This window comes from Euleptes europaea, chromosome 5 (genome assembly GCF_029931775.1).
Source record: "Euleptes europaea isolate rEulEur1 chromosome 5, rEulEur1.hap1, whole genome shotgun sequence".
Lineage (NCBI taxonomy): Eukaryota > Metazoa > Chordata > Lepidosauria > Squamata > Sphaerodactylidae > Euleptes > Euleptes europaea.
In genome coordinates, this window is record NC_079316.1 from 111,205,013 (window position 1) to 111,277,101 (window position 72,089).

Here is a 72,089-nt window from a genome sequence, read left to right on the forward strand (position 1 = left end):
GTTTTATAAATCTTTGCAATTTTCTTGGGTGTTAGATACCATCTATACATCATTTTATAGATGTTTTCTCGCACTGACTGTGCTTTTATTCCTTTTAAATCTTTAGACCATAATCTTTCCCATTTATTTAAAACAATATCATGTCCCACATTTTGAGCCCAATCGATCATAGTTGGTTTAATCGTGTCCTGCTCACAGTATATTGTTAAAAGGAGATTATACATTTTAGAAATCAGCTTTGTATTATTGTCTAGTAGAATCCTTTGAAAAGGAGATTTTTCTTTAGAGAAACCTTTTTTTGCATCTTGTACAAAAACTGATTTGATTTGGTAATATTGAAGCCATTGTAAATCATCCTTAAGCAGTTGAAAGTCTTTTAGTGAGCATTTCTTTCCTTCCCAATTAGTTAGATCTTGATAAGTAATAAATTTGTCTGGTCTAAGTGGGCGCAAAGTTAGCATTTCTTGGGGCGATATCCACATCGGTGTTTCTGGTTCCAAAATGTGTTTATATCTCATCCAAATACGAAGTAGAGAGGACCTGATTATATGATTACGGAATGTTGCTTGTAATTTAATTTTATCATACCACAAATAACCATGCCATCCACTTAAGTTATTATAACCTTCCAAGTCTAGCAAACGTACATTTGACAAATTCATCCAGTCTTTTAGCCATACTAAAGCTACCGCTTCAGCATAGAGTTGAAAGTTAGGCAGTGCTAAACCTCCTCTAGTTTTTAGATCCACCAAGTATTTATAAGCAGTCCTTGGTTTTTTTCCTTGCCAGATGAAGTTTGAAATGTCTTTCCTCCAAGTTTCAAAATATTTTGTTTGTGATATTATTGGTAAATTTTGGAATAAGAAGAGCATCCTCGGTAAGACATTCATTTGGATCGTTGAGATACGTCCCATTAATGACAATTTTTTGTTTGACCATATAATCATATCAGTTTTAATCTTACCCCATAACTTGAGGTAATTGTTGGTTAACAGATCTTTATTCTTTGCAGTGATCCAAATTCCCAGGTATTTAACTTTGTTAGCTTTCTCCCAGCCAGTATATGATATAAATTCCTGTTGTTGTATTTCCGATAAATTTTTAAATATTATCTTTGTTTTTTCTTGATTCACTTTAAAGCCTGATACTTTTCCAAAATTATCCAAAGTCTCCTGAAGTATATTCATTGACTGTGTTGGGTTTTCCAAAATTAGCAGTAGGTCATCCGCGAATGCTCTCAACTTAAATTCATGTTTTTTAATTCTTAGCCCGCGGATGTCCTCCATACTTCTTAGTTTCACACATAGCGGTTCCAACACCAACAAAAATAAAAGTGGAGACAAGGGACATCCCTGTCTAGTCCCTTTCGTGATTTGGCAGTTATCTGACATTGATTCATTAACCAAAATTTTAGCTTGTTGGGAGGTGTAAATAGCCGATATACCTTTCTGAAAACGATCTCCAAAATTCAATTTATCCAAAATCCGTTTCAAAAAGTTCCAAGAGACCATATCAAAGGCTTTTTCTGCATCCAAAAATACAAAAGCCGCAGTTTGTTGAATATTATGGTCATAATATTCCAGTGAATCTAGTAAAATTCTTACATTGTCTTTTATTTGCCTTCCTGGTATAAAACCTGCTTGGTCCTCATGTATAAGATCCTTAATAAATTGCTTTATCCTACATGCCAAAACCGAAGCAAAAATTTTGTAATCCACATTTAGGAGCGATATAGGTCTGTAATTAGATGTTTTTTCTGGATCTCTTCCTTCTTTGGGTATCAGTGATATAAATGCGTGTGACCAAGTCTCCGGGGATGTTCCCTCGTCCAAAATTGCATTGTAAAGTGAACCAAAAAATCCAACTAAATTGTCACTAAAAGTTCTATAAAATAGTGCAGTAATTCCATCTGGTCCAGGTGTTTTATCCGTTTTTTGTCTCAGTATTGCTTCTTGTATTTCTTCCCTTGTTACTGGAGCTTCAATACATTCTCTCTGGGTCATTGACAAAGCTTTCATCTGTATTGAGTTTAGAAATTTGTCTATTTTCTGTTTTGGAGTATTTTCTTTCTGATATAACTTAGAGTAAAATGAAACAAATTCTTTCTGAATTTCTGAAGTTGAATAAACTGGTCCTTTAGCAGTTTGGAATTTTTGTTATAATCTTCTTTTGAAATGAGTCCTTCAGTTGTGTTGCTAAAAAATTTCCTGGTTTATTTGCATATTCAAAATACTTTTGTTTAGCAAGTTTCAGATTTTTATTCATTTCCTCCATTATTACCAAATTTAATTGGTGTTTAGATGCAGAAATCTGTATTTGAATTTCTCTTCTCTCCTCTTCCTGTGTTACCATTACCAATTTCTGCTCCAAATTTTGTAAATTCCAAAGTATGTTGTTTGTAAATTGCAATTGAGTCTTCTTCCAGGCCGAGTGTTTCTGTATCATAAAACCTCTCAGAACAGCTTTGAATGCGTCCCAAACTGTATTTAAAGAAGTTTCCCCATTAAGGTTAATTTCAAAAAAGTCTTTCATTAAAACCTGTAATTCCTTTTGTATCTGGTTGTCTTTTAAAAGTTTATCGTTCATTCGCCATCTAAATGCTTGTTTATTGTTCCAATCAAAGGTAACAGGATTGTGATCAGAAAAAGTTCTAGGTAAAATATGAATTTTACGTAGTTGCGTGAAAATTGATTTACTGGCCCATATCATATCGATTCTGGAGTGTGAATCGTGTCTTGCTGAATAAAAGGTGTATTCTTTAGCTGTTGTATTCATTGTTCTCCAAATGTCTTGTAATTCTAATTCTGAAGCCATGGCAAAGAAAGTTTTAGGCAAGCATCCATCATTGATATCTTTTGCTTTTGATTTTTTGTCCAGAGATGGGAGAATAATTCCATTGAAGTCGCCCATCAATAAAATTTGGTCTTGTGAGTACTGGGTTATCAGGTCATGTAATTTTTCATAGAAGGATTTTTTCCCTTCATTGGGTGCATAGATTCCAACCACTATTGTCCTTTGTCCCAATATTTTAGTTCTGATAATTACAATTCTTCCTTCATTGTCTTTATATACTAGTTCTGGACAGAGACTGGGGTGGGCATAGATTACCACTCCCTTTGTTTTAGTTTTAGCAGAAGCAATAAATGCTTGTCCAAGCATCTGTTTCTCCAAGTATTTTTTATGCTTTGAAGCTATATGGGTTTCTTGTAGGCAAATTAGGGAGTATTTATATTTCTGTAGATATTTGAAGATTCTGGCCCTTTTAGTTTTCTCATTCAGTCCATTTACATTCCAAGAAATTGCTTTTGCCATAATGTAGTATTTTTTAGCAAAATAAAAAGTCTATAATTTAGTACCACCTTCTGCACCCTGTATCTCTTCTTCTTCCTCTTCTTCTTCCTCCTTCTCTCCAGGTAATTCTTTAAGGTCCATTTTATATTTTCTCAAAAATTTCCCCACATCTGCTTGGGATAGAATTGTCGTTTTCACTTCCTTATAGGTGAAAGCCAAACCTTGTGGCATAATCCAACGATATTTGATGCCATTAGCTTTCAGTATAGACACAAAGTCTTTGTAGTTATTCCTCTGTGAAAGTAGATGCCTTGGAATATCCTTCAGTAGTATAAGAGAGGAGTCTCCTGCTGACACTGGATTTTCATAATGAATCTTCATAATCTTGTCTTTAACTCTGGTGTCATAGAACACTATCATCAAATCTCTTGGCTTAGATCTTCTCATTCTAGCAGGTAGTGGTATCCTGTATATTCTATTAATGGCTTGTTTTAATTCTTGTTCATCTATCTGAAATAAGTAGGCCAAATTTGGTATTGCAGATTCTTTATTATCTCCCATCATATCTGGAAAATTGCGTATACGAAGGTTGGTCTCTTTCACTCTCATCTCCATCATTGCCATTTGATTTTTTGCCGCCATCTGATCCGCTTGTATTGTTTCAATCTGTTTTTCTTGGCTTGTTAATTTTTTCTTTGTGTCCTTGTGCTCATCCATCACTTTCTTAATTGATACATCCATCGCTTGCATATCTGTCTTCATAACAATCATTTGAGTTTTTACTTCTTTCAAGTCTCCAGTGACCACATCCAACTTCTGATTAATAGCTTGGGATGCTTGACCAAGATTTGTCATCATAGAAGTCAACTGTGCCATCTGTGCAGACATCTGTTCAAACTGTTTATTTGTTGCCTCAGTTTGTTTAGTTAGCATATCCTGTAACTTTTTTTCCATGGTCGAGGTTTGTAAAGAGTCCCTTAGTTTAGTATAGGCAGGGCTATGTAGTGAGCCAGAGCGGGGTCGAGACATTTACATTCAAAAAAAGCTGGTAAAATACATGTCCACCGACAGGGCCTTTAAGGTGCTGGTTAAAAGATGATAGTTCAAAGATCAGCCTAGTAATTTTTTCGGGTTGAAAAGAGTCGAAATTGGCTTTAAAATTGCATTTTAAAGTTTTAAAATACCAGTGAGTTTTTTCGGTCGCTCTAGATCGGATTAATCAGGAAGTAAACAGGAAGTTACTAGTGCTGCAGACCTTCTATCGCCTCTTCTCGATGGTTATTCCTTCAGGAATGATTTGAAAGTAACTCGAGTGCGACGGATATTCAGTCCCGCGGCTACTTCCTGTTGTTTTAGTTCCAATGATAGAGAGGGTGTTATAGAGAGTCTTCCGTTCCAGGCACTCCCTTACTGCAAACGTGGCAGGAATTCGCCGGAAAATCAGGAAGAGAAATCACCCTCCCCTTCCTTCGGACCTCTCATTGGTGATAATTTTTGTCAGTCTAAAAGGTATCCTTCCGACTCTTTGTTATGGTTTAGGCTGATCGATCCGATAAGGCTCCTGTCGCTAATCCCGATGACTAACTCAGATCAAACTTTTTCAGTTCGGATTATGGAGGGGTGGGGGTCCCAGAAATATTCTTATCAGCCTCCCGTCTGTTCAAATTTCTAGTAAGTAGACGAAGAGTTCTTTTGTACTCACTTAGGTGTCAAGAGGTGAGGTTCTTTTCTTTATGTAGTCCTTATGTTGGTATTAAGGCGGTGGAGGGTAGAGCTTGCTGCCAAAGTTGCGTTTTGGCGATGTCCTTCCCTAGTGCCCTCGCAGGACCGGCGTCTAGGACTCCGAGGGGCTTAAAAAAGCCCCCTCAGAGTACCTAGGAGGTCAAACCGCGTTTGCGGGCTGCAGGGAGTTCCTGCTTTCCAACCCACTTGCAAGGGTCGGATTGGGGTATCTATGTACCCCAAAAATAACGCAAACTTGGATTTCTCCCAGGACAACCTGGGGAAATGGAGTGCTCTCTCCAACGGCACCACCGGAAGCCCCTCCCCTCTCCAAATCTTGCCCTCCTCAGGCTCCACCCCAAAAACCTCCAGCCGGGGGCAAAGAGGGACCTGGCAACCCTACCTCAGACCCTTTAAACACTCATATTTCCCAAAGAGGCAAAATCAAAAAGAGTACTGCTAAGGTTTTGCCGCAACAGTATCCCTGTCCAGCTATTTATCTGCAAGAGAATCATCACTAAAACCTCCTCGTAAATGTTGCCATCACACTAAAAGAGGAATATTGTTCCCACACCTTTCCTTCTCCCCAAATAATGTTTTAAATGGCAAAGGTTAAAAACAAGGCGATAAAGAACAGAATTCCTTCCTGGCCATCCGCTTCAACTGCGGGCTGGTAAGAGCAAACTGTGGAGGTGCTAGGAAATGCGGCAAACGCATTTAAAAATCTATAACCGGCGATTTAACAAACCGCTAAATAAAGGAGGCATCTGATTATATAAAATTGCCAGGTAGATACCAGGAATGCTATTACGGTTTCCAATCATTTACGACCTACACTTCGCTCCCAAAGCCTCCATTCTTTCAAATTATTCTCTCAGCACTCGAAGGATGGAAGAGCTAAACCTCAGGAGGGAAAGAGAGGAAGGAGGCAGAGGGGGAAAGAGTCTCTTATTGCTGAGTTCAGCTTGATTTAAAAAAAAAAAACAGCCTGCAATACAAATATTTTAATGGCCAGGAGATCTCTGACAGCATAGTCTTATGAAGAGTGACTCCAGTCTATGCCCATTGAAGCCAATAGGTTTACAGAGTTCGGATTCCCATTTCTCCATGAGAAAGCAAACTTCATGAGACAGGGAAGAGATGTTCTCACATATGGGCATGGTTGCCAAGTTGCCCGCTATGGTCTGCTGCAGCATCACTGTTAGGGTTGCCAACCTCCAGGCGGTGGCTACAGATCTGCTGCTCTTACAACTGATCTCCGGACGATAGAGATCAGTTCCCCTGAAGAAAATGGCCGCTTTGGCCATTGGACTCTATGGCATTGAAGTCCCTCCCCTCCTGAAACCCCACCCTCCTCAGGCTCTGCCCCAAAAATCTCCAGGTATTTCCCAATCTGGAGGTGGCAACTAGGGTTGCCAACCTCCAGGAACTAGCTGGAGATCTATGGTATTGAAGTCCCTCCCTTCCCTACATCCTGCCCTCCTCAGGCTCCGTCCCACAAACCTCCAGCTGGTGGCGAAGAGGGACCTGGCAACCCTAGTGGCAACCCTACTCGTTGTCTGTCTACCACCACCACCCAGCCTCTGGTCTCCTGCTGCTGCTAGTTTTGCCAATCTCCAAGTGTGGCCAGCAGATCTCCCAGAATTTCACCTGATCACCAGAATACAGAGGTGAGTTCCCCTGGAGGAAATGGCTGCTTTGGAGGGTGGACTCTATGGTATTATACCCGGCTGAGGTCTCTCCCCTCCCCAAACCACACCCTCCCCAGGCTCCAACCCCAAATCTTTAGGAATTTCACAAACCGGAGCTGGTAACCCTAAGGTGGAGCGCCTTATGAATAGGGTTGCCAACTCCAGATTGGAAATACCTGGAGATTTTGGGGGTGGAGCCTGAGGAGGATGGGGTGTGGAGACAGGAGGCATTTCAATGCCACAGAGCCCAGTTGCCAAAGCAGCCATTTTCTGGAGATCAGTTGTAATTGCAGGAGATCTCCCGCCACCACCTGAAGGTTGGCAACCCTATTTGGGCCACTGGAGGTCCAATTCACTGTGCAATTAAATAATTCCCCCCACCCCAGTGGCAGCTACCATCACATGGTTGGTTTCATTCTCTCTCACTCCTCTTTCCCAGCATCTTTTTAAAATTGCCCCTCGTCTCCCCTGTACTTCAGCTTCCTGTGTGTGTGTGGCTCTGCCTCTTGCAGTGGACATTTTGTGGTTGGCTCCACCTCTTATGCCAGTCATTTTGTGGCTGTGGCCTCCACCCTGTGTCAGAATTCCAAAAGTGCCCACAGGCTCAAAACAGTGTGTGTGGGGGTCCTCTGGTGTGTAGCATGCATTATCTGTTGGCTGTATGTATTGTCCTCCTCTCACTGCATTGTTTTCAACTGTAATAGCGGGAGATCTCCAGCCAGCACCTGGAGGTTGGCAACCCTAAGTCAGAAATACCTGAATTGCAGCATGAGGGTTGAAAGGAAGGGGGGGAACCAGAACAACAAAGCCAACATTTCTTAACCGCTGGCCGCAAAAGCGATTACACAGGCCACACCCTGACCATTCCTGGGCACCCAACAAGTACGTATTTTCTTTTAAGGCCACGGCTTCCAACTCCAAAACGATTGCTTTGCCCGGCGCCAAAATTAATTAAGTGCCATAAAAGTATATGTTGCCCATGACGCTAATTTACGCAAGGATAATAAGTGATTAAAATGACCAGGCATTACCTTTTGCACGCAGGGCGATCGTTGCCAACACACAGAAATGGGACGATGGACCGCTTTGGAAGGGAAAGACGGCCCTTAATAGGAACGGACACCGGCGGCTCAAAGCCGCCTTCTCCTTTGTAATGATGCTTCTGCACATGGCACCAGATGCAAATGGACCCATTAGCATGCAGTTAGAGAGTAAATCAATTCATCGCATTAGTCGGAGGTGGCAGAGAGAAACTTTCAGAATCAGCATTGCTGGAAAAACTATAGCATTCAATAGAAGGTGTTCCAGGACTGTGTATACTACATTGTATGGAAGTTACCAAGGAAGAGGGTTTTTTTCTTCCTTGTTTTTACAGTCTTCAAAATCCAGATTTCCTTTAACTGTCCTGATCTTGACCTGCATGTTTCTTTCATAGGGTTGCCAACCACCATGTGGCACCTGGAGATCTCCTGCCATTACAACTGATCTCCAGCTTAGGGTGCCAGCCTCCAGGTGCAGCTGGAGATCTCCCACTATCACAACTGATCTCCAAGCGACAGAGATCAGTTCGCCTGCAGAAAATGGCTGCTTTGGAAGGTGGACTCTATGGCATTAAACCCCACTGAAGACCCTCCCCTCTCCAAACCCCACCCTCCTCAGGCTCCAGTTCTGAAAGCTCTAGGTATTTCCCAATCCAGAGCTGGCAACCCTACTCCAAGTAACCAAGATCAGTACCCCTGGATAAAATGGCTTCATTGGAAGGTGGACTCTATGGTATTATACCCAGCTGGGGTCCCTCCCTTTCCCAAACCCCACCCCTCCCCAGGCTCCACCCCTAAAATCTCCAGGTATTTCCCAACCCAAAGCCGGCAACCCTATTCTGTCATTCGGCAAACAGTGTAAATGGTTTAGGATAGGGTTGCCAACCTCCAGGTCTATTTATTAACTGTGGCTTCCTGTTCATAGCCATGTGTAATCTGCCTGGAGTTTCAGTGAGAAAGGTAGACTACAAGAAAACAATATAATTTTAAAAAATGCAGCAACAATTTTAGCTCTCTGTTAAGAATCAAAGAGACAATTAAAATTTTCCAATTGATCTGAAAAATGGCTGCATATTCAGTAGAGGATTTGAGCTGAGGCTTCTTGACAAAGTTCTTTTATGCATGGGGGCACTTTGACTTACTTTCTCTGCCGGTCCGACTTGGTTTTTTGTTGGGGTTATGCATGAGTTTTCCGTCCCTTAGAGATGACCTTGCGCCCAGCCTGTGCTATGTCTGGGTCTTCCCGATCCTGTTGTAATGAGATTCTTCGATCTCTCCTGAGAGCAGCCCAGGTCAAATTGTCCCCATTTCCATGCATAAGCCAGAGCGCGGGAGAGGGGAGCTTGGGGTATGTGTGTGACATTTTTCTCACAGTAAGCACTACAACCAATAAAAAGCAGCGTTTCAAGGGGCAGGGACTCAGGTGCTTCCTGATTTTTGTCTCCTACCAAGAGTTCTTTCTCAGCAGAAATGGTCTCACATAAAAATGGGTTTTAAAATGGGGCTTGGGTTTCTCTCCCCCTCCCTCACCTAATTCCTTTTAAAGAGCTCTGTTTTGTGAAGTGGTTTTTAAAATGACCCTTGGGTTTCCACCGCGGGGGGGGGGGAACTAGTCATTTTGCTCATAGTATGCACTACAGCCAATTCCAAAGCAGTGTTTTCAAGGGGCGGGGACTCAGACGCTTCTGTATTTCTGCTGGTGATTCTACAGTACTCCGGAACCCCCAGGACTTTCTCCAGGGCAAACAACAGCATGCATAGCATTTTTAGGATTTGGAACAGAAGAGGGTGTGTCAAGAGAGCCTCGAACCCCAGATAAAACTCCCATGCTTAATAGACCAAAATCTTCATCTCCTAAGCAAAGGCAAATGCTTAATCAACTAGCAACATGAACCTCTGCAGTCCACTTCATTCTTAAAATCCATTCATATTTAAGTCATTGACTGGATGCAAAGAGCACCTTGAAAGACAAAATCCTTTATGGTTAAGTAGTAAAGGAACAAATGAGTTCATGATGCCAACAATCTGGAAAGTTTTAAAAGAGACCAAAAAAAAAAAAAAAACCGGGGAGATTTCTGTATAAACTCAAAGCTGTTCCTCCTACATCGACTTGTGTGCAGTTTCTACCAGAACGAGACTGATCAAAATTTGACCTTGTGACTCTGTAACACTCTTTTTTTTTCCAAAAAGGAACAGCACACATATTGATGTGATTTTAAAAATGCAGGAAGTACCGGGGAATGGAGTTCATTACAACCGGGGTGAAATAAACACTCCGTCTGCCAGGAGGAGAAAACGGCTACACTTGTCTGCCGAAGCCTTTGTGTTTGCGGATCTGGAAGTGTTTGTGGCAGAAGTTAAAGCCACCCTTAACCCACCCAAATCATTCTTAACCTTTTCAGGCCCACATTGAACTAGAGCTTGCTACATGAGGATTTCTTAGTTGGTCTCCATTCTTGTCTTCCTCTAGCGTGATCAGGACCAAGGACCCGCTGACATGGGGTGGATCCACGCACACTTTAATATCATTCTATAGTAATCACTCCGCTCTGGATTTTTGTATGTCACCACATAACCCAACTATTTACGGCAGTTCTAAGTGGCCATTGTTGCTTGGCTGTTTCCTTCACGGTCACCCCTCCGACGACTTCAGGCCTTTGTGTTGATTTTGCGTGCAGTTTCCCACTGTCAGAGGTCGCCTCGCTCTCCCCCTGCCTTTCCCCGTGTTTTGCCCGCTTTTTCAAATTTGAGATAAAACAGGTCCCTCAAAACACAGGGAAATGTGGGGGGAGTGTGAGGTGACCTCTGACGGTCAGAAATGGCAAGCATAATACAAACGAACATGCAAAGTCATCAGAGGGGTGACGGCAAGTGAAACAGCCATTCATTAAAGACCCAAGTGACATTTATGTCATATCTGCCCCTCGTAACAAATGAGTTCGGCATCCCTGGACTAGTAGGGTTGCCACGTGGGTGGTATTGGGGGACAATTCTGTGCCAGTCCACCCAGCCTCTCTGGGGGCACAGCTGCACGCGTGTGCGCGCACGCAATGATGGCACTTCCAGTTTTATTTCTCTAAGTGCTGGATCACCATGGCTGATTTTGCACTCAAACCCCCAAAATTGGGGGTGTTTGAGTGTTAAATCAGCCACAGCAATGTGCCACTTCCAGAAGCCGCTTCAGCCCCGCCCCCTAAAACCTCCTGCTGATTGGAAGGAGGGACCTGGCAACCCTATGCACTAGAGTGATTTGGGTTCAGATCCCCACTTTGCCATGGAATACTTTGTTCTGGTCCCCTTATCAGCTCAATTTGCCTTACAAGGGTTGTAGGGAGGATCCAGAGGAGGAGAAACTAAGTTCACCAGCCTGAGTTCCTTGAAGAAAGGGGGGGGGGGATAAAAATTAAAGATTGTTTGTCATGTCTGCTAGGTAGCTGCCTTTTGTAAAGTAGTGCACGTGGATGTGCTGTGAAAGCTTTGACCTGTGAATGCATGTGCCATGTGATGCTCCATATAGCTGTGGCCCTATATAAGATAAAGATGACTGCTGGCAGTGTTTTACAAGGAGCATTTTGCATGTTCAAGTATCATCATCTGTATGCCTGTAGACATACCAGTAAGCCCAGAACTCCCCTCCAAACAGCTGGATTACTGTTTTCCTTCTCATCATCTGTTTTATCTCTAATTTCAAAACACAGGGAAACGCAGGGGGGAGAGCGAGGCAACCTCTGACGGTGGGAAACGGCATGCATAACCCAAACTAAGACCCAAAGTTGTCCGAGGGATGACCACGAGGGAAACAGCCAAGCATAAAAGGCCACTATCTCTACTTGAGCTCAAGGCTAATACAATCTTTTGCCCCAATAAGATCATGCCACTAATACTTTATGGTGAAAATTATCTTCCAGGTTCTCCATTGACTACCTTCGCTTTTATATGCTCACTTACAATGTAGTGCTTCGACTTGCCTTGATAATTTTCATGATTTTATGTGAACAAGACAATCCAGGAGGTAACTGATACATGGCAGCATGGTGATAGTATGATATCAAATTATTTATTTAATTTTATTTACAAAATTTGCACCCTTCTTTCTATCCTTACAAGGCTCACCAAGGCAGCTAACAATTTAAAACATGCATGATAAAATCACATTATAAAAACCATTAAAATCAATTCCCCCTCCCAAAAGCACATCATTCAAACCTTTAAAAAAAAAAAAAAAAAAACATTCATACCCCCATAGTGAACTTGAAACAATATTGCAGTGGGAGCACATTCTGCTCAGAATGCTTGATACCAGAATGTATTTCTTTGCACAGAGGCCAAAAATACCCCTGTTCCTCTTGCCAAACTTCCTGAAATACATAGACCCCACGGCCAGTGCCGGATTTACGTATAAGATAAACAAGCAATAGCTTAGGGCCCCACTCTCTCGGGGCCCCCCAAAAAATTTAAAGGGAAAAAAACTGGATGTACATTTCCAAAATATAAGATAAAAAACAAATAAAATAAAACCTACATACAGCAACAGTGTTTTGTGTTGTGTAGGCCCCTATGATGTAAGTAATGGGCCCCGCCTGGTAGCCTGCTCCCTAAAATATCACTGGTTTGCTCATTTCTATATATAGGGTGCCTACATTCTGCATAAAAAGCAGCGACAATTTGTTGTTGACAAAGGACAGCTGGACATATCAAGGGCCCCATGACCTTCAATAGCTTAGGGCCTCATCAAACCTAAATCCGGCCCTGACCCCACCCCCCTGCTCATCACAACCACAGGGATTTCGTGAGCATCGAAGCCATGCATTCAAAAACAGAATTTTTGCTCTAGGTCTAGCCACATACAAAGAATAACCATGTTTCCTGAAGGCAAATATATCAACCACCACCCATCTTATCCATAGTGTCCCAGAATGGCCTACCATATATACTCGCGTAAAAGCCGAGTTTTTCAGCCCAAAAAAAGGGCTGGAAAAGCCGGCCTTGGCTTATACGCGGGTCAATAGGGTAGAGGAGGGAGGGAGGAGGGAGGAGGGAGGGGGCAACTTGTGGTTTCCACCACCACAAGAGCTTGACATTGGTTGGCCTATTGTGGAAAAACTTTGACAGTTGGAAACAGGTTGACCTGGACTTCAACCAATTGCATGGGTTGTATTCGAGGGAGGAGGCATACAAGCATCAGCTGGCTGCCCAAAAATAGCCTGGTCATAGCATGGATTGTCCTGTGTGAAGCGAACCTCAGTGTTCCTGCTTCCACACATGCAGAATACAAAAAGTGGAAATCTTTTAAAAGGAATTCAGCAACGGGATCTTGGCATTTGCATAAATACATATTTGCCCTTGATTGGAGCCAGTTACAGCTCAAGCATTCAGGAGCTGATGGGATTTTTCCACAAACCCCTGCCAGATGGTGAGAGGTAGAAGCCAAAAGAATTTGGATCTGTCTGAACTGTGTTGGAAAACAGAAAATAATTCATCTCATACACATGGAGCATGGAGAAACCACACAAAACAGTTCTTAATGCAAAGTCTGATCTGCAATCGGGATTCTCCTTCTGCTCCCGTTAAGTCTGAAAAAAACCAAGTGGGGGCGGGGGAAGATTTGGAGGAAACTGGAAGAATCTTTGGACCACTTTCATTCAGGGTCAAACCAAGTAGAGGAGGAGGAGGAGGTTGGCAAACCACCTGCAACTGTTTTTTTCTACCCAAAGGAGTCTAAAAGTGGCTTACAATTGCCTTGCCTTCCTCTCCCCTCAACAGACACCTTGTGAAGTAGGTGGGGTTGAGAGAGTTCAGAGCGAACTGTGACTGGCCCAAGGTCAGCCCGCTGGCTTCATGTGGAGGAGTGGGGAAACTTAACCCAGTTCCCCAGAATAGAGTCTGCCCCTCATGTGGAGGAGCGGGGAATCAAACCTGGTTCTCCAAATTAGAGTCCACTGCTCTTAACCATTATACCACGCTGGCTCTCCTAGAGCTGGGTATTGAAACCTGACTTTGCATCACTCATGCTTTAAGAGGAAGGGTTCCATTTTATACAGGCACACTGAGAACTTTGCTGGTGGTAGAAAGTGCCATAAAGTTGCAGCTGACCTATGGCAAACCCGTAAGTTTTTAAAGGCAAGAGCTGTTCAGAGAGATACTATTGTCTCTAGTATCAGAGGAGCATGCCTATTATATTAGGTGCCATGAAACACAGGCAGGGTGCTGCTGAAGTCGTCTTGTTTGTGGACTTCTGTTCACACAGTGGCCAACCAGGGGCCTCTAGGAAGCCCACAAACAAGACTACTGCAGCAGCATTATCCTGACTGTGTTCCACAGCATCTCATATAATTATATATAATATAATTATAATAAGAACATAAGAAAAGCCCTGCTGGATCCGCCAAGGCCCATCAAGTCCAGCAGTCTGTTCACACAGTGGCCAACCAGGTGCCTCCAGGAAGCCCACAAACAAGACGACCACAGCAGCATAACTCTGCCCTGGTTCAGTTACAGCAGCCAGGCTTCCACTACTGAGGGTCAGTTGACATTAATGGGAGGGGGTGATCCAATCGTCCCTTGTCCCCAGTTGCAGGTGGTTTGCCAACTGAGAAAAAACATCTGCAAAAGGGTAACGAAATTCCAAAAGCTTCCTCTTTACCTTCCTAATGGGCTTGGTGTTTTTTTGTTCACAACCACTGCAGATGTAAGAGCAGGTGCCCTTAGCTCTCCCATTTCCTTCCCTGCACATTTGAATTATTTGTTAAACTTCTTGAAAGATTACACCAGTGCTCCAGCATGGCAATAAAAACTTTTACAAAGTTAAAAAAGAGAGAGAGAGAGGAAAAATACCACTTTCACTATGATGGGGGAAAATGTTTAATGCATTTTTATTCTTCTACTACTATTACTATTATTATTATTTCTTCTCCGACCTTAAGGAGCGCACCAGGGCTCCTGTACAATCTAAAACCAATTTTAAAAATTTAAATCCCACTTGTAATATTCTCATTCGCAACCATTTCCCCGAGCGAGGGGGCTGCCTCAACATGCAATCAAGTATTGTGAGCCGGTGACAATCCTAGATCAAGCCAGTTATTCTTGAACTTTAACTGCTGAATCAGACCACTTGAACATTGACTACTGAATCAGACCACTGGTCCATCAAGGTCAGTATTGTCTACTCAGACTGGCAGCAGCTCTCCAGGGTTTCAGTCAGAGGTCTTTCACATCAAATACTGACAGATCTTTAAAAAGAACACCCAGACAAACATACATATGAACATATGAAGCTGCCTTCTATTGAATCAGACCCCTGGTTCATCAAGGTCCGTATTGTCTACTCAGACTGGCAGCAGCTCTTCAGGGTCTCGGGCAGAGGTCTTTCACATCACCTACTGCCAGGTCCTTTTAATTGGAGATGCCAGGGATTGAACCTGGGACCTTCGGCATGCAAAGCAGATGCTCTACCAGTGAACCACAGCCCTTCCCCTAAAGCAGTGTTTCATACATGAACACGCATGAAGCTGACTTCTACTGAATCAGACCGCTGGTCCACCAAGGTCAGCATTGTCTAATCAAAATGGCAGCAGCTCTCCAGGGTCTCAGGTGGAGGTCTTGCACATCACCTACGTTCTGGTCCTTTTAGCTGGAGATGCCCAGCAGATGCTCCACCACTGAGCCATAGCCCCTCCCTTTGGAGAAAATTTAGGGGGGCAATGCTACTTTAAAAAAAGCCTTTTAAGACCTTCTGGATTTGGTTTCAGAGTGACCTATTTGGGAGAAGCAGCTATGGTTTGGATGAGACCACACTGGCTGTGAGGTAGGGATGTTGCAGACTTAGGGCACTTTCACACAGCCCAAATAATGCACTTTCAATCTACTTTGAAGGTGGATTTTACTGTGTGAACTGGCAAAACCCACTTGCAAACTCATTAAGGAACACTGAAAGTGGATTGAAAGTGCATTATTTGGGCTGTGTGAAAGTGCCCTTAGTGACGCACATGTTCAGAAGATGAACAGACCACGTTCGGCCATTGCAGTTGCTCAATAGCTGGGCAACAGATCTCCTTTCCTCATCACCATCCAGCTACAACACTTGCTTAACACCTTTATGGCTGTACAGTAGCTGAGGTGGCAAAGTTTAATTTTATTCTACCATGCAAGTCACTGTTACATCTGTGCGGGGTGGATCCATTTGCTCCCAGGGTCATGGACGGTTAGATGAGATCCTTAGATGATGTGGAGGAAAAAACTGGAATTCTCACAAGGCTGTGCAAACATGTTAGCATTGTTGAGAGAAATGCTCTTTTCCCAATATCTCTTTGAAATCCAACAATCCATTTGAGTCTGTTTCAAATCAATTCCTGTTTTGATCAAAAGAGACATCCAAAGAAATTGGGGCAAGAAAGGGACATTCTGCAAAATTTCAGAAGTTCACTCTGTAGGTGCTCAGAGGCAGGCCATGCCTCCCCCAAACCGTCCTGTCCTCCTGCTAAACCACCATGATTTGATGTATAACATCAGAAAAAAAACTTTCAAGAACTGAATTCACAAAAGAGTCCATGTGTGGTGTTACACAAATCTGAAAAGAAAAATCCCGCTTTTGAAAGAGAAAAAGAGAATAAAAAGAATCAACGGCTGTATGTAAAGAAGTGGATTTCAGAAAAAGATATTCCGCTCCCGATAACAACACTAAAAGGGGGGGAAAGTGCCAGTTCATAATAACCACAAGAATAACACAGATTTCAACAGCAGCAGCAGCAGCAGCAGCAGAAGCAGAAGAAGAGTTGGTTTTTATATGCCAACTTTGGCCATCTATACATGGGAGGTTTTGCCTTGGATTTGCCGCTCTCTAGATGCACATTTTCCCCATCCGAATTCTCAAAACTCTGCATGGGGGCTTACTGTTGAGTTTTGAGAATTTGGATGGGGAAATCCAAGGCACAACCTCCCATGCATAAATGGCATTACTCTACCTTTAGCAGTTAAAGGGACTGGGCAGGTAGGTGATGTGAAAGACCCCTGCCTGAGACCCTGGAGAGCCGCTGCCGGTCTGAGTAGACAATACAGACTTTGATGGACCAAGGGTCTGATCCAGTATAAAGCAGTTTCATGTGTTCATGTGAGAATCAAATTGGAATCAAAATGCACAGCCCTAGTGAATACCTGACTCTACAGATACTAAATTACTCAAAACGATGTTCATTTTGAATTGTGAGTGCTTGTCAAGGTGATCATGAGAATGTTCAACAACACAGAGCAGGCATAGTGAACGAGGTGGGTTCAAATGTCGATTGCATCTATGGTGACGTTCACAGCATGGATGAGCATTGCAGTGGAAACTCCAACACAGCAAATAAATTCATCCTTGCTTCATCTTAACATGACTGTGAGGGTCTGTTTGCCTTGCCTTGGATAGGCCTTTGCCTTGTATGTTCCCCCCCCCCCCTCCCTGGACTCGTAAAAGCAGTCCAGGCCTCTTGACTTTCCTTGGTTCAGGCGCAGCGTCTGACGGGCCCCAGGTTGGAATGTCTCTTCCCTCTTCCCACGTCCCTCCCTTGCTCTCACTGACTCCCTTCCACCACTGTGGCCTTGGTGGGTAGATAGTACTAACAAGCTCTGAGTTCTTTGATGTTTTGTACCATGCACAATTATCTCGTAGATTCCCATAACATACGTTTGACATCTGCTTCCCTGTAGGGGTTATAATTCTGTCTTTGTGAATCTGTGTTCACTTGCAACTTTACAAGTGTAAAGGCCTGTACTACCTGAAGCTTCCAATAAAGTTCCTTGTTTCTTCATGACAGTCTGAGCAAGTGATTTTATGGAATTTGCACAGGAAGGTTGGGAACCCTCACATTAAGTTGCAAGTCATTTGCCTCGTTATCCTACTCCTGTACCGTTCTTGGACAGCTATGGCAGGCAACGGGGATGATGACGACAAGAAGGACGACGCTGTGCCCAAAGAGCCCGACCTGGCCCCTTCAGAAGGGAAGTCGACTGGGAAGACGCCCAGTGGAGCCGATTCAGGATCGGGTTTGGGTGCAAAGTCCAAGCCCACCCGCTTGGAGACCTGGCTGGAATCTCCCCGGCATTGGTCGCTCCCGCAGAGCGACGCGCAGTCATGACGGACTGTGGTTCACGGGTTGGGGTTCGAGGACGATCCCGCCCGAAAGGAAGCCCTGCTGCTTCACCAGATGGATGAGGAGCGGCAGCGCTGGCAGAAAGAGCGCCAGGAGTTAGTGGACCGGATGGATGCCATGAACGCTGTGATGCTGGACATGGCCCAAGCCATGGACGACCTGAAGGTTCAGACTCCACCCGTGGCTCCGGCAGACGGAAAGCAACCACCTGGCCCTCCCGTGGTCCCCACACCTCCCATCCGTCCCGCTCCACCGGCCCGCCGAGATCTGAAGATCACGTATGACGGGTCGAGTGACCAGCTGACGTTTTTCATGGTGCAAGTGGACATTTTTATGGGTGAACAGGCCCGGACTTTTACTTTGGAAGAGTCCCGGGTCCAATACGTGGGGTCCCTCCTGCTAGGTGAGGCGGCCGCCTGGATGGTACAGCAGTATGAGCTCCGCTCCCTGGTCTTGCGAAGTCTTGATGACTTCATGGTCGCCCTTCGACACCGTTTCGAGGACTCGCATTTGGGTGAGCGAGCAAAAACTGCCTTGCAACAACTGCGCCAAGGGACTAAGTCGGTCACGCAGTATGCTAGCGAGTTCCAGTCGCTCTCGAGTCGCATCTTGGACTGGAGTGAAGCTACCAGGGTGCAGTGTTTCCGCGAAGGTTTGAACCCGGAATTGCAACACTGGGCTTTCATGCAAGGTAACCCTCCCGATGTTGAAGGCTGGGTTCGCCACGCCGCTGACATCGAGAACCGAAAGCAACTGCTACTCCTGTCCCGACAATGCACCGGACGGGAGACCAAAACCCGTGGAGACAGGCCCGGTGGTCCGAAGGACTCTCGTCCCCCCTCGGGGGGAGGACCCTCCATGACCGAACGCCGTAAACGCTTTGAGAGCGGGGTCTGTCTCGTTTGCGGGGGAAAAGGACACTTTGCTTCTCAATGCCCTTCACGACCCGGACGTCCGGGACCGTCTCGTCCGGCAACGACCGAGCCTGAGAAGCCCCCTCCCGAGGGGCAACCTCGCCTCCGGAGTGGCGCACCGAGCCGACGAAGCACACCCTCGGCCTTGCACGCACGCACCGAAGTCGAAGCCTCGGGCTCTGCCGGCCCATCGGGGTCACGGATTACAAATGAAGCCTTTGACTCATCGGAGTCACGGATTACAAATACCGCAGCTGCTTCCTCCAGCGAGGAGGAGGACTGGGACATGCCGGCAAAAAACGCCGTTGGTCTGCTGTAAGGGGGGCTCCTCAGCAGACCGCTCCGAAGGTTGTGCAAGGAGCTCCACTAATGGTAAGCGCTCAAGAAGACAATGTGTATGTAAAGGTCAATCTCTCACTGCCAAAAGGGGGGCCCACGTTAGAATTTACGGCCCTAGTTGACTCGGGTTGTGCCCGCACCATGATAAGTGAAGAGGCTGCCCAACAATTGCGTGTTAAGCGAAAGCGGCTACCTGAACCCATCCGCTTTTCCCAGATGGATGGCAGTGACTTTAAAAAAGGACCTGTAACTCACCGCACCGCTGCGGTCGTCATGGCTATAGGGGAGCATTGGGAACGACTTTATTTTACCATTGCCCCCATCGTCGCACCTATTGTGTTAGGGATGAATTGGTTGCTGGGGCACAATCCCTCCATAGACTGGGTTGAGCGGATGCTCACCTTTCCCCGCAACCCGTGTGAACTTCATGATAAAGATCGAGTACTGCACACTCCCACAGCCGCCCTCGTAGGAGCCCCTTCTGTCGGGACTCCGCTGCCCCAGCTTCCCAACGAGTATTCCCAGTTTGCCGATGTGTTTGACGTGCGGGAATGTGACGAGCTGCCCCCCCACCGGGAAACGGACTGTGCTATCGAGATAGTGGGGGATGGCAAATTGTCCAAGGGAAAGGTCTACCCCATGAGTCCTAGTGAAAAGGCGGTGCTGTGAGATTATTTGGACACCAATTTGGCGCGGGGCTTTATCCGCCCGTCTAAGGCTCCATACTCGGCCCCCGCCTTCTTTGTCAAGAAAAAGACGGGAGACTTGAGACTGTGTATTGATTTCCGTAGACTGAATGCGGTCACTCAGTCTAATGCATACCCCCTCCCTCTCATTCCAGACCTTCTCGCACAATTGAAAGAGGGCCGAATCTTCACCAAATTGGATTTGGTGGAGGCTTACCACCGAGTCCGCATATGAGAAGGGGACGAACCAAAGACTGCCTTCTCCAGTTGTTTTGGAATGTTTGAATATTTAGTGATGCCGTTCGGACTTTCGGGGGCTCCGAGTGTGTTCATGCAATTAATTAATGAAGTACTTCATGATCTATTGTTCCGCGGGGTGGTGGTTTTCTTGGACGATATTCTCATTTATAAGAAAACCATGAAGGAGCACGTACAACTGGTGCGCGAAGTGCTGCAACGGCTGCGCGAGCACAAACTGTTTGCTAAGGTTTCTAAATGTGATTTCCATCAACCCTCCATCACCTTCTTGGGGTACGTGATTTCCCATCAAGGCTTAGAAATGGATCCCGAAAAGGTTCGGGCAGTAATGGAATGGGATCCCCCCACCACGCGCAGGCATTTACAGCAGTTTTTGGGCTTTGCTAACTTTTACCGAAACTTCATCCCTAATTTTGCCCAAGTAGCGCTCCCCCTCACTTCGCTCCTGCGCACGAAAGGGAAAGGGGCGAGAGCCGCCTTGCCCTCGGCTCGGTTGCAATGGACTTCGGACTGCCAGCAGGCTTTCGATACGCTCAAGCTGCTTTTCTCGTCCGAACCCGTTCTTGCGCACCCTGATTGTGAAAAGCCTTTCGTGGTCCAGGTCGATGCCTCAGACGTCGCCATGGGGGGGGGGCTCTTGCAACGGGACGAGAACGGTCAGCTGAGACCTTGTGCCTATTTTTCAAAGAAATTCTCCCAATCCGAAATCAACTGGGCTATTTGGGAGAAGGAGGCCCCTGCTGTTAAACATGCCCTCACCATTTGGAGGCATTTCCTGGAAGGGGCAGAGATCCCTTTTGAGGTTTGCAGCGATCACAAGAACCTAGAGGCTTTAAAAGGGGCTAGAAAGCTCACCACGAAACAGATTCGTTGGGCAGTTTTTTGCCAAATTCCGCTTTGTCCTGAAACATGTGCCAGGGAAGGACAATGCGTTAGCGGATGCTCTTTCTAGGCTTCCCCAATACCGCAATGACTTTGACCGGCCGGTGGATTCCTTGTTTACTCCTGAACAGAGAGGGGAGGTCTCGGGACTTGCAGTGACCACCCGATCCCAGTCCCACCGCCAGGAGTTTCCCCCCTCAAGGGAATCCCGGAGGCTTTTCAACAGCGGCTCCGAGACGCTTCTCAGAGGGAGGCGGATCTGCAGGTTCTCCCCGCAAATCTCAACCAACAGGGCTCCTTGTGGTTACAGGGGGGTAAGCCTTATGTCCCCGAAGTGCTCTGAAAAGAGGTACTGGGACTGGTTCACGGGGCCAAACTTGCTGGGCATTTTGGGTTTGTAAAGACTTTGCATCTATTGCGGCGTCAATTTTGGTGGCCAGGTATGAGGGCCGATGTGGAATTGTATGTGCGCAGCTGCCCCATCTGCGCCACGGCCAAAAAACGGATGTGAAACCCCCCCGGACTCTTAAAGCCTCTGGAGACCCCGACCATGCCCTGGGAAGTGATCGCCATGGATTTTATCACTGATTTGCCCCCTAGTCGGGGAAAAACTGTACTGTGGGTGATAACAGACTTATTCTCTAAACAGGTTCACTTTGTTCCTTGTGCGGGGCTACCATCGGCCCAGAAATTGGCTAAACTGTTTATTAATCACGTGGTGAAGCATCATTCGATCCCGAGGAAGGTCCTCTCCGACAGAGGGGCCCAATTCGTAGCCAAGTTCTGGAGGGCCTTCCTGAAAGTCTTGGGGGTGGAGGAGCAAGGACTCTCTTCAGCCTATCACCCCCAGACCGATGGCCAAACCGAACGTGTCAATGCTGTAGTAGAATGCTATCTAAGATGTTATGTCAATTACCACCAGGATGATTGGGTAGACCTGCTGCCTTTTGCTGAATATGCCTATAATAATGCCTCCCATTCCTCCACAGGTTTCAGTCCTTTTCATGTGGTTTATGGAAAGGACTTTGGGCCCTTTGGTTCTCCTAACATCACTCCTGAAATTGAAGGGGTGTAGGAGGTCCAGGATTGGGTACAAGTAGTGCAGACCACTTGGCCCTGGCTGCAGAAAAACCTGGAAAGGGCCAAGCGCAAATACAAAGACCAGGCCGATAAACATCGGTCTCCGGGGTGGGAACTCAAGGTGGGAGGGCAGGTTTACCTTTCCACCAAGAACCTGCGGTCACTTCGGCCTTGCAAAAAGCTTAGTGACAAGTATGTAGGTCCTTTCTCCATCACCCGGGTGATCAATGACGTCACGGTAGAGTTGGAACTTCCCAAGTCGCTTCGAGGGGTACATCCGGTGTTCCACATCAGCCTCCTTAAACCGTACGTCGCTGCCCCTCAGTTCCACCCCCTCCCTAAGTCCGAAATTCCTACAGTTGTGGGAGGGGAATCGCATCTTGAAGTTTCTAAAGTGTTGGACTCTAAGCTGAAAAAGGGAAAACTGTTCTATTTGGTCCGCTGGAAGCACCTGGGGTCTGCCCAGGATGAGTGGGTGGCTGCTCCCCATGTGGCGGCTCCCCGCCTGGTTCGAGAGTTTCACTCTGCCTATCCTGACAAGCCTCGTCCGCCCGGACTCGGGGGAGGGGGGCCTTAAGGGGGGCAGAATGTGAGGGTCTGTTTGCCTTGCCTTGGATAGGCCTTTGCCTTGTATGTCCCCCCCCCTCCCTGGACTCGTAAAAGCAGTCCAGGCCTCTTGACTTTCCTTGGTTCAGGTGCAGCGTCTGACGGGCCCCAGGTTGGAATGTCTCTTCCCTCTTCCCACGTCCCTCCCTTGCTCTCACTGACTCCAATGACGTGCACATTTTGTTCTGTGAGTGGCAGGTATTTCTCATGTGTGGACAATGATATGACAGCAAATGTATCAATAGAAACAGAATAAGACCCCTACTCTCAATTCAGGGATAAACATTAAGCTACTGCTTTGTTGAAGGATTCAAAAGAAATAATTTCTCTTTAATTCTTAATTGGTTTCAGTAATTGATGTTGAGAGTAAACCTGTTTTGAAAAAGGAACTCCATTAACAGTGTTGTTCCAGCAAGAACAATATGGCAGATTTTCATTGTACTTCAAAAGCAGAGTTAAGCAGGTTCTTAACTCTACAAAAACAAGCTGTCAATAGCAAAGATACTCATTACAGTTAGCAGTATTGACATTCACATCTAACACTCATTAATCCCATGAACACATGAAGCAGCCTTACACTGAATTAGACCCTGGGCCCATCAATGTCAGTCTTGTCTACCCAAACTGGAAGCAGCTCTCCAGGGTCTCAGGCAGTGAGAGCTTCTGCATCCCAAGCAGATATAAGAAGGTCCATCAAGTTCAGCAGTCTGTTCACACAGTGGCCAACCAGGTGCCTCTAGGAAGCCCACCAACAAGATGACTGCAGCATAATTATCCAGCACCTGATGTAATGGGCATGCTCCTCTGATCCTGGAGAGAACAGGTATGAGTCATAAATAGTATCCATTTTGACTAGTAGCCATGAATAGCCCTCTCCTCCATGAACATGTCCACTTCCTTCTTAAAGCCTTCCAAATTGGCAACCATCACCACATCCTGGGGCAGGGAGTTCCACAATTTAACTATGTGTTGACTGAATAAATACTTCCTTTTATCTGTTTGAATCTCTCACCTTCCAGCTTCAGCAGATGACCCTGTGTTCTAGTATAATGAGAGAGGAAGAAAAGCTTCTCCCTGTCCACTCTCTCCATACCATACATCATTTTATAGACCTCTATCATGTCTCCCCTTAACTGCCTTCTTTCCAAGCTAAACAGCCCTAAGCATTTCAACTGCTCCTCATAGGGCAGTTGCTCTAGCCCCCTGATCATTTTGGTTGCTCTTTTCTGCACCTTCTCAAGTTCTGCAATATCCCTTTTTAGGTGTGGTGACCAGAACTGTACACAGTATTCCAAGTGTGGTCTCACCATAAATTTGTTCAAGGGCAGTAGGATGACAGCCGTTTTATTCTCTATACCTTATCTAATTATGGTCTGCATGTATTTTGACTTTTTCAAAGCAGTCGCATGCTGGGTTGACATCTTCACCAAGCAATCCACTACCACCCCAACATCCCTTTCTTGGTCGCTGCCAGCACAGATCCCATCAGTGTATATGTGAAGTTGGTATTTTTTGCTCCACCATTAAGCCATGATCCCTTTTCTTGGACCTGGCCATCACTAGAGTTACCTGAGATCTACTGGAAGCAAACTTTGCAAGGAACAAATGGAAAATAATGACCAGGAGTTGATGTGGCTTTGGAGGTTGGGTTTTGATTGAGGTTATGCATATCGATAAACCCGAACTGAAAACAAACCTGAAATCAGCTGTTGCGGTTTATTTCAGGTTTTGGGTTTATTGAACACCAAAACCTGGGGAGAAAGCTGAAGCCAAATAGGTGATTCCCGAAAAAGCCGAATAGGTATTTGGCTTTTCGCGTTCGGCTATTCGCCTTTGCTCAGAGCCATGGCTCTTTGCATCCTCACCTTCTTTCTTTCTTTCTTTCTTTCTTTCTTTCTTTCTTTCTTTCTTTCTTTCTTTCTTTCTTTCTTTCTTTCGACTGGTTTTGTTAGGGCCCCATAGTTGGGGCCCTTTTGAGGTTACAAGACAGGACTCGCCCAATCTCGTCCGGAGGGATGTACCCTCCAACTAAAAGAGCCAGCTTCAACAGCCACCCCACCAGGCTGCTGAAGGAGATTTCTTCATCCACGTGGATAAGCAATCACCTTCAGACAGCCCCCGTGGTCATGACTTCAGTTGGCTCCGATATCACCCCCCCCCACACACACACACATGAAATAGAGTCCAATTGCCAAAGCAGCCATTTTCTCCAGGTGAACTGATCTCTGTCGGCTGGAGATCAGTTGTAATAGCAGGAGATCTCCAGCTAGTACCTGGAAGTTGGCAACCCTACTCCTCCCCATCATCTGAAATGCAATAATTCCAAGTCAGGCATTAGTGTTGGTCTACTCAGCAGCTAACATCTGGACTTGCTGGCTTGCTGCCCTCCCTATGTGCTTCATGGTTTCTCTACCTGCCTGTTTGCTTATAGGCCTTCTCTTTCGTCGTTTTGCAAGTAAACATTTAAATAAGCAATACCACACAGCATAGTGATTTCTCTCCGGGCCAATGCTGGTGGTCCAGGAATCTCCTTACTGCTGCTGGCATAACCAAGCAGTTTTGTAGTGACCTGTGACCCAGATAGTAATTGCTTTTCATGGGTCTCCGGAAGGCGAGTTAACAAGGAACATGAGAGAATATTCCTTACCACACATTTTGAAGGCAAAATGGTACAATGTATAGGTTGGATTGCAGCTGGCTTTGTTATGTTTATATGTGCTCAGATATTGACAGGTAGAATCATATCATCATAGAGTTGGAAGGGACCGCCATGGTCATCTAGTCCAACCCCCTGCACAATGCAGTAAATTTTCAACTGCCTCCCCCCCCCCACACACCCAGTGACCCCTACTCCATGCCCAGAAGATGGGGGGAAAACCCCTCCAAGATCCCTAGCCAATCTGGCCTGGAGGAAAATTCCTTCCTGACTCCAAAGTGGCGATTAGCATTACCCTGGCCATGCAAGAAAGGGCCATGAGAGCCAGACATTGACACAACCCTTCCTGCTCTCCCTCTCAAGATCTGCCTAAGTTCACAGAATCAGCATTGCTGACAGACGACCATGTAGCCTCTGCTTAAAAACCTCCAAAGAAGGAAAGCCCACCACCTCCCAAGGAAGCCTGTTCCACTAAGTTATTCCTCTCCCTCATATATTAGTGTCTGTCAGACCTGCAATTAGACAGGGCTGTGTGTCTATCACAAATCCATGGAGGTGCATAAAAACATTAAAAGGGAATGCTTATAACTGTCAGACCATTGATCTCCCAAGGTCAATGCTGTCTATTCTGATTGGCAGTGGTTCTCCAGGGTCTCAGATGGATAGGATTGCCAACCTCCTGATACTAGCTGGAGATCTCCCGCTATTACAACCAATCTCCAGCCGATAGAGATCAGTTCACCTGGAGAAAATGGCTGCTTTGGCAAGTAGGCTCTATGGCATTGAAGCCCCTCCCCTCCCCAAATTCCACCCTTCTCAGGCTCCGCCCCAAAAATCTCTAGATATTTCCCAACCTGGAGCTGGTAACCCTACTAATGAGAATGGAACTGATACCTGATGCCCAGACTTTCTGAGTCAATATTAAGGTTGGGAAATACCTGGAGATTTTGGGGGTGGAGCATGAGAAGGGCGGGGTTTGGGGAGGGGAGGGACCAATGCCATAGAGTCCTCTTTCCAAAGCGGCCATTTTCACCAGGGGAACTGATCTCTATCAGCTGGAGATCAATCGTAATAGCAGGAGATCTCTAGTCCCTACCTGAAGGTTGGCAATGGCAACTTTAGACAGGATATTCTAAAAATAAATAAATAAAATGTAAGAATAAGAGGCAAGCAGACTAGCCTTTTACTGAGGAAGAAGGTGGAATGTCAAGTGATCTCCAGGTGACAGGGATCAGTTCACCTGGAGAAAATGACTGCTTTGGAAGGTAAACTCTGGCATTATATTCCCATGAAATCTTCCCCCTCCCCAAACCCCACCCTCTTCAGGCTCTGCCCCCAAAATCTCCAGGTATTTCCCAACCCAGGGTTGGCAACCCTAGCTGTAGTCCATCAACTGGAATAATCCTGTTCTGTCAAAGAAAGAAAGAAAGAAAGAAAGAAAGAAAGAAAGAAAGAAAGAAAGAAAGAAAGAAAGAAAGAAAGAAAGAAAGAAAGAAAGAAAGAAAGAAAGAAAGAGTTGCCTATCCAAAACCAGGGGGAATAAAAGGGGGGGGGGAGAATTCTATAATATTTTCATTCTCTCTCAGTCCACATAGCACATTTTTATCCTGCCCTCCTCCAAAGAGCCTAAAGATGTATGCAGCATTTTGTGCAGACACGACTACACAGTTCTCAGTGACCAAATATTTTATCACCTGTTTCCCACCCCCCCAGTAAGTTTCCTGAACTGTCTGGTGTGCTGCTGGTAAAGGCCAAGTAGCCCTTTGAGGAAGCTCCAGGCATGAAGGAGCGATTGTTACAGACATGTAGACCACCAGCCAAACCATCACCCACATGACTGTTCCAGTTAACTGGTTTTCAGTTGGGAAGTGTCTCTTTGCTTCCTCTCCTCCTCATGCCCCTGAGCAAGTTCGAAGACAGGCCTGCTCTTTTCACCGAACGTGCAATAAAGAGTGCTTCAGTTTTAACTTGACTAGAAAATTGTAGCTTACCTGACTTGACCTTCTTTTAGCTCAGCAGGTAACAACAACCTACGAATTGTAGCTGCCATCACCGAGTGGGGATTCTGCCTGCGACTTCTCACATCTGTATGAAGGTTGGCGGAGAAAGAGCTCCTGAACACTTGAGAATTCTTGTGTGAAAGGAATGACTGATCCACATCATTTCAATCAGTAACCTTTTTCTTTCCACGACTGTTTTCATTATATGTCTGAATCAAGCAATTATACTCAAGCTCTTCATGGATAATTCCAAGCAATTATTATTCCACAAATTCACCAGATTAGCGTCTGCCGCTCATGTGGAGGAGTGGGGAATCAAACCCGGTTCTCCAGATCAGAGTCCACCACTCCAAACCACCAGTCTTAACCACTACACCACTCTGGCTCTCCACGACTGAACTATTAACAAAAAATGGGCTCACTGTTTCCAACCCAGAAACAGATTGTGGGCCAAACTGGCACATCATCAAGCACTGTTAGAAACTTGCTGCTTGGAAATTTGAGATAAAATTCAGGGGACCTTAATACATCCATCAATTTTAAGGAAGTTCAGCTAGATTCCAGTCCAGTAGCACCTTAGAGACCAGCAAGATTTTTGGGGTATAAGGTTTCGAGAGTCAAAGCTCCCTCTATCATACATGAATTGAAATGGCTTATGCTTCAAAAGACTTGTTGATCTCTAAGGTCCTACTGGACACAAATTTAGCTCTTCCCATGCAGACCAACACAGCTACCCTCTGAAAAAATCTTCAAGGAAGTTCAGTGAGCCAGTGTGGTGTAGTGGTTAGTAGCGGTGGACTTTAATCTGGTGAACCAACTCTTCTTCTTCTTCCTTCCCTGTTGCCATTGATGGCCCATGGGAAATTCATTCATTTTACAGTGCTGATTAACAAACAGGATATAGTTTTTTATCACTTGACCACACAAGCGCACACTCAAATTTTCAATGCCTCCTTAGTTCCTAGCATTTTTAGCAAGTTATAACTAAGCTGCCTGGTCCAAAACAGCAGCCCACCTTGGAGGTGTTTACACTTGAGAGCATCGGCAAACAATAGTCTTTCCCATAGGAAGGATTTAAAACACTCAACCGTTCTGCTTCTTTTGTAAGAGATACACACGGTTGAGTTTTGCTTTCAAAATCAGAATAAACATTTCAGCCGGAGCGGAGATATTTCTGCAAGGGCCAGGAGGGAATGTTGACGTTGTGCTATCTTCGGCAACAGATCTCTCAGGAATTGGGTGCTAAAGAAAGCAAAACACATGCACAGAGGACCAATTGCACACAAACATTTAGCAGCCAGTACTGAGGAATACAGATAAGAAAACCTCAGCCTGTATACCTCTCTCTCTCTCTCTCTCTCTCTCTCTCTCTTTTTTTTTTTCCCCAAGTTTACTCACACAAGTCTCCAATCTTGTTTCCATCCATTTTAATGTTAGGCATGTGAGGATGTGGGTATGTTGATTCAGAATTTGTCGGGAGTTTTAAAAATAAACTATTGTCCCTTTCACAGTTGACAGAAGTAAGAAAAATAGCAGGGACAATTGCAGTCAAGGTCACATCTATTACTACCCAGGTGCCGTAACATGATTCAGGTGCCGTCCATGCGTCCCGGATTATCTCTGTCCACACTTTTCCCTAGTGAAGAGAAAGATTCTCCAAATCAGTTATGGGTATCTTCATATGTTTATGATTGCTAGGTCTCAGGGTTTGACGTGAAATGCCTCCTTCTCAAGGTTTCTAAGGAAAAGAGTCAAATCAGGGACCTCAACCAAATCTTTGAACTTGTTATGACCTTAAAAATCCTAAACAGCTTGGGCCTAGAGTATCTGAAGAAGAAGAGAAGAGTTGGTTTTTATACCCCAATTTTCTCTAACTTTTTTTTAAGGAGACTCAGACCAGTTTACAATCACCTTCCCTCCCCCTCCCCACCACAGGCACCTTGTGAAGTAGGTGGGGCTGAGAGAGTTTAGAGAGAACTGTGATTAGCTCAAGGTCACCCAGCTGGCTGCATGTGGAGGAGTGGGGAATCAAACCCAGTTCACCAGATTAGAGTCCGCCATGTGATGTAGTGTTTAAGAGCATTGGACTCTAATCTGTAGAACTGGGTTTGATTCCCCACTGTCAGGCTTCAGCAAATGCACGGCATTTCAGGCAATAGAACTCAAATCCAGACAGAGCAGTGATTCAAGGATTTATTCTGAAAGTCAGTGATTTCAGTAAAGAGACGAGCAAGGCTGGAATACATGACTGGGGGAGTATGGATACATATATAGGGCTGATACAATAGGGTTACAGGAACAAAGAGACAATGTAGTCGTTTCCTGCCGGTAACTGAACAGAAACAATTGTGAGCAATCAGTGGAGGAGATGGCCGAGCTCTCGGCTTTGTGCGCGGGACCCGATATCAGATCGGAGATTTACATGGGCGGGTCCCATACAATTGTAAATCCCTGGCTGAAGCTCGTGTGCAAAACGGGGGGGGGGGGAGGAGTGCACAGAGAACTCCATCTTGTTCCCAGGGAAACCATCTTGTTTGGGAACGGAGCTGTCAGAAGCCCTATCTGACACCCACTCCTCCACATGCAGCCAGCTGGTGACCTTGGGCTAGTCACAGTTCTCCAGAATAGAGTCCATTGCTCTTAACCACTACACCACGCCGGCTCTCATATTAATGAGCATACCATTCTGATAGTATGCATGCATGGAAGCATGCATTTAGTATGAGCATCTGCATGAGCATTAGTATGAGAGCTCCTACTAATGCTATACAAACGCTCCTACTAATGCTCATACTAAATGCACGCTTGCATGCATGCATAGAATCCGAATGGTATGCACATCGGCCAACCCCAGTAACCTGGCGGTTGCATTCTGAACCTCCTGTAGTGTCTGAATATGTTTCAAGGACAGCCCTAGACAGTGCAGGTTTCAGAAACCCAGTCTAGAGGTCACTCGAGGGTGTGTAGCTGCAGCTACAACTTTCCTATCCAAGAAATTACTTATAGGCAAGTTTGCCAACTCTGGGTTCTGAAATACCTGGAGATTTGAGGGTGGATCCTGGGAGAGTGGGCTTTAGGGAGGGGAAGGACTTCCGTAGGATATAATGTCATACAGTCCACCTTCCAAAGCAGCTGTTTCTCCAGAAGAAGTGGAATAGATTTTTTAAATAAATTAGCTATCTTATTTATTAAATATTTATTAAATAAATAAGCTAACTAGGTAGTCTGGAGATCCACTGTAATTCCAGGGGATCTCCAGCCCCCACCTGGAGGTTGCCAACCCTACTGAGATAGTATCTTGATTTCTGGGATACCGCAGAACATTCCATTTTTGGATGTCGACTCAACATATCTAGAGGGAAGATTCTTGGAGGGTTTAATGGTAGTGGAGTTTTGCTTTTGCAAATAAAAAAGCAATTATCCAACTGTTAAGAACCGTAAAAAACCCCCATGAACAATGATTAAACAAGGAAGTAGAAAGAGCTTGCTCACGTAGGAGACAATCTGCATAAATTATATGCAGCACCCATTGCTGAAATGCATAGGACTGGCATTGCTGAATGTGAGGCACGCATCTAGCATATGTTTGCGGTCACTGCAGTCTGTAACCTGTAATGAGTCCTGTTGTGAGGAGCACCCAGGGCATTAAATGGATCAGTGAAAAAGGCCTTTTATGCATGGCTGTTTCACTTGCCATCACTCCTCCGACTAGGGTTACCAACTTTCAGGTACTAGCTGGAGTTCTCCTGCTATTACAACTGATCTCCAGGTGATAAAGATCAGTTTGCCTGGAGAAAATGGCCGCTTGGCAATTGGACACTATAGCATTGAAGTCCCTCTCCTCCCCAAATCCCTCCCTCCTCAGGCTCTGCCCTCAAAACCTCCCGTTGGTAGTGAAGAGGGTCCTGGCAATCCTATCTCTGACAACTTTGGGTCTTTGTGTTGATTATGCATGCTATTTCTGACTGTCAGAAGTGGCCTCGCCCTCCCCCTGCATTTCCCTGAGCTTTGCTCTGTGTTTTCAGAGACTTGTTTTATCTCGAATTTGAAAACGTGGACAAAACACAGGGAAACGCAGGGGGAGAGTGAGGCAACTTCTGACGGTCAGAAAACGGCATGCATAAACAACACAAAGACCCGAAGTCGTCAGAGGGGTGACCGTAAGTGAAACAAGCATGCATAAAAGACTGAAGACGATCAAAATATGAAATATCACTAACTTCCTCTCTGCTGATATTGTCACGAGCTTCCCCTCCACTACCTGAAACTGCTGTCTGAGTAGGGGGCTTCATTGCAGTGGGGCTGCAGGGGTGATCTGGCCGGGTAATCCTAGTGTGTAATAATCTTGGGCCCTGACCTGGATGGCCCAGGCTAGCCTGATCTCGCCAGATCTCAGAAGCTAAGCAGGGTCAGCCCTGGTTAGTATTTGGATGGGAGACCACCAAGGAATACCAGGGTTGCTATTTAGAGGAAGGCACTGGCAAACCACCTCTGTTAGTCTCTTGCCATGAAAACCCCTAAAAGGGGTCGCCATAAGTCGGCTGTGACTTGAAGGCACTTTACACACACACAATAATCTTGGAGACAACTAATGTGTGAACCAGTCAGACGCTAATGCTCTCTCCATATTGTCTCCCTTTTGATCGGATCCCTATTTCTTCTTTCCAGGAATCCTAGAAGCTAAGATTTATAATAGTCTCCTCCCTCTCTCCCCTGTTAAATATATTTGTGAAGATCTGGGGTATTTTTGAGGATGTGTTGTTTGCATTACTAGAACATTTCAGAGAACTTTCTCCGCTGGCCAAGGCAATACGGGCAGCCATAGCTGGAGACCTCCCAGCTATCAGCGGGAAGAGAGGGGAGTAGATTAGAAACACCAACAAAAAATCCGGACATTGCCCGAGGAAAAATAGATAGAGGGAGGGAGCCCAGTTCTTCGATCTCTCATTTTGCTGGCACTCCTAGCATCTAGGGGGTGTATTGTGCTGCCGAAACGCTGGCCAAATTCCCTTTTGTGGGCTCAGCAGCACAAACTCTTTCCAACAAACAGAGGAGCAGATAAAAGCTACAAACATCAGAACATTAGGCATTTTTATAACCATTCGGGACAGAAGAATATTGTTGGTGTGTTTGTGTGCTTGAAAACGGCTCTTCAGCTGACAGAACAGATAAAGCCATTGCTCTTCCGAAATGTTTCCTTCAACATTCTTGAGAGAAACACTATTTATCTGCCAAGTTTTGTGTTGCTGAAAAACAGCTCCTGGGTGGGAGACATTCCACTCCCTTCCTCAGTAAAAGACCAGTCTGCTTGCCTCTTATTCCCATAATTTATTTATTTATCTTTAGAATACCCTGCCTAAGGTTGCCAACCTCCAGGTAGGAACTAGAGATCTCCCGCTATTATGATTGATCTCCAGCCGATAGAGATCAGTTCACCTGGAGGAAATGGCCACTTTGGCAACTGGACTCTATGGCATTGAAGCCCCTCCCCTCCCCAAACCCCACCCTTTTCTGGCTCCACCCCTAAAACCTCCGGCTGGTGGCAAAGAGGGACCTGGCAACCCTACAAGGAGCTGATCCAGATCAGCAGGCAACCACCCCAGGAGGTCTTAGAATCATAGAGTTGGAAGGGACCACCAGGGTCATCTAGTCCAACCCCCTGCACAATGTAGGAAATTCACAACTACCTCCCCCCCCACAGCCCCAGTGACCCCTACTCCATGCCCAGAAGATGACCAAGGTGCCCTTCCTCTCATGATCTGCCTAAGGTCATAGAATCAGCATTGCTGACAGATGGCCATCTAGCCACTGCTTAAAAACCTCCAGGGAAGGAGAGCTTGATGGTGCCTCCATAAGGCTGCCAACCTCCAGGTGGTAAAAAATTCTATTGGTGCTTACACATATGACATCAACAATACAAGAGTGAAAGATACATATAAGAACAGTCAAAGTTATATACAATATGTACAATCTAAGTAAGGTGCAGTCTCAGTGCACCAATTGCCATGTTCTTTCAAGTAAATGTTGTATTTTCTTCAAAATGTCCAATAGTAGGTACTATCCCAAAAGCACACTTTTTGGGAAAAAACCATTGGTATTGGCACTGAGGTGCCTATTTTGTATTGTAACCTCCAGGTGGTGGCTGGAGATCTCCCGCTATTACAACTGATCTCCCGCCAATAGAGATCAGTTCCCCTGGAAAAAACGGCCACTTTGGCAATTGGTCTCTATGGCATTGAAGTCCCTCCCCAAACCCCACCCTCCTCAGGCTCTGTCCCCAAAACCTCCTGCCAGTGGTGAAGAGTGACCTGGCAACCCTATCCCCTCCCCTGGGTCACAGGGCTCTGGGCAGCTCACAACATTCAATCAAACAATGTATAAATAGAGATAAAACATAATTACAAATCACTGCAGCACCACTCTGTGTCATTGCTGGTCTCACAGCTTGATCTGTACTCGGCCTATTTCATTTATCCCAGGCCTGCTTTGCACCACTGGGATGACTGATGATTGCCCAGGAGCCCCACGAGCATAGGGGCCCCAAGCTAATCTATGTATGTTGTGACTTGCTGTCAATGAATAAATACTATGCTAAACTATAAATATTATAAACTATAAGTATCATATTATATTGTTCAAATGTTTGTGTTGATTGGTCTTTCCTGTACAGCATGTTTTTCAATGTTTAAACATTGATTTTGTTGGAAGTACCAATAAATATATCATTAATTTGATTGACCATTTTCATTTTTATTCCTGTGAGCAGTTGTGTAGGTAGGGGCCCCAGCGCACTGCCTTGCCCGAGGGCCTATAATGCTGTTAAGATGGCCCGGGGCTAGTCACAGTTCTCTCTGAACACCTACCTCACAAGGTTTCTGTTGTGGAAAGAAAAAGGGAAGGAGAATGTGAGCCACTTTGAGTCTCCTTAAAAGGTACAGAAAATTGGGGTACAAAAACCAACTCTACTTCTCCCACTACTTTTTTAAAAAGTCAGCACATCTGTATTTCGATTCACACACCTTCTTCCTTCATCTTACCGAGGCTATTTCAGAAACTTGGAAGAATAGCTGCAAAATTGGTCAGGGGTGGTAGAGAGACTCAGTTGGGCAACCTTTCCCCTCCCAAAGTTCTTGTGTCCCATTTTCCATTTGGAAGCAGGCTTAAACCACATCATGACAATCCGAGCCATTGATTTGCATTGTTTATGCATTAGCTTAATATCTGGGGAAATGAGTCAACACCTTTTTCATGGATCCAGTTATGCTAATTGCAAACCTGCTGCTCGTTAGAACATTTGCGATAACAAAATGCTCCAGCAGCAGAAAATCACAGATATTTGTGGCATGCCTGATTTTATAAGCTAACTGACCTAGAATAAATAGAAGAAGAGGTAGTTTTTATACCCTGCTTTTCTCTACCTTTAAGGACTCTCAAAGTGGCTTACCATCACATTTCCTTCCTCTCCCCACAACAGACACGTTGTGAGGTAGGTGGGGCTGAGAGAGCTCAGGGAGAACTGTGACTATCCCAAGGTCACCCAGCTGGCTTCATGTGGAGGAGTGGTGAATCAAACCCAGTTCTCCAGATTAGAGTCCACCACTCTTAACCACTATACTATGCTGGCTGTTTACTTCAAACAGGGTGCAGATCCACTTCTGGCTGCCAGTTTTGGAGTACGTTAAGGAGTCTTAAATTGCCTTCTGTGCAATAATTGTATGTAGTCACATTCAGTCATGTTCTGCTGACTGGTTATGAGCAGGGAACCAATCATTTCACAAGCTGGGCCAGATACATCTGAGTAAATATGGGTGCATCCAATTTACCTGATTAGATCACTTCCATAAAGCCACACCTCCATACCACCACTATCACAATCTCCAGTTTCTTGAGAGGCACAGGGTTTTTAAAAAATGAGCTTGAGATTTTTGAATTGAGAGTTACTACTTAGGTGTCTCAGTCTGAGGTCAGTCCTGCTGGCAGTGGCTAGTCTTGCAGCCTCCAACCTGCTGAGAGCTGTACCTTCAAGCCCAGCACCACTGATCAGCTGGCTGGCATGGTCACACCCCCACAGCCACAGCCATGTGATGAGCCGGGTTGGGTGAGACATCTGTCCAGACTGCCCAGTTTTCTGTGGTTCCCACTGATGGGTGAGACAGACAGTTTGTCTGGCCAGAGGATACATTGTGGATTTGGAGTCATTACGGTATTCAGATGATCTGTAAGCTGTTTATCACAAGAAACATGTTCCCATGTCTGATTCCCCCCCTCCTACTTAGTTGGGAGACCTCCCCAAGCCAGATACCACAATGTGAATGGGAGCAATGCAATGCACAGAAACACCAATCAAGGATGTATTTATGTGGCACAAGCATGGGTGACATGTTCTGGTTGGACAACCTGTTTGTCAGGTACATATTTGTTGAATTTATATGTGGGGAGGATATTCCTCCATGTCTCATGTAGACTTTGTAGGACCAAATCTGTGCTAAGTGAATCAGAAATCTCTGCCAGGAAAATCTTGCTTTTGAAATAGACCACTATTTGGCTCTAATCTTGGACAGGGGAAATCATTTCCCCACTAAGCATTGTTGTGTGTGTGTGTGTGTGTGTGTGTGAAGTGCCGTCAAGTCGCAGCCAACTTATGGCGACCCCTTTTGGGGTTTTCATGGCAAGAGACTAACAGAGGTATTCCTTGGTGGTCTCCCATCCAAATACTAACCAGGGCTGACCTTGCTTAGCTTCTGAGATCTGACGAGATCAGGCTAGTCTGGGCCATCCAGGTCATTGTTACCAGGTATGTTATCCTGATAATGGAGTAACTATGGTAAGAGGGTTCTTATATATTATGTAGAACTTGAATTTTGGCAGGTGCCTTGTCTCTGTTTGATAGGACCATCTGGACCATCTATCCGTATTGCCAGGCTTAGGTTGCCAACTCTGGCTTGAGAAATTCCTGGAGATTTGGTGGCTGTGCTTGTGGAGGGACTTCCATATACTGTAGAGTCTGACCTTCAAAACTGCCATTTTTCTGTCATCTGGAGATCAATTGAAATGCTGAGAGGTCTCCATGCCCCATCTGGAGGTTAATACAAAAGAACAGCACAGGCTCTTAACTTAGCAAAGAACAATACTGTATTCTAGGACAATAGTATGGAATATAGAATCACACACTACTACAAATACAAAAAACAAACTGTACCATAGGCATATAGGCAAAAGCAACATATCTTAACAGCTGAACAGATGAAAATAAACAATGCGTGTGTGTCAGGCTGCTATCTCGGTTTCAGTATTGTTTCTGTGTCGGTACTGTACTGTCTAGCCTCAAGGCCGACCACACATACCAAGGCCTGGGAATACTGCTCCTGGGAAAGTTGACTCTGTCTGTGTATGCTGATGTTGTATAATCTCCCGCCATTTACTGCCTTATATTATCGTTCGGCTAGTGAGACTCTCATAGCTGCCATAGTTCCCTGTATGCACTGTATTGCCTTTTTGACCAGTAAAAGCCATCTGCTTGGATTCTATATGACTCTGTGGTGATTTCTGGTTCGAAGGGTCAGGAGCTTACATTATGGCAGCTATCTATCATCTTCTTTATTGTACTACTAGTCAGGCTGGAGCCCAGGGGGGTTCGCCTGCCGCTTGGATGGGAGCTGAGAAGCTCTCCGAGTGACCTACTATCCTGGATTCCTCTCGGAAGGATCCCACCCTGTTACAGGACATAGTCGCTGAACTCTTCAGAACTACCCTAGAGGTTTGCCGCTTGAGGGGACTGGTACAGGAGCAGTGGCAATCTCTTAAAGGGACTCTCTGGATGTTGACGTCGGAGGATACTGATACTCGTTTAGATCTTCAAGACTTGGATCAATTACTGGACGATGCCCGGTTGGCAACTGAGGATTTACAAGTACTAACTGGACTTTTGGATAATCTTATTTCTCGAGAGACTCTTTCCTCTAGTTCTACCATGGCAGGAGCCCCGCCGGAGGGTTTTTCCCTGATCCCGGATGCGGCCAGCTGTCAGGCTGAAGCCAAGCGAGTCGCTATTCGCACCGCTCTTCTCCTTGTGGAATGTACAAAGGACACCCCGGTCGCCACCTTGGCTCAAGCTTTGACCTCGACTTTTGGAGCCGATGCACCTGCACTGGCGGTTCGAATACAACCCTTGCTGGGCGGGGAATCCGACCCCATACTCTCACTCCTGGAAACAGAACTTTTACCGCGCATTACGGCGGAGGCTGCCCTAACACTTGAGAACGCCAAAGTTCTTGCGGATAAGGATGCCGCCGAAGCGGCAAAGGTCGCAAGAGAGAGAGAGGCTGCTGATGCAGCCAAGGCGGCAGCAGCAAGGGTTAGGGATCGGGCGAGAATGGATACGCGCCCCAAGGACACTGTACAAGGGCTATCAGGTCTGTCTTTTTCCCCGGCGTTTGTCCCGTCGCGCGCGACCCAACGCGCACGCCGTTTGGCTGACCGACGTCGAGACTCAGGAGAGTCTGAAGACGAGGATCTTTATGGAGATAGCTCTCAATGGGCCACGAGCTTCCGGACCAGTAAACCTCATCTCACTGGTGGCCCAAGTGAGGAGGTTCACCTCTTACGAGCCCAGAATCGGGAGCTCTCCGACCGTGTTGATCAACTCCAAGAACTAATGGAACGTATGCTTCAGGATAACAGGCAATTACAACAAACCCTGATAGCCCAAGCACAGCCTGTTCCGATACCGGGTCAGGGGGTGCCCATCCAGCCACCCCAACCACCCGCTAATGTGCCTGCTCCACCCTTGCCTCCCAGAGCTCCCGTTGTTCCTCTGCCCGGACCACCCGTGCAACCGGGCCAACCTGCGCCCGGCCCTTGGAAGCAACTTAAATTGAGGACTACGTACGACGGATCTCTCGAGACTTTGCCTTGTTTCTTGCATCAAGTGGACAGTTATATGCGAGAACAAGGACAACTTTTCCCCACGGAAGATAGCCGGGTGCGTTATGTAGCTTCCCTTCTGACAGGTAAAGCAGCTGACTGGATGGTCCTCCAGTTTGACACCCGCTCTCGAGCTATTCGTTCCCTCAACAACTTCATGACTGCTCTAAGAAGGAGGTTTGAAGACCCCTTCCTGGGGGAAAGAGCCAAAACGGAACTCTTACAACTAAAACAAGGCTCTGCTACAGTTCGAGAATTTGCCGATGAATTTCAACGACTGGCAAGCAAAATTGTAGGCTGGCCCGAGACCACCCTAATTCATCATTTCAGGGAAGCCTTGCACCCTGACGTTCTGAACTGGTCATACATGCGGGGCGATCCCGATACCCTTGAAGACTGGATTCTATTGGCCGAGGAAGTGGAAAGCCGCCGACGCTTTATTTCCCTAGTCCGTCAAAAGCACAAGGAAAAAGGCACCCAAAAGCCTCAATCCAAGGCACCACCGCCCGTCCCACGAAATCCCCCACGTCCGCCCCAGGAACGTGAAGTCTGATTTCAGAGAGGTGCCTGTCTTACTTGCGGAGAAATGGGCCACTTTGCAGCTGTTTGCCCGCACCGCCATGATTTATTTCGTCCCAGCACGACGACCCGCGCCAGAGGTCGTCCACCACGCAGAGGCACCGCGGCCACCTGCAGCGCAGCTCCGGGAAGACCCACACCCTCTGCACTCCATGCCGGAGACCTAGCCTCCCTGCCTACTACCAACGACCCTGCCGGGTCTCGGATTACAAGTGCCCCATTGGGGGACAACTTTCCCTCTTCGGATGAGGAAAATCCTTGGAATTCTCTAGCCTTAAACCTGGAATCTCCCCTCGACTTGTCAAAAAACGGCTCCGGTCTGTGGTGAATGGAGCGTCTCCACAGACCTCTCAGGATCCTCCTGTTAAACCGAATGCTCCTACCAAAATCAAAGAAGTGGACTCCACCGTCTACGTGGATGCAGTTTTACAACACATTAACGGTGGCCCACAACTACCCGTCAAAGCACTAATCGACTCCGGTTGCTGTCGCACTCTCATAAGCGAAGCCACTTTTGCTGCACTCAGAGCCGAATCTGAGGCTTTACCCGCCCCCGTCCAATTTGCCCAAATGGACGGGAGCCATTTCCAGGGGGGTCTAGTTGATCACCGCACCATAGGGGTGGCAATGGGAATTGGCTCCCACTGGGAGCAAATAGACTTCACTATAGCCCCTATCCGTTTTGAAGTGGTCTTGGGTATTAACTGGATTAAAGGACATAGTCCCAGTATTAACTGGGAAACAAACACTATCTCCTTCGCCAGCTCCATGTGCAATCAGCACCGGCAGAACTTTGCACTGTTATATCCGCCCGTACCAGCATTGGCCTCCGATGTCCCAGCACTTCCAGTCCTACCTAATGTATATCGAGACTTTGTGGATGTCTTCGACCTTAAAGAATGTGATACCTTACCCCCCCACCGGGCCTCAGACTGTACAATTGAGGTGGTCAAGGACTGCACATTAACCAAAAGTAAGATTTACCCTATGAGCGCTTCCGAGCGCACTGTTCTCCGGGACTTCCTTGACAAAAACCTCGCCAGAGGGTTCATTCGCCCATCGAATGCCCTGAACTCGGCCCCCGCGTTTTTTGTCCGAAAAAAAGAGGGCGACCTTCGTTTATGCATTGACTTCAGAAAACTCAATGCGGTTACCCAAACCAACGCCTATCCTATCCCATTAATATCTGATATTTTGGGACAGTTACAGGAGGGCCGGGTGTTCTCCAAGAGACTTGGTGGAAGCCTACTACCGAGTTCGCATCCGCGAAGGAGATGAGCACCTCACTGCCTTCTCTAGCTGTTTCGGTATGTATGAATTCCTCGTGATGCCGTTCGGATTAAAAGGGGCCCCGGGGGTCTTTATGCAACTCATCAACGAAATCCTTCATGACTTGCTGTATCGCGGGGTGGTGGTTTACTTAGACGACATTCTTATTTATTCAAAAACCATGGAAGAGCATGTAACTCTAGTCCGAGAAGTTCTGCAGCGCCTGCGCGACCACCAACTCTTTGCAAAACTGGCTAAATGCGAGTTTCATCAAAGCCAGCTCACATTTTTAGGATACATAATCTCCCACCAAGGTCTTCGCATGGACCCTGTCAAAGTCCAAGCGGTTCTCGATTGGACTCCTCCCACCAACCGCAAGCAAGTGCAACAGTTTTTGGGATTTGCAAACTTTTATCGAGGATTCATTCCTAACTTCGCCCAAGTGGCCCTACCCATTACTGATCTACTAAAAACCAAAGGGAAAGCAAACACAGCTACCTTACCCTCCACAAAAATCCCGTGGACTGATCAATGCCAAGCCGCGTTTGTGGCTCTCAAACGCCTCTTCACATCCGAACCCGTACTACAGCACCCGGACCCAAACCAAATGTTTATTGTGCAAGTCGATGCCTCCGATGTAGCTATGGGAGGGGCCCTCCTCCAGAAAGGTCCGGATGGCCTCCTTCACCCGTGCGCTTACTTTTCGAGAAAATTTGCGCACGCACAATTGAACTGGCCCATTTGGGAAAAAGAGGCAGCGGCCGTTCACCATGCCCTGACTCTATGGAGACAATTCTTAGAGGGGTCCAATATCCCCTTCGAGGTTTGGACCGATCACAAGAATCTAGCTGCCCTCACGGGGTCCCATAAACTATCAGCAAAACAACAACGTTGGGCTGAATTCTTCGCTCAGTTTCGTTTCGTCCTAAAGCATGTTCCTGGGAAGCAAAACGTTCTCGCAGATGCCCTCTCCCGGTTGCCACAATACCCGGTAAAACTCGAGAGACCAACTGACTCTCTGTTCACCCCTACGCAAAGGGGAGCCCTTCCTGTACTGGCCGTGCAAACTCGATCTCAGCAACAGCATCCCAGATCCAGTTCTCCAGCACCTCCAACCCGAGCGGCTACCCAACCGCCCTCGCAACAACAACGAACCGACGATTCCACTCCTCCAACCCCACCGGCTGCCCTACCGCCTACAATCTGCGCACCACCGCACGTAAGCACTACCCCCATAGCTGGTCCTAAAACTACTATAGCCGGGGGGGGGGGGTTCCCGCCAAGGTTCCCATCTCCGAATCCTTTTTAAATACCCTTCGGAACCACTGCCTTTCTGAACGCTCCACTCACACCCTACCCCCTGGGGTAATAGAACAGGGAGGCTCATGGTACAAAGACTCTAAATTGTATGTACCCAAGGCACTTCGAAAAGACGTCTTACACTTAGCTCATGGAGTAAAGACAGCTGGACACTTTGGATTCCTAAAAACTCTCCACTTATTGCGCAGACAATTTTGGTGGGGGGGAATGCGTTCCGACGTTGACTCTTTTATTCGCAGCTGCCCTGTTTGCGCCACAGTGAAGCGATCACAAGGCAAACCCCCGGGGCTACTGCAACCTCTAGAAACACCCACCAGACCATGGGAAGTGATTGCTATGGACTTTATGACTGATCTCCCTCTCAGCGGGGGAAAAACTGTGTTATGGGTTGTTACTGATTTGTTTTCCAAGCAAATCCATTTAGTTCCATGCGCAGGGATCCCCTCTGCTCAAAAAATGGCCCGCCTCTTCGTGACACATATCTTCAAATTACATTCGTTTCCGCGCAAAATAATCTGTGACCGCGGCAGTGGCTTTGTTTCCAAGTTTTGGAAAGCATTCCTCAAGTTGGTGGGGGTTGAACAAGGATTGTCTACTGCATACCATCCTCAAACCGATGGTCAAACTGAACGTGTAAATGCTGTCCTTGAATGTTATTTACGCTGTTATGTAAACTACCACCAAGATAACTGGGTAGAACTGTTACCTTTTGCAGAATATGCCTACAATAATGCTGTACATCAATCTACAGGTTTTAGCCCATTCTATGCAGTATATGGACAGGATTTTGGTCCTGTTACGCCCAGAAGAAATGTGGAGGGGGAGGGAGATCCTGACGTTGCTTCCTGGGCACACACCCTCCGTACCACTTGGCCTTGGCTCGTTAGCAATCTCGACCGAGCCAAGCGCAAATACAAAGCACAAGCTGATAAACATCGTTCCCCCGGGGGCGAACTGCGAGTGGGTAAATTGGTCTATCTTTCCACCAAAAACCTACGTTCCACCCGTCCGTGCCTTAAACTCAATGCTAAATTCATTGGCCCTTTCCCGATCACACGGGTCATAAATCCTGTCACGGTGGAATTAGCTCTCCCGAAAACCCTGAGGCGTGTGCATCCCGTTTTCCACATTAGCCTCCTGAAGCCCCATACGGCCTCTCCACAATGGCATCCCGATCCGCCCCCCGAACAGCCCATTATGGTGGGGGGGGGAAGAGCACTTCGAAGTCTCCAAAATCCTTGACTCTCGTGTTCACCATGGAAACCTACAGTATTTGGTCCGTTGGAAACACTTCCCCCCTGCCTACGACGAATGGGTTCGCGCACGAGATGTCTCTGCCCCCAAACTAATCGATGCCTTTCACACTGCCTACCCGGACAGACCATCCCCCTTGCAGACTGGGAGGGGGCCTTAAGGGGAGCAGGATGTCAGGCTGCTATCTCGGTTTCAGTATTGTTTCTGTGTCGGTACTGTACTGTCTAGCCTCAAGGCCGACCACACATACCAAGGCCTGGGAATACTGCTCCTGGGAAAGTTGACTCTGTCTGTGTATGCTGATGTTGTATAATCTCCCGCCATTTACTGCCTTATATTATCGTTCGGCTAGTGAGACTCTCATAGCTGCCATAGTTCCCTGTATGCACTGTATTGCCTTTTTGACCAGTAAAAGCCATCTGCTTGGATTCTATATGACTCTGTGGTGATTTCTGGTTCGAAGGGTCAGGAGCTTACAGTGTGGCTGAAAAGTTCATTCCCAAAGTTGGTAAGCGTGAAAGCTTATCCCGTTTGAAACAATCGAGGGTGGAGATTAATGGGCATGCGCAATGCAGCTGCTGCTGGAATGAAGTTGGTCATGCGCAGTAGAAAGATTGAAGGTAAGTGACTGCTGGAAGAAATAGTTCATGAGCAGTAGGCAAGCTCCGCAGGGAAGAATTAGTGCAACTTTCAAATGTTATAATAATTAGCTGCATAGAAATTCGAACTGCAGCCTTGGTACAGAAGACATGGATGTCATGTATATGAACCTGCAGGTCTTCTAAATGCTGCATTGACTGTCTTTATTATTCTACTATTGGCTGATGAAGCCCTCCAGTGAAACATGATTAATAATCTAGAGACCACGTTCTGTTCACCTCGTCTTCTGTACCAAGGCAAGTACATGCCTGCAAGTTAACTATGACGCTGTAGCATGCGCCTCTTATTTGTATAACCAATATTGTTAAACAACACTCTGTAAATAGAAGCTTGTATTCATTTATTGTCAGGCTGAAGAAGCGGAATCCCGCAAAAAACGTTTACAAATTCCGGAAGACGTTGCCATCTCATCTATAACATCAAACAACTTATAAAAAACAGGGATTTTTTTCCTTTCGAAAGCGCCAAGATGCAACTCAGTCTTTTCAGACATTTTTTAAGACCTTCTTAAGTGTAACCTTTAAAAGTCTTTGGACTCACTAAGAAGAGTTACCAATATTGTGTGTACATAGAATTAATGTTTAGTTGTGGTTAAGTTTCTGTTTGCACTTCACTATTGTCTTCACTTTATTGTAATACTGTAAACTCTAGTCCCGTGATAATCCCATAAACAGACATCAGCAGACAAGCAGTCCAAAGAGAGCTGATTTATTACAAAATCCACAGGTTAACAAATGTCAAAATGGACACTAGTGAAAACTACGGGAATGGTACAGGGCATATATGGAAGAGCAAAGGGCAAATCGGGATGGATCTGGCTACCATGGCAACCCCCCTCCCAGGAGTTGTCGGGGTGCTAGGAGTCTTCCCACGGGGAGTAGTCTAAACACACTGTTTACAGGATACGGAACTGGCCAAGGCCAGCACCTGGAGAAACCACAACATTCCTTCTCAGACCATGTCTGACTAATACACTGTTTTGATACATTTGCATACAGAGCTATGTGCTGTCTTTTCTTTAGCATTACTTACCGTACAGTACAGGTGATTATTGTATTTGACCACCTGGAGGTGGGCAACCCTAAGGATCCCCCACCCCTGGTAAGGGACTGGAAACACTACTTCCGAGAACTACAGAACTGAGGGTTCCTTGATGGGGAGCCATGACAGTTAAAACAGGGCTGAAAAACTGGGTGCATTTGGGAGTGTAAACACGTCCTTGTTGCGTCAGTGTTTATTAAGAAAGTGTCAGACATGCGGGAGGGCAGAGAGATAAGACACCGCTGCCCTTTTGTGAGACTTCTTCTACCTTTGCAATGTTTCCTTCGAGGAGGAAAAACCATCCAAACACCAAGGAGGTCCAAATAGCCATCTTTTTTATGTCACAAGGCCAAAGTGGGTTTTTTTACCAATACGGCTCCGTTGCAGGAGGCTATTACTTCTCTTCCCCCCTTTCTTTTCAGCCTTCAAGAGCCTCACCGTTGCCTCATGTTTAACCTCATCTATCAGAAATTTAAGAAGCCTTGCCTAGCTGAAGGGCAATTCTATCGAACGATGCAGCCAAACCTTTAAAAGCACTGTGCTATTTTGGCCATATTTTATTGTCAGCCTAGCAGGTCTTTTTGACAGAAACGATACTTTCATTTGTCCTCCAAACTTGACCATTTTTTACACTTCACCTTTTCTCTCCAATACGTTACCGAGCAGTTAATGTTGCGGCCAATTTGTAGTGTTTGGCCGATTGTTTTGCCCTGGCATTTAGAGACAAAATAATTCAGGGTCAGCAGCTTTCTCTCGTAATGCTTTGTATCTTGCCGCTCCTTGCCTCTGGACTCCATCGCCACAAATCTTCAGATGAAGTTGAATAAGAGTGGATTAAGCAAAAAGGACAGCCATACTTCTCTTCCCTTCTATGCTACAATAAGAAAAGAGGGATGCACACAACAAGAACCTCATAGATTTGTCAATTCATTGTAATGTGCTTATTTCTCCCACTGAAATAAATGGAACTAAGAAGACATTTAATTGGGAATGGATCATGTTTCCAGTTTTCAAACTGCCAGGGCTGAGTAGTGATTGGATTAGGAATTTGAGCCAGTGTGGTGCAGTGGTTAGGAGCAATGGACTCTAATCTGGAGAACCGGATTTGATTTCCCACTCCTTCACATGAGTGACAGACTCTAGTCTGGTGAACCGGGTTGGTTTCCCCACTCCTACCCATGAGCTGTGGATGCCGGACTCTATTATGGAGAACCGTGTCTGATTCTCCACTCCGCTACATGAGCGGTGGTCTCTAATCTAGAGAACCAGGTTGGTTTCCCCACTCCCACACATGAAGCCTGCTTGGTGACCTTGGGCTAGCCACAGCTCTCTCTGATTTCTCTCAGCTCTACCTACCTCACAAGGTGCCTGTTGTGAGGAGGGAAGGGAAGGTAATTGTAAACTGGCTTGGAACTCCTTAAAGGTAAAGAAAATCAGGGGATTAAAAACCAACTCCTACTCCTACTCCTCCTTCTTCTTCCATTCTGCGGTAAAAGGTCTCTGGGTGACATTAGGGATGTTATGTCACTTCCGTTAAAACTGGTTACCATATGAGTTTTCAGCAGTTACTCGAGCTACTTACTCTATGTCACTTCCAGTTTTCCGGGAGATTTGAGGATGGAACCTGGAGAGGACAGGGTTTGGAGAGGGGAGGGTCCTCTGTCTATATTGCCATAGAGTCCACCCACCAAAGCTGCCATTTTCTCCAGGGGGACTGGTCTCTGTCATCTGGATATCAGACGTAATTCTGGGAGATCCCCAGTCCCCCCCAGGGTTGTCAGCTCTGGATTGGGAAATACTTGGAGATTTGGGGGGGGGCAGTTGGGCCTAAGGAGGGCAGGGTTTGGAGAAGGGAGGGGCTTCAATGGAGTATATATGGAGTTACGGTTGCCAGCTCCAGATTGGAAAATACCTGGATATTTTAAGGAGTGGAGCCTGAGGAGGGTGGGGTTTGGGGAGGGGAGGGACTTCAATGCCACAGAGTCCAATTGCCAAGACGGCCATTTTCTCCAGGTGAACTGTTCTCTATTTGCTGGAGATCAGTTGTACTGGCAGGAGATATCCAGCCACTACCTGGAGGCTGGCAACTCTATCCCCACCTGGAAGCTGGCAACCCTAGCTCGATTCCCTTGGAACAAGGCCCAAACCAGTCCCGACACAATCCACTAGGCTCTCTGTGGGCGAAAACGCACGGTCGCTTTATCCTCCTTTAATCCCTGTTTTATCCAGGATCGAACGCACATTAGGCAAAACGCATGCGTGGAATCCTGGCTGAAACAGGGATTAAAGGAGGATAAAGTGACCATGCGTTTTCACCCTGTGTCTTAAGCTCAGTTCTTTTCTTGCCCTTTAGTTAATCAGATAATGGAAAGACTCTTTTAAGAAGGCAAGTTGAGTGGGGAGGGGAATAGAGGCACATTCTGGTGTGTGTGTGTGTGTGTGTCAGTATAAAAAACACTTGTCACTATTTTATCTCAATAGCATATTAAGGAGTCTTGATGCTTCTGTCAGGTTGAGATGTTTATTTGTCGGAGCTGTTGATCTGTGTCTCACAGATCACAGGCTGAGACCCGTGTAATGTCACAGTTACTATGGGAACAACTCATTTATTAAGGGGGAAAAAACAAATGGGGCGAGCGAACGTAAAGGCCCAGTTAATGAGAGGGGTTGGTCGGATTGCTACACGAGCACCCTTAACCAAGACTATCCATGACGATCCCGCCACACGTCAGTCCGATCAGATCTTCCCCATGGTTGTTTGACATCAGAGCCTGTTCAACGCGTCCCCAGCACTGTTAGCACTTTCTGTTGATTTATTTCCCATGAGGCACGGGGTTCCTTTACATGCCACTACTCCACATTGGATCTCCCAGCATCTTCTGTTAGGAATGCGCGAAAAACCTGGGAGAGATTTTGCTTATCTTACCAAAGAATCCAAAAAGGAGCATGTGAGAAGTTCACGTGAAGGAGAACGTAGGGTTGCCAGTGTCCAGGTGGTGGATGGAGATCTGGGATTACAATTGATCTCCACGCAACAGAGATCGATTCATCTGGAGAATTTTTTTTTAATTTTTATTAATTACATTTATAGCCTGCCCTCATTCCCAGCCAAGCCAGGCTCAGAGCGGGTCACAACATGTTTTTTTAAAAATGGCTGCTTTGGAAGGTGGACTCTATGGTATTATACTCTACTGAAGTCCCTCCCCTCCCGAAACCCCGCCCTCCTCAGGCTCCACCCTAGGGTTGCAAGCTCCGGGTTGGGAAATACCTGGAGATTTTGGGATTAGAGCCTGAGGAGGAAAAGGTTTGGGGAGAATGTTAATAACAGCCAGCGTTGGTCCCTGAAGAAGGCGTTAATCGCTGAAACAGAAAGATCACCGGGCTTCTGTTGAGAACAACTGCACTACTGAATTGCTACTCTCAAGAAACATATCTATGGAAGAAAGGGAGGTTGGCACCGCCTTTCATGGACTTACCTATAATACTATTATTTGCTTGTAACAAGGCATAGTCCTCTCTTGGGTGTTACTTTTAAGGCAATAATTAACAACACATGTTTTTGCCTACATACTATCAGTGGTGGGTATGTTATTAAATACCACTACTTTATAATCATTGTGTCTAGCTTTGTGAAGTGCTGTTTCTAGTTTGCTGATCACCTGGAGGTTGGCAGCACTACTGGCAACCTGGAGCTGGCAACCCTAGAGAACTGCCATATTAACTTCCAGTTCACCTGAGGAGGAACCTTCAACTTTCCGTGAGGTGTAGTTGTTAGAGTGTCAGACTAGGATCTGAGAGACCCAGGTTTGAATCTCCACTGCCATGGAAGTTCACTGTGTGGTCTTGGGTCCAGTTACACACTCTCAGCTTTACCTACCTCGCACGGTTGTTGCGAGGAGAAGATGAAGAAAATGATGTAAGCTGCTTTGGGTCCTCACTAGGGAGAAAGGTGTGGTGAAAAAGAAGCAAATAAATAAATAAATTCCAATTGAAATCCGGTTGAAATCCAATGATGATCTAGGGATGGGTGTAAACACCCTGAGAAATGCCCCCCCCCTTTTATTAAAACGTTGGGCTTAATTTTTACTTCTACATTCCATTCAGTGATTTCTAAATCATGTGATATTAGAACGAGTGAAACATTTGGTTGTGAGGAAAGGACATTTATTTCTTGTGTTCCCCATTGGTCTTCAGTAGAACAGCTAGATTCGAGTCCGTTAGTACCAGAGACTAACAAGATTTTCAAGATATGAACGTTTGAGATGAAGAAGAAGATGATGAAGAAGAAGAGTTGGTTTTCATATGTCAATTTTCTCTACCTTTTAAGGAGAATCAAACCGATTTGCAATCTCCTTCCTGTCCCCACAACAGACACCCTGTGAGGTAGGTAGGGCTGAGAGAGCTCTAAGAGTACTGTGACTAGCCCAAGGTCACTCAGCTGGCTTCATGTGGAGGAGTGGGGAATCAAACCCGGTTCTCCAGATTAGAGTTCACCACTCCTAACCACTACACCCCACTGGCTTTGACTCTTGAAAGCTTATACCCCCCCTCCCCCAAAAAATTATTGTTGGTCTCTAAGGTGCTACTGGACTCGAATCTTGAGTTCTTCTTTGAATCTCACGATTCCTCTCAAGCCATACCAACCATATAATACAATGAAGAATGCCATAAAAAGCTGTTTTCCTTATAACTCATTCCAACAGGAGTATCTCAAATGTTCTTTAATCCTTCTGTGTCTGCAAAGATACAGCCTGGTTCCCTGGGCTCCATTGTCCAATTCCATCTGTTTTGTAAAAGCGTTGTGCAATGACACAATATCAGCTAATAAATATGGATGCACGGTTTATTGCTGAATAGTTCTAAGGTTAACAGTCACAGTGAATGACTGTATTTAATATGTCAATGAGGCTGCAAAATGCCAAGGTGAATAGCTTTCACACACATTAGTTCAACCTGTGAATCTGCAAATGAGAGTCTTGTTGGAAGAGCATTCAAAGGGGGATCGGTATCAATTCTGGACCTCGGCTGCAACATGATACATGTTGAGAGAATTATATGCCAGAATGGGATGTAGGGTTAGGGTTGCCAACCTCCAGGTGGGGGCTGGAGATCTCCCGCTATTATAGGGATCTCCAGGAGAAAATGGCTACTTTGGAAGATGGAAAATTAGACGCACAATGGCAATGTAAATGTCATTGTGTGTCTAGTTGACATTGTGTGTCTATTATTCATTGCCTTTGTGTGTCTAATTCACTCTTCTCTACTTAAGGAAAGATGGACTTACATTCTAGCTGTATCTTAACCAGTGAGCTATGGCTCACAAAAGCTCATCCCCTGCCAGAAATATTGTTAGTCTTTAAGGTGATACTGGACTCTTGCTCTTTTCTACTCCTACTGACAGACTAAAATGGCTACTCATTGTGATCTATTAATCCATAGGGTTGCCAGCTCTGGGTTGGGAAATACCTGGAGATTTTGGGAGGGGAGCCTGAGGAGGGCAGGGTTTGGGGAGGGGAGGGACCTCAAAGCCATAGAGTCCAATTGCCAAAGTGGCCATTTTCTCCAGTGGAACTGATCTCTATCGCCAGGAGAGCAGCATGACGTCACCCAGAAATGATATAACAGTGTCAACACCACAGAGATTTTTTGACATATTTTCCCATGGATGGACTACGGAGTGGCAGGGCTTGGGGAGGAGGGGGACCTCAGCTGGGTAGGATGCCACAGAGTCCACCTTCCAAAGTGGCCATTTTCTCCATGGGAACTTATCTCTATCGGCTGGAGATCCATTGTAATAGCAGGAGATCTCGAACCACCCCCTGGAGGTGGGCAACCCAATTCATCCAGCTGCAGAACATAAAGGCTGCAGTCCTCAACACACTTACTAGTGAGTAAGCCCCGTTGAGCTCAGTCAACAACACACTTAGGACTGCACTTGGGTTGCTAGGTCCCTCTCCACCACTAAAGGTAAAGGTCCCTTGTGCAAGCACCGGGTCATTCCTGACCCATGGGGTGACATCATATCCAGACGTTTCTAGGGCAGGCAATGTCTATGGGGTGGTTTGCCAGTGCCTTTCCCAGTCATCTTCCCTTTACCCCCAGCAAGCTGGGTCCTCATTTTACTGACCTCGGAAGGATGGAAGGCTGAGTCAACCTTGAGCCGGCTACCTGAAACCAACTTCTGTTGCGATCAAACTCAGGTTGTGAGCAGAGCTTGCAGTACTGCAGCTTACCACTCTGAGCCACGGGGCAGTTCTCTCCACCACTGGCGGGAGGTTTTTGGGGCAGAGCCTGAGGAGGGCAGGGTTTGGAGAGGGGAGGGACTTCAATGCCATAAAGTTCAATTGCCAAAGTGGCCATTTTCTCCTGGTGAACTTATCTCTATCAGCTGGAGATCATTTGTAATAGCAGAAGATCTCCAGCTAATACTGTCAGAGATGCAAGGCTGTCAGATTAGTTTGACAGGTTGCACTGAGATCAAGTAGATCTGTAATGATGTCATAAGTCTGGAAAGTCCCTGGATAGCCTGTGGGATCTGGCCAGAACCGGTTTGGGCCAGATGGCTGATGCAATGTACTAGCAACAGGTGAATGACTTAGCTTCTACTGTGATTGGTTGCCTGAGATGGCATATTGTATAAAGCTGTATAGAATGGAAGCTTATGTGTCGGGATGCTATGAGCGGAAGAGTGTAAGAGGAGTTTGTATTATACCTGTGCACTGTAAAATAAACAAGCACTGCTTTTCTAGTAGCAAGGAGTTCTGGTGGTGGTTTCCTGGACAACCTGCGTAATCCACTGGCTCCCACGTCAAATACCTGGAGGTTAAACACTAAGAAGAAATCAACATAGGAGGGCTAAATCAAGTACCAAACATATCTCTTCATATATTTTACTCGCAACCTTAATTCTGTGCAATACATTACAACAATTGTGCACAAATATTAAATGCAACAAATATGCATAAGCCGATTGCAATATAGTCCATATAAGGGGAAACCAAAACCCCGATGAAGCTCTGGCAGTAGGAATACGGTCTTCTAGAATAGCTCCGTTTCGCTGTCCTTCTTCAGTTCCACAGCTCTAGGAGTCCCCTCAATGCCCTCATCTCATACTTTTACATCAAAAGCTTTCAACCCAGTGTTCCACAAGTTCCTTAATGGATACCAGTATGTCCTATGTTGATTTCGTCTTAGTGTTTAACTCCTATAACATAGACTTGTTCCATTTTTTTGGTAATACCTGGAGGTTGGCAACCATAGACTGCAAGGTCAATCTCATTGCCCTTCCCCCATTAGATTGCCAGAGAGACTTTCTCTCTCCCCCACCCCTGCCCCACCTTACACTTGTTTTTTAAAACATCCATCTTGTTGAAGAATTATGAAGAGCTTGAAAGCCTGCATACCGCGAAGACTTGTATTGCCGAAATAATTAAAGGAGGGAACAAACAAAACTTTTCTCATTCGTTTTGTTCTCCCTCCTTTTGTTTCTGTCCTGAAACCAAATGAAACAAAGGTTGCTAATTTGTGTTGTCATTCATTTGTGTGTGTGTTTTTTTAACGTACCCACACCACTAGTCGGTACAGACTGTTTTAAGTTTATGTATCGCACTTCCGTGAGTCGACACAAACATTCTTCAGTGCAAAACACAAACTCACACCCATACCCACACACACCCCAGATGGAGGTAGCCTGAAAAAGGGAGAGAGATTCCAAGGGTGTCATAGCATATTTAATCGAAATGATGCTAAGACCCCTCCAATTGGAAGTTGAAAAGGAACAGCGGTGAAAGGCCTCAGTATGAATGGAACTTCAAGCTTTTCCTCGTGGGGAGACCAAAGACAGCAGGCGTCTTCCTAATCTGATTTACAGTTGTCTTGTTTAGATCTGTGGATGCCAAGCAGTTTCCACCGTGAACTTTTTCTGCCATCCTGGTAATTGTCCAACACTAAGGTTGCCAACCTCCAGGTGGTCAACACTAAAGATAAAGATTAGCCTGCTGTAAGAGGAAGTATGGCAAACAAACAGCAGAGTAGGCTAATAAGCACACCAGTAGGAACAATGAGAATAATAGTATAATCCAACTATTAAAACATACAAAATGTACAATCGTGTAACGGCCAGGTATAAACCTATAAATCCACTACAGGGAAACAACATGAGTCCAACATGATTCCTCACTCCTCCACATGAGCAGTGGATGCTAATCTGGTGAACCAGGTTTCCCCACTCCTGCACATGAAGCCAGCTGGGTGACCTTGGGCTAGTCACAGCTCTCTTAAAGCTCTTTCAGCCCCACCCACCTCACAGGGTATCTATTGTGGGGAGGGGAAGGGAAGGTGATTGTAAGCTGGTTTGGATTTCAAAAGCTTGTCTCTAGGATTTCAAAGCTTGTCCAGCGTTGTTCGCAATCTTGCCAGGATACAATCCAGTTGTCAAATATAAGGTGGTAGCATTTCCACTCATCAAAACATAGGGTGAGGAAAGTTCACAAACCCATCAAATCAAAGACAGGGATCTGGTATTCATCCTGTTTCGAAATGCCTCTTCATCAGGATTCAAAACTGACTGCATAATAGCTAGTTCTGTGTTGAATGGAACAGCAACGTTCTCTCAGTTCCTCTGGAGAAAATGGCCACTTTGGCCACTGAAGTCCCTCCCCTCACCAAACCCCACCCTCCTAGGATTGCCAAGCTCCGGGTTAGGAAATACTTGGAGGTTTTTCGGGTGGAGCCTGAGGAGGGCGGGGTATGAGGAGATGCGGATGCTCTAGCGATCTCGGCCAAAACTCTATGGTATCAGGTGGCCGGCGGGCAGCCCAGTGGATTGGCGGGATTTTACCAGCCACCACCGGGCACTTGGCAACCCTATACTATCTGGAGGTTGGCAACCCAATTTGTGGAGCTAATTAGCCCTTGAACAGTGGCACATGCTACCTCATAACCGGCTTCCTTCCAGTTCAAATTCGTAGGACATTTTTTCAGAAAGCATCTCTGGTATCTCAGAGAGTGAAAGGGGGGGGGGACCCATCTCTGATCTGCATCTCCAGGGCGAAGAGGCTTTTGTCTGCGAGCGCAGCCAGGCCCTGCCTTTGTCAGACACATATGCTGTTCTCCGAACCAGATGGTGGGCATACATATGACCCGAGCCGTAATGGCAAGCGAGGCCTCGGGCCTGCTGTTTCTAAACCTGCCCTGGCTGGCAGAAGGGATGTGTTTGCGGCCTCGCCACTGCGACAGGATGATCAGGAGCATGGGGGGGGGGTGCGTAGTCCATGCAATCACTCAGCGGAGACCACCAATCGCTTCCCGGGAGGAGAAGCCATTTGGACGAGTGATCTCCGCTGACTTGAGGTGATCCTCATCGCTGCTGCTGTCAAGGCAAACAAAGGCCCCTCTCTGCCTCCAAGTCGGAAGACAGGAGTGGGGGAGGGAGCAAGCAATGGAGAAAAGTTCTCCGATTGCCTCCCCCATGGAAACTGCCAGATCCGCTGCCAGGGCAGAGCGTGGGGGTGGCGGGCACAGGAAGACTTGGAAATCACAACGCACATTGCCCATCTGTTCACAGCAATATGCCCAGAACACCAGGTTTCTAAGTATACAATTTAGCCATGCAGCAGTGCTTATTGTTCAAGACAGACATTGCTTTCCTCCTATTTAACGCTGATTTGTAACCTCTCTGCTCCTCTTTCTCTCATTCCTTCGTTCATTCTCTCTTTCTCTTTCCCTTTCTGTCATACACACTTATTATAGCAACCAGAAATACAACGTGTGATTCATCTTAACCTGCTCCCCAAAAGATTTCAGGAGCGGCAGACTCTAATCTGGTGAACCGGGTTGGTTTCCCCACTCCTCCACCTGAAACCTACTGAGTGACCTTGGGCTATTCACAGGTCTCTTAGAGCTCTCCCAGCTTACGATCACCTTCCCTTCCCCTCCTCACAACAGACACCCTGTGATGTAGGTGGGGCTGAGAGTGCTCTAAAACAGCTGTGACTAGCCCAAGGTCACCCAGCTGGCTTCATATGTGGGAGTGGGGAAACCAACCCGGTTCACCAGATTAGCCTCCACCACTCATGTGTTGAAAAAGTCAGCATATAAAAACCAACTCTTCTTCTTCTTCTACAGATGTGTATCAGTAGATACACGCATTGATTACACTGATTACATTCACGAGAGCAAACCAGGAATCTTCACAAGTCCTTTTTGTTCTGTGAATTAATCCATGTGCATAGACACTGGCGTGCATCAGTGACGAAAACCAAAAATGGGGGGGAACCCTGCAAACTGAAAAGCGCAGCAAACTTTACATGCAACTATTCTAGAATTCAATTGAGACCTTTACCTTGTTGCATGAGAAGCTGGGCAGGGCAGAACGTGGGGAAGAGGGACACCACAGGACAGTAACTGAATTAATTGGAAAAAGTTGACGTATCCCACATACCAGCAAAAGCATTCCTGATGTTATTTGTAGGAATTAGCTGCTTTGTGCACATTTTTTCCCTAATGGAAGATAGGCCAATTGAGCCTGAGAGTCTGGAGATGAAAGTCGGTGACCATTTAGTGGGGCAAGAAGCCAAGAAGCACCCAAATAAATGAATATAATAGTAAGAGTAAAAGGGCTTTACAAGGACAGAAAATAATGACTCAAACCTGGAATCTGGCCAGGGGTGCACAGAATTTTGCCCCTGCAAGAAGAGAGGGAAACTGGCAAGGTTGTAGGACTGAAGGCTGTGGAACAAAAAAGAAAAACCGTGGTAAGAGAAAGAAAAGGGAGACCTCACAAGGATTTCAACTAAATAATGAGAAATTTCAAAGAGAACAAGGATCACAAGGTCCCTGAGGAAGACAGTGTAACTCTCTACTGAAAGGTGGGGAAAGTAATTTATTCAAGAGGGGGGAAGAGAAGCTGTAACTCAAAGGGAGCGGGAGCCAAGAATCCAAGTGTAAAGTTCAAAAATGACACATTTTGTCAAAGGGAGTTATATGTATATATATTTCACCCAGTCAGAAAGAGAAAAAATGTAACAGCCAGCTGAGAAAAATCCATCAGAACATGGGAAGAAACTGTCCTTGTGGGTCGAAAACATGGACTTGGATCTTGAAGCAGTAAATAACATAAAATCTGGAGAGGGAGGAAGGAGAACAGACTAATCACCAGGAAATCACCAGAACGTGAGGTCATCTGCTAAAGCTGGAGGGTGAGAGATTAAAAAAAGTTAAAAGGAAATATTTCTTCACACATCACATAGCTAAATGGTGGGACTCCCTGCTCCAGGATGTGGTGATGGCTGCCAGCTTGGACGGCTTGAAGAGGGGAGTGGACATGTTCATGGAGGAGAGGGCTATCCATGGCTACTAGTCCAAATGGCTACTAGTCACAGTGCATACCTATTCTCTCCAGGATCAGAGGAGCAGGCCTATGATATTAGGTGCTGTGGAACACAGGCAGGATAATGCTGTGTGAACAGACTGCTGGACTTGATGGGCCTGGGTCTGATCCAGCTGGGTTTTTCTGATGTTCTTTATGAGCATGCCTATTATATTAGGTGCTGTGGAACACAGGCAGGATAACGCTGCTGCAGTCATCTTGTTTGTGGGCTTCCTAGAGGCTCCAGGTTGTCCCCTGTGTGAACAGACTGCTGGACTTGATGGGCCTTGGTCGGATACAGCATGGCTTTTCTTTGGTTCTTATGTTCTTAAATGTTTGGGCTCAGTTCAGATGCTAGAGCAGGAAAGAAAGAACATGAGCTTGGCTTGATCAGGCTGTCCTGGGCAGTCAGAAGGCTCAGCAAAGCCCATGGCCATATCTCTTCCCATTTGGAGCTCTGAGATTCAAAGGTATTCTGCTTCTGAACATGGAGGTTCCATTTAGCCAAGCAGCTTCATGTGAACTGGACAATAATGAACTAAGATGCAAAGGAATCACTGTGTGGCCAACCCCAAGGTAACAGGAGGGTTTTAAAACACAACTGACATAACACTGTCAGATTGGTGATTCTCTTCTGGAAATAAAGAATTCCAGCAACTTCCATATACTGTGCTGAATGATTTTGATGCTGGGAAGCTGAAAGCTGATCTCATAAGATGATAACCACCAAAAGGAAAGAGCCAGTTAGATGGTTCCTTGGTGGTTTATAGACAGGGTCTCCTTCCGACTCCCTGCCTATAAACAACCGTTTTTGTAAAACCGGAGTCTGCAACAACACACTACCAAAGACAAGCGAGAGAGTGAAAAAAATCCTCACCAATTCCTTGCAGCACATATATCTTTCTCTAACCCAAATGTGCCATCTTCCCCCTTATGTTTCCCTTAATTTCTCTCTACCTAATTTCTCCCTACAATCCAATAATCTGTTAATTTGCCTCTTTTTTTAGGAAATTTGAGACTGTTTCTAATCAATTTTTTTTTCAAATTTGAAGGCAGGAGAATTTCACTCTGCAGATGCTCAGGGGCAAGGAACACCATCCCAAACCATCTATACTCCTGTTAAAACTGCACCCTGCAGTGTGTGACATAAAACAAGTGCAAAGTTACAAAGGGTGCACTGATTTCTCAAAGAGAAACCAAAAAGAAACCAAAGAGGAACCTCTCTTTTAAAAGAAAAAAAAAGAGGAATCAATGGCTATATCTAAAGTAGTGTATTTGGGAAAAAGAAATTCCTCTCCCCATAGCAACGCTAGGGCTGGACTCACAAAGGTGGAGTGAAGTGGAGTGGCTCTCAGCATGGGGGGCAAGTACTTTGAGTCTGCTTGCACAGTAACAGAAAGGAAGAGGGGAGGGGGGCATTGTATTTATTTATTTTAAATATTTCTAGGTCACCTTTCCACTCAAATAAGATCCCCAAACTGGCGAACATGGAGCATTAAACATTTCAGTTTTAAAATGTTGAAAATAAATTATATAGATAATTCAATTTTTAAAAAAACCCATATAAACAGACGTAATATGAAAACCAGGGAGGAGGCGGGTAACAATTGGAAGTATGACAGACAGAACAAAAAAGTTCTCACCTGCTGGAGGAAGAGAACAGTTGAGGGAGACAGACAAATTTCCCTGGGGAGAGACTTCCAAAATTTTGGCGCCATGAAAAAACCAAGTCACAAAAACAAAATGTGTTAATAATAATAATTTTAAAAGAATGAATCTTTTTTTTAAAAGGAGATGAACCAAAAAATGAAAAACTAGCACGCACACCTGCTTGTCCATTTTGTGCAGCTTCTAGGTGTCTTAGTGGCCGGTGCTTATCGTCCGTGGGATGGTGAGAAAGACACGGATCCTGATGCAAATGTGCTTGGTGATGGACCCAGAAATTTTGGGTGCCCAAGTAAAAAAAGAATCCACATGGTACTTTTTGCGGTAGACAAATATAACCGACAAATTAAATAATTGACCGTTGGCTGCCCTTTTACGATGACCCCGAATCTGTCACCTGAGACAGGCTCCCTTGTCTTGCTTCATGATAGGCTTGCCCTTGGATGGTCTTCCGGACGCTTTGGCCTACCCCTCCAAATTCATGCGGACGCACCACAAAGGAAAAGGGTTGCCAGGTCCCTCTTCGCGGGAAGCTTTTGGGGTGGAGCCTGAAGAGGGGTTTGGGGAGGGTGGGGTTTGGGGAGGGGAGGGACCTCAATGCCATAGAGTCCAATTGCCAAAGTGGCCATTTCCAGGGGAATTGATCTCTATCGGCTGGAGATCAGCTGTAATAGCAGGAGACCTCCAGCTGCTACCTGGAGGTTGGCAACCCTACAAAGGAACCTGTCAATTTTCAGCTCCAGGTGTACACAGGGCCCTGTAAATAAGGACTGGGAGGGTAGAGATGGCCCACCGTTCAATTAATTTTAGGTTTGCATGGTAGCAGCGGTGGGGAATTTGAATCGATACCAAAAACGTTCCGCCTGCTGAACGTAAAGCAACATTTCGTATGAGGAGCAACGTTTCCCCTCTTGTCATACAGCATCATCTTAATTATTGTCTCAAAGAAGAACTTTTGCACAAAATCATCTAGTGGTTCCCACCCCTGCTTTTAAAAAAGAAGCATCTCGGATGCTCATCACAGCAATAATTTATCATTCTCGACCCCCTCCCCTTTCCTTCTTCTAACATCTTGGTCTTGTTTGATATGCTTGCCATTTCGTGCTGACAGGGAGGTCGATTAAATCACATTTATATTGTAAGCGTATGCATTGCTTTTTACCCTAGGCGGCGGATGAAGAGATAGATATGCGGCCCCGTGGGAAAGGAAAGCCAATCCGCTCTCGTATTGCGGATTTCTGCCGTTCAGAAGGCATGAATGGTTGCCAGGGAGAATTGGGAATTACTTCAGGATGCAAAATGTTATTTTAGAAGCCTTGGGAGGAAGGCTCCCCCCCTTCCTTCTCCTCACCCACCATCTTCAGGCCTTCGGTGAAAGCCGATCATGCCGGTTTCTAGGAAGACAGTGAAGGAATTTGCTTCACCAACAAGCTGTGGGGGGGGGGGGGAGAGAAAAAAAGGGGAAGAAACCCAACCTTAAAAAACTGAACGCTGGGTACCCAAAGTTGGATAGAGAAGATAAGTTGATATAATAGAGAAATATTTTTATTTTAAGTTGCTTATATCAAGGTTAAAAACACTAAAAATGATAAAACACTAAAAATTATAAAACAAGGCACAGTGGCAACTCATAAGGGTGTATAATAAATTTCAAATTAGTTATACCATGTTGATACTGGCATGCACAATAGGGTTGCCAACTGCCAGGTACCAGCTGGAGATCTCCTGCTATTACAACTGATCTCCAGTCGATAGAAATCAGTTACCTGGAGAAAAAGGCCGCTTTGGCAATTGGACTCTATGGCCTTGAAGTCCCTCCCCTCTCCAAACCCTGCCCTCCTCAGGCTCTGCCCCCAAAATCTCCCGCTAGTGGTGAAGATTGACCTGGCAACCCTCATGCACAACCTGTATGAGAGACTAATAAAGCCCAGAGCAGAAAAACCTGCAGGGAATTCCACCTAAAGGACTCCCTAATTTGAAATTTATTTCACAGTGGGTAGCCGTGTTAGTCTGTGTGCAGTAGTAGAAAAGAGCAAGAGTCCAGTAGCACCTTAAAGACTAACAAAAATATTTTCTGGCAGGGTATGAGCTTTCGTGTGGACACCCTACACACATGCCTGGGCTTCTATAAAGTTATCCATATATGGTAATACATTTGTATATTACTTGTGTGTGCATTACACGGGGTTTTATTTGACTGCTGATGAAGGCCTGTTGGCCAAAACGCATGTGGTGTGTGTTTTAAGTCTATCAACCTTAAGAGTTGCCACTGTGCCTTGTTTTATCATTTTTAATGTTTTTACCCTTGACATAAGTGCCTTAAAATAAAATTTAAAAAATTATCTATTGTATCGTTTTACCTTCTCCCCTTCTCCTTCTTCTTGAAATTGTTCAAGACTTTCTATTCCTTGGCTCCACCATCAACCAAAAGGGAGACTGCAGCCAAGAAATTAGAAGGAGATTGAGACTGGGAAGGGCAGCCATGAAGGAGCTAGAAAAGATTTTGAAGTGTAAGGATGTGACTCTGGCCACCAAGACTAGATTAATTCATGCCATCATATTCCCTATTACTATGTATGGGTGTGAAAGCTGGACAGTGAAGAAAGCTGATAGGAAGAAAATAGATTCCTTTGAAATGTGGTGTTGGAGAAGAGTGTTACGGATTCCGTGGACTGCCAAAAAAACAAATCAGTGGGTTATAGATCAAATCAAGCCTGAACTGACCCTAGAAGCTAAAATGACTAAACTGAGGCTGTCATATTTTGGTCACGTCATGAGACGACAAGAGTCACTGGAAAAGACCGTCATGATAGGAAAAGTTGAGGGCAGCAGGAAAAGAGGAAGACCCAACAAGAGATGGATTGACTCAATAAAGGAAGCCACAGCCTTCAATTTGCAAGATCTGAGCAAGGCTGTCAAAGATAGGACATTTTGGAGGACTTTCATTCATAGGGTCGCCATGAGTCGGAAGCGACTTGACGGCACTTAACACACACACACACCTTCTCCCCCCAACCTTGGGTACCCAGCTAAGACTTTTACCCTGGCCAGCAATACGCAAGGGAATTTGGGTCAACATTTTTTAAAAAGAAGAAGCAGGAGGTGAAGGAAGTAGCTGCATTGTCCAAAAGTTTCCATCTCCCCAGCGATTGGGGGAGGTGGTGGGATTGTGTATGTGTGAACTCCAAGGGTTAAAATGAGGAAGGTCATTGCTAGAGGCTATGGTGGGGGGGAGAGGAGGCTGCAGGATCGTTAACCTAAAATAACTAATTAGGAAACATCCAGTTTTATAAATTATGTGTGGCTTTCTTTGTGCTTCCCCCCCCCCAGATTCCCTCCCTAACATGGCTAATTAGGGAGCATAAGAAAGGTGGAGGGGACGCTCTCTCAGTAATACTGTGGAGAGGGTTGCAATCTCTGGGGTTGGGAAATTCCTGGGGATTTTTTTTTTTTTGGGGGGGGAACGTTGGATAGGGAGGGATTTAGGGCAGGGAGGGACCTCAGCCGGGGTATAATACCCTAGAGTCCACTCTCCAAAGCAGCTCTTCTCCAGGGGAACTGATCTCTGTTGTCTGGAATCACAGAATCATAGAGTTGGGTCCACCAGGGTCATCTAGTCCAACTCCCTGCACACTGCAGGAAATTCACAAATACCTCCCCCCACACCCCCAGTGACCCAAGCCAAGCCCAGAAGATGGCAACAAAAACCCTCCAGGATCCCTGGCCAATCTGGCCTGGAGGAAAATTGCTTCCTGATCTCAAAATGGAGATTGGCATTTCCCTGGGCATGTAAGAAAGGACCATGAGAGCCAAACACTGCATTCAGAGTTCTACCCCAAAGTCTAGTCCTGAAGTGATTCCTGCCTGGAAGTCCTTTCCACATGGTGCCCCCTTTTGCGTTTCCCAATCTCTAGACCAGGAAACTCATGGTGCAGATCCTAGGAGCGATGTTTGGAACCACATAATCATAGTCTTAATGGATCCGGGGTCTCCAAACATTTTGAGGCTATGGGCATATTTGGGATTTTGAGAGGGGGTGGTGAGCGCCATCCTAAAGTGTCTTCCACAGCAAGTGGGGCCAAACCCCAAATGGCTGCTTCAGGAGGTGAAGCCAAGCAGCATACCTTGCTTTTCACACCTCCTGGGGAAAAGGACATCTCGAAGGGGAATGGAACCAAGCTCTAACTAAGGAATTCCCAGTTGCGTACCAGTCCTCCTCATCCACCAGTAGGAAACTCTTTCACTTGAATGACGGAAGACAATAACAAGCTCTGCCTTACAATTAGGGTTGCCAACCTTTAGGTGGTGGTGTCAGCCCTTGACCCACTGAACCAGAAATCACCACAGAGACAGTCAGGATCCAAGCAGATGGCTTTTACTGGTCAAATAGGTATTACAGTGCATATAGAATAAGATGACAGCTATGAGGGTCTTGCTCGTTAGTTGGCAATATAAGGCTTGAAAAAGGCGGGTGATTACAGAACACACAAAGCATAAACAGAGAACACTTTCCCAGGAGTAGCGTTCCCAGGCTTTGGTATGTGAAGTTGTCCTTGAAGTCTGAATGGTTCAGCCAAGGAACAGAGGCAACAGAGAAACCGAGATAACAGCCTGACATCCTGCTCCCCTTAAGGCCCCCTCCCATCCTGCAAGGGGGCTGGTCTGTCTGGGTAGGCAACGTGAAAGGCGTTGACGAGCTTGGGGGCGGAGACATCTCGTGCACGAACCCACTCGTCATAGGCAGGGGGGAAGTGTTTCCAGCAAACTAGGTATTGTAAAATTCCATGGTGAATACGGGAGTCTAGGACCTTGGAGACCTCAAAATGTTCTCCCCCCCACCACCATTATGGGCTGCTCGGGAGGCTGCTCTGGATGCCACTGCGGAGAAGCAATATGGGGTTTCAGGAGGCTGATGTGGAAAACGGGGTGCACACGTCTTAAGGTTTTGGGGAGAGACAGTTCCACTGTGACAGGATTTATGATGCGAGTGATAGGAAATGGGCCAATGAACTTAGCGTTGAGCTTATGGCACGGTCGGGTGGAACGCAAATTCTTGGTGGATAGGTAGACCAGGTCACCTACTTGTGGATCCCCACCGGGGGACCGATGTTTATCGGCTTGTGCTTTGTATAAGCGCTTGGCTCGGGCAAGATTGCTAATCAGCCAGGGCCACGTAGTGCGGAGGGTGTGTGCCCAAGAGGCAATGTCGGCATCCCCCTCCCCTTCCACATCCTCCACAGGGGGGATAGGACCGAAGTCCTGTCCATAGATCGCATAAAACGGGCTGAAACCAGTGGACTGATGTACAGCATTATTATAAGCATATTCTGCAAAAGGTAACAGTTCTACCCAGTTATCTTGGTGGTAATTGACATAACAGCGCAAATAACATTCAAGTACAGCATTAACACGTTCGGTCTGGCCATCCGTTTGGGGATGGTATGCACTAAACAATCCCTGCTCCACCCCCACCAATTTGAGAAAAGCTTTCCAAAACTTTGCAACAAAGCTACTGCCGCGGTCGCAGATTATTTTGCGCGGAAACGAATGTAGTCTAAAGACATGTGACACGAAGAGGCGGGCCAATTTCTGAGCGGAGGGGATCCCTGCGCATGGAACCAAATGTATTTGCTTGGAAAATAAGTCAGTGATAACCCATAGTACAGTTTTTCCCCCGCTGAGAGGGAGATCCGTCATAAAATCCATAGCAATCACTTCCCAGGGTTTGGAGGGTATTTCAAGCGGTTGCAGTAGTCCTGGGGACTTGCCTTGAGATCGCTTGACTGTGGTGCAAATAGGACAGCTGCGAATAAACGAGTCAATATCAGAACGCATTCCCCCCCACCAAAACTGTCTGCGCAACAAGTGAAGGGTTTTTAGAAACCCAAAGTGCCCTGCGGTTTTCATTCCATGGGCCAAGTGTAAGACGTCTTTTCGGAGCGCTTTGGGTACATACAATTTTGAGTCTTTGTACCAAGAGCCCCCTTGTTCAATAACACCAGGAGGCAGGGTTTGATTAGAATGTTCCATAAGGCAGTGGTCCCGCAGGGACTTTATGAAAGAATCAGAGATGGGAACCCCCCCTTCGTTTAACGTAGTAGTCGGAGCAGATAGGGGGGTCGGCGAGGGGGAAACGCTTACGTGTTGCTGTGCGTAGACTTCAGGCGGCTGGGCGGCCGGTCGAGTTGGAGGAGTTGGAGCCGGAGCCATCGTGGCATCCCGTCGCGGAGGTAGGAGAGTGGCCGGTAGGGTTGGAGGAGTTTGCCCGCTGGTAACTGTGCGTTGTCGCTGGGGCAGCGTTTGAGATCGGGTTTGTACAGCCAATACGGGCATGGCTTCTCTTTGTGCGGGCGTAAATAGAGAGTCTGTTGGCCGATCGAGTTTTGCTGGGTATTGAGGCAATCGGGAGAGAGCATCCGCGAGAACGTTTTGTTTTCCTGGGACATGCTTCAGGACAAAACGAAACTGAGCAAAGAATTCCGCCCAACGTTGTTGTTTTGCGGATAATTTATGGGTTCCTGTGAGAGCGGCCAGATTCTTGTGATCGGTCCAAACTTCGAAGGAGACTTTGGACCCTTCTAGGAACTGTCGCCAAAGGGTAAGAGCATGGTGCACAGCTGAGGCTTCTTTCTCCCAAATAGGCCAGTTCAATTGGGAGTGTACAAACTTCTTAGAGAAATATGCGCAAGGGTGAAGGAGACCATTAGGTCCTCTTTGCAGCAGCCCCCCCCCATGGCTACGTCGGAGGCATCGACCTGCACAATGAACATTCGATTAGGGTCTGGGTGCTGTAGCACCGGTTCTGATGTGAAAAGCCGTTTGAGAGCCACAAAAGCGGCTTGGCATTGATCAGTCCACAGTATTTTAGCGGAGGGCAATGTGGCCGAGCTTTCTTTACCTTTGGTTTTTAGAAGGTCGGTGATGGGCAGTGCTATTTGGGCGAAGTTTGGGATGAATCCGCGGTAGAAATTAGCAAAGCCCAGGAATTGTTGTACTTGTTTGCAGTTGGAGGAGGGTGCCCATTCGAGGACGGAACGGACTTTGTCCGGGTCCATGCTAAGGCCATGGTGAGAGATTATGTATCCCAAGAAAGTTATTTTGCTTTGGTGAAATTCGCATTTAGCCAGCTTTGCGAAGAGTTGGTGGGTGTGTAGACGGCGTAGAACTTCTCGGACCAATGTGACATGCTCGTCCATGGTTTTTGAATAAATGAGAATGTCATCTAAATAAACCACCACCCCGCGGTACAGCAAATCATGAAGGATTTCATTGATGAGTTGCATGAAGACCCCCGGGGCCCCTTTTAACCCGAAGGGCATCACAAGGAATTCAAACATTCCAAAGTAGCTAGAGAAGGCAGTGAGGGGTTCGTCCCCCTCTCGGATGCGGACGCGGTAGTAGGCTTCTACCAGGTCCAATTTAGAAAAAATACGTCCTTCTTGTAGTTGTTCCAAGATATCTGAAATTAATGGTATAGGATAGGCGTTGGTTTGAGTAACTGCATTGAGTTTTCGGAAGTCAATGCAGAGGCGTAGGTCGCCCTCCTTCTTTCGAACAAAAAACGCGGGGGCTGAGTTGGGAGCATTCGATGGGCGAATGAACCCTCTAGCAAGGTTTTTATCCAAAAAGTCCCGAAGCACAGTGCGCTCGGAAGTGCTCATTGGGTAGATTTTACTTTTGGTTAATGTGCAGTCTTTCACCACTTCAATTGCACAGTCAGTAGCCCGGTGAGGGGGTAAGGCATCACATTCTTTAATGTTAAAAACATCTGCGAAGTCTTGGTATATTTCAGGGAGGGCTGGTGTTGATGGGATCTCGGAGAGTAATGCCGGAGCGGGTGGAGACAGCATTGCAACTTGTTGTCGGTGTTGATCGCATTTGGGATTGTTAAAGGAAATTGTGTTCATGTCCCAATCGATACTGGGACAATGACCTTTAATCCAGTTAATTCCCAGGACCACCTCGAATCGAATAGGGGCTATGGTAAAGTCGATTTGTTCCCAGTGGGAGCCAATTCCCATTGCCACCCCTATAGTGCGATGGTCAACTGGACCCCCTTTGAAATGGCTCCCATCCATTTGGGCAAATTGGACGGGAGCTGGTAAAGCCTCGGACTCGACTTTGAGTGCTGCAAATGTGGCTGCACTTATGAGAGTGCGACTGCAACCAGAGTCAATAAGTGCTTTAACGGGTAGTTGGGGGCCACCTTCGTGATGTTGTAGAATGGCATCTACATAAACGGTGGTTTCTACTTCCTTTACTTTAGTGGGAGCTGTCGGTTTAGCAGGAGAATCTGCAGAGGTCTGTGGAGACGCTCCACTCACCACAGACCGGAGCCGTTTTTTGACAAGTCAAGGGGAGATTCTAGGTTTAAAGCCGGAGAGGTCCATGGGTTCTCTTTGTCCGAAGAGGGAAAGTTGTCCCCCAATGGGGCACTTGTAATCCGAGACCCGGCTGGGTCAGTTGATGCAGGCAGAACGGATGAGTCTCCAGCGTGAAGTGCAGAGGGTGTGGGTCTTCCCGGCGCTGCGCTGCGGGTGGCCGTGGTGCCTCTGCGTTGCGGTCGTCCCCTAGCTCGAGTTGCCGTGCTGGGATGAAAAGGTTCAGGGCGGTAAGGGCAGACCGCTGCAAAGTGGCCCTGTTCCCCAAAAATGAGGCAGGCACCCCTTTGAAATCGGGTTTCACGATCCTGGAGTGGACGCATCGGCTTCCGTATAGCGGGGGTGGTGCCTTGGGCTGGGGCTTTGGGGCGCTTTTCTCCTTGTGTTTTTGGCGGACAAGGGAAACGAAGCGCCGGCGGCTTTCTACTTCTTCGGCTAATAGAATCCAATCCTCGAGAGTATCGGGATCGCCCCGCATGTACGACCAGTTCAGGACGTCGGGGTGTAGGGCTTCCCTGAAATGGTGAATTAGGGTGGCTTCGGGCCATCCCACAATTTTGCTCGCCAGTCTTTGAAATTCATCAGCAAACTCTCGGACTGGAGTAGAGCCCTGTCTTAGTTGTAGCAGTTCGGTTTTGGCCCGTTCCCCCAGAAAGGGGTCCTCAAACCTCCTACGTAGAGCAGTCATGAAATTGTTGAGGGAACGAATAGAGCGGGATCGGGTGTCGAATTGGAGCACCATCCAGTCGGCCGCTTTGCCTGTCAGAAGGGAAGCTACGTAGCGCACCCGGCTGTCCTCGGTAGGGAATAATTGTCCCTGTTCTCGCATATAACTGTCCACCTGGTGCAAGAAACAGGGGAGAGCTTCAAGAGATCCATCATATGTAGTTTTCAACTTGAGCTGTTTCCAAGGACCGGGTATGGGTTGACCCGGAGGCACAGGCTGACCCGGTTGCACAGGAGCTCCGGGTGCAGGTAGAACGGGAGCTCCGGGAGGTGGAGGTGGTGCAGGAGGTTGGACTGGTCCCCCCTGACCCGGGACGGACTGCGCTTGGGCTATCAGGGCTTGCTGCAACTGCCTGTTGTCCTGCAGCATTTGTTCCATTAACTCTTGGAGTTGATCGACACGGTCGGATAACTCTCGATTCTGGGCTCGCAACAGGTGAACATCCTCTCCTGGGCCACCGGTACGATGAGGTTTACTTGTCCGGAAACTCGTGGCCCATTGAGAACTGTCCCCATATAGGTCCTCGTCTGCAGACTCTCCAGAGTCTTGGCGTCGGTCTGCAAGGCGGCGTGCGCGTTGGGTCGTGCGCGACGGGGCAAACACCGGGGAGAAAGACAGACCTAACGGAGGGCCGCTCTTTACAGTGTCCTTAGGGCGACCGCCGGTTTGCGCACGATCCGCAGCCAACTGTAACTCCTTCTCCCCTGCGGCTTGGGCTTCGGCTGCTGCCTTAGCTGCTTCAGCAGCTTCTTTATCCTCGAGAACCTTTCGGGTTTCGAGTTTCAGAGCTTCAGTTGCGGTAACGTGCGGTAAAAGTTCTGCTTCCAGGAGCGAGAGTATGGGGTCGGGTTCCCCGCCCAGTAATGGTTGTATCCGAACCGCGATAGCGGGTGCGTCGGCCCCAAATGTCGAAGCCAAACGTTGGGCCAAGGTGGCTACCGTAGTGTCCTTTGTACAATCCGCAAAGAGGAGGGCCGTATGGACAGTGACCCGCTTGGCTTCAGCTTGACAACTAGCGGCATCGGGTATCAGGGAAAGACCTGAGGCTCCTGCCATGGTACCTTTTCCCTGGGTAGTAGGGGCCGTGAATGGGAGAGACTCACGGGCAATAAGTTCGTCCAATAATCCGGTTAGTACCTGTAAGTCCTCAGTTGCCAGCCGGGCATCATCCAGCAACTGATCAAAATCCTGGAGATCTAAACGAGTATTAGTATCATCCGAGGTTAACATCCAGAGAACTTTCACTAGAGAATGCCACTGTGTCTGTACTAGTCCCTCCAAGCGGCAAGCCTCTAGAGTAGTCCTAAAAAGTTCAGCGACTATGTCCTGTAGAAGGGTAGGATCCCCACGTGAGGACTCCAGGGTTCCAGGAAGTAGCAGTCCCGGTTCACTCGGAGAGCGACCTCCTAGCTCCCATCCGAGTGGCAGGCGAACCCTCCAGGGCTCTAGCCTGACTAGGGGATCGTTGAAGAAGAGTTGTAGGAGATAGCTGTCATAATGTCAGCCCTTGACCCACTGAACCAGAAATCACCACAGAGACAGTCAGGATCCAAGCAGATGGCTTTTACTGGTCAAATAGGTTTTACAGTGCATATAGAATAAGATGACAGCTATGAGGGTCTTGCTCGTTAGTTGGCAATATAAGGCTTGAAAAAGGCGGGTGATTACAGAACACACAAAGCATAAACAGAGAACACTTTCCCAGGAGTAGCGTTCCCAGGCTTTGGTATGTGAAGTTGTCCTTGAAGTCTGAATGGTTCAGCCAAGGAACAGAGGCAACAGAGAAACCAAGATAACAGCCTGACAGGTGGCTGGAAATCTCCCACTATTACAACTGATCTCCAGGTGACAGAGATTAGTTCCTCTGCAGAAAATGGCCGCTTTGGCAATTGGATTCTATGGCATTGAAGTCCCTCTCCTCTCCAAATCCTACCCTCCTCAGGCTCCACCCTCAAAATATCCAGTTATTTCCCAATCCAGAGCTGGCAACCCTAACAGCATAAGAACATAAGAAAGGCCACGCTGGATCAGTCCAAGGTCCATCAAGTCCAGCAATCTGTTCACACAGTGGCCAACCAGGCGCCTCTAGGAAGCCCACAAACAAGATGACTGCAGCAGCATTGTCCTGCCTGCGTCCCACAGCACCTAAAATAACAGGCATGCTCATCTGATCCTGGAGAGAACAGGCATGCATCATGACTAGTAGCCATTTTTTCTAGTAGCCATGAATCCCCCTCTCCTCCATGTACTTGTCCACACCCCTCTTAAAGCTTTCCAAGTTGGCAGCCATCACCACTTCCTGGGGCAGGGAGTTCCACAATTTAACTTTGCATTGTGTGAAGAAATACTTCCTTTTGTCTGTTTTGAATCTCTCCTCCTTCAGCTTCAGCAGACGACCCCAGGTTCTGGTATTATGAGAGAGGGAGAAAAGCTTCTCCCTGTCCACTCCCTCCATACCATGTACAATTGTATAGACCTCTATCATGTCTCCCCTTAACTGCCTTCTTTCCAAGCTAAACAGCCGTGGAGATTTTCAGGGTGGGGTTTGGGGAGGGTCTTCAATGCCACAGTCCAATTGCTAAAACGGCCCTTTTCTCCAGGGGAACTGATTTCTATTGCCTTGAGATCAGCTGTAATAGTGGGGGATCTCCAGCCTAGACTGGGTACTAGGTTGCTACTGCTTCAGAAGTTTTTAGATATTTGGGGAGGTGCCTTGGGAAGGTGAAGTTGGGAGAGGGGAGGAAATTCAATGGGGCATAATGCCATAATGCCTCCAAAGCAGCCATTTTCCTCAGGGGAGCTGGTCTCTGCCGTCTGGAGACCAGTTGTAATTCCAGGAGATCTTCTGGCGGCGGACAGTCCTTACTGGGAGGGAGATATAAGCCAGACTGTGGGAGAATCAGTTTTCTAGGCCCTTTTTTTGCAAAAGGAAAGGCAAGATTTTAAGTTGGCTTTTGCGGCGGTTGCTTTCAGTGTCAAAGCAGCAGGGTTTTCCCTTGATGAAGGGCTATTGAGCCTCTGGCTTTCTGCTCCTGCTTTTCCTGTGGGCTCCTGTGGGGGAGAAGGAAAAAGGACAAAGATCCTCTTGTACCTGGCAACAGCTCAGCAACCATTGTGGCAAAGACTTCTGACTAACACCCTATTTCTTTGCTCCTCCCCTGCTGTATTCCCTGTTTGCCCATCTTTTTCTGAAATTAAGCATAGTGAGAGTTACCTATTATCTCTCTCCTGCCCCCCTTCTCTGGGGACTGTGTTTAAGAATGCAGTTGCTATGTATAAAAGCAATTTCCTTGGGCTCTGTCACATTTTGTAGGGTTGCCGACCTCCAGGTGGTGGCTGGAGATCTCCCGCTATTACAACTGATCTCCAGGCAACAGAGATCAAGTTCCCCTGGAGAAAATGGCCGCTTTGGCCATTGGTCTCTATGGCATTGAAGACCCTCCCCTCTCCAAACCCTGCCCTCCTCAGGCTCCATCCCCAACATCTCCAGATATTTCCCAACCTGGAGCTGGCAACCCTAGTTAAAGGGTGGGAGGAATCAACCTGGGGGGTGGAATTTCCAAATTGTTCACCATTCTGCGGTTTTTGAGGGTGAGATTTCCAAACCTCCAGGTATTCCCTAACCCAGAGCTGGCCACCCTACTTTAGTGTGATCAAGAAATGTGCAAATCAAGGGAGGAGCTTGCAGATAAGAATGGGCTTGACTCTCAATTAGGGTTGCCAGCTCTGGTTTGGGAAATACCTGGAAATTGTGGGGGTGGAGATTAGAGTCTGTGGCTCATGTGGAGGAACAGGGAATCAAGCCTGGTTCTCCAAATTAGAGGCCACCGCTCCTAACCACTACACCACACACACTGGTACTAGATGTAGAAAGCATTTGGACAACACTCTTCCCAAAAAAGATCACAGAAAAGCAGGCTTGGGAAAGAGCACCCTGAGCATGGGGAAAGGATGAGGGGAGCATGATTAGAGTATGACATTGCATGGATGCTCCGAGACTAAACAAAAAAACTCCAGTTTGGAACCACAGTTGAGAAAAACTTCAGTGTGGAAGCAGACAGAATTGGGGCCACAGTTTCCACAATGCCACCCTGTGAATAGCCTGAGAATTCTGTGCCTTGTTAAAAACAACATAGTTCTGGAACAATGGGATCAGATATGATGATGATGATGATGATGATGTTGATGATGATGATGATGAAGAAGAAGAAGAAGAAGAATGTAAGCACTTGTCCCCGTGGTAATCCCACAAACAGCATCCACAGACAAGGAGTCCAAAAGAGAGCTGATTTATTGGAAAACATACAGGTATGCAGAGCTTACAGGTACAGTGGCACGAATGGCAATTGGGAGCACAGTGCAGGCCTATAAGGGAAAATATTAGTCACAACGGGTCAAGGCGCCCCCCCTAACGAGGAGCCGTTCCCACGGGAGATAGCACTGGAACAGGAATTCAGTAGTTAGCAAGTTCGACCTTGAGAGGCACCTGGTGGAATCGAAACTAAAACATTCACAGTCTGACAGGCTGCTGGGAGCAGTGGAAAGCAGGCCTGACATCCTGCCCTCCTTTAGGCCCCCTCCTTACCGCTCCCCCACCAGTCCGTTTGGAGGCGCTGGTTTGTGAGGGTAGGCAGTATGGAATTGGCGGACCAAACGGGGTTCAGATACATCACGTGCGCGTACCCACTCATCGTGAGCGGAACCGAAATGTTTCCAATAAACTAGATAGTGGAGATATCCATGATGGATACGCAAGTCCAAGATTTTTGCAATCTCAAAATGTTCCTCCCCACCAACCATCACTGGTACTTCAGGAAGTGGTTCAGGATGCCACTCAGGAGAAGGCACATGTGGTTTCAGCAAACTGACATGAAAGACAGGATGGATTCGCCTGAGAGACTTTGGGAGTGAAAGTTCCACAGTCACTGGGTTAATGATACAAGCAATGGGGAAGGGACCCACGTACTTGGCACTGAGTTTGTTACACGGGCGGTTGGACCGTAAATTTTTGGTGGACAAATAAACCATGTCCCCCACTGAGTAGTCTTTGCTTGGTGAGCGCAGTTTATCAGCTTGAGCTTTGTATTTACGTTTAGCTCGCTCTAGATTTCGTACCAGCCAAGGCCAGGTTGTTTGAATCGTGAGCCCAGTCAGCAATACTTTCACCCCCCTCCACCCTGGAGACATCGTTATAGCTTATGGGCCCGAAGTCTTGCCCATAAACAGCCTGAAAGGGGCTAAATCCAGTGGATTGATGGACAGCATTATTGTATGCATATTCAGCAAAGGGTAACAATTCAACCCAATCATCCTGATGATAGTTAACATAACAGCGCAAGTAGCATTCTAGTACAGCATTCACTCGTTCAGTTTGGCCATCGGTTTGGGGGTGGAAAGCACTTGAAAGACCTTGTTCTACCCCCACTACTTTTAAGAAAGCTTTCCAAAATTTAGCCAGGTAGCTACTTCCGCGGTCGCTTATCACCTTGCGCGGAAAGGAATGTAGATGGAAGACATGTGACACAAAGAGGTGGGCCAGTTTGGGGGCGGATGGGATACCTGCGCAAGGGACGAGATGTACCTGTTTAGAGAACATGTCCGTGATTACCC